General features: G+C 40.6%; 2 protein-coding genes and 1 long non-coding RNA gene across 9 annotated transcripts in view; 2 read left to right on the top strand and 1 right to left on the bottom strand.

The window, feature by feature from the left end:
* The window catches only part of LOC137327417 (uncharacterized), an 18,415-nt gene extending 12,192 nt beyond the window's left edge, over window positions 1-6,223 (bottom strand). The window contains exons 1-2 of the long non-coding RNA XR_010964445.1: window positions 5,881-6,223; window positions 4,445-4,571 (exon numbers count right to left, since the gene is read on the bottom strand). This is a non-coding gene — a long non-coding RNA (uncharacterized lncRNA). The remainder of the gene's footprint in view (window positions 1-4,444; window positions 4,572-5,880) is intronic.
* The window catches only part of synj1 (synaptojanin 1), a 131,040-nt gene extending 110,256 nt beyond the window's left edge, over window positions 1-20,784 (top strand). For 3 of the 4 annotated variants that reach the window (XM_067993188.1, XM_067993186.1, XM_067993185.1), the window contains 5 exons: window positions 4,542-4,589; window positions 5,905-5,975; window positions 6,126-6,237; window positions 8,807-9,036; window positions 16,121-20,784. In XM_067993188.1, the coding sequence (XP_067849289.1) occupies window positions 4,542-4,589; window positions 5,905-5,975; window positions 6,126-6,237; window positions 8,807-9,036; window positions 16,121-16,993 (1,334 nt within the window). In that variant the 3' untranslated portion in view covers window positions 16,994-20,784. The remainder of the gene's footprint in view (window positions 1-4,541; window positions 4,590-5,904; window positions 5,976-6,125; window positions 6,238-8,806; window positions 9,037-16,120) is intronic. The other variant, XM_067993187.1, reaches the window with a different exon arrangement.
* Window positions 20,785-27,807: 7,023 nt separating this feature from the next.
* cfap298 (cilia and flagella associated protein 298) lies at window positions 27,808-46,171 on the top strand. 4 transcript variants are annotated; one of them, XM_067993181.1, is made up of 8 exons: window positions 27,808-27,985; window positions 33,769-33,909; window positions 36,110-36,277; window positions 36,674-36,741; window positions 40,070-40,228; window positions 40,491-40,622; window positions 42,269-42,364; window positions 45,698-46,171. In XM_067993181.1, exons 2-8 carry the CDS (start codon window positions 33,771-33,773, stop codon window positions 45,809-45,811), a joined length of 876 nt encoding a protein of 291 aa, XP_067849282.1. In that variant the 5' UTR covers window positions 27,808-27,985; window positions 33,769-33,770; the 3' UTR covers window positions 45,812-46,171. The 4 variants fall into 4 exon arrangements, with proteins under 4 accessions (XP_067849282.1, XP_067849281.1, XP_067849284.1 ...); XM_067993180.1 differs by having other exon boundaries at window positions 33,766-33,909; XM_067993183.1 differs by having other exon boundaries at window positions 27,813-27,916; window positions 33,766-33,909.
* Window positions 46,172-72,089: the final 25,918 nt, after the last annotated feature.

Genomic DNA, 72,089 nt, shown 5'->3' with positions numbered 1-72,089 from the left:
ATAGCAAGGTCCCACAAACAGCCGTGTGCTAATGACCAGATAATCTGTTTTTTAATGATGGTTATGGGATAAATGTTGGCCAGGACACCAGGAGAACTCCTCTACTGTTCTTCAAATAGACGCATGGGATATTTTACATCCACCTGAGATAGCAGACGGGCTTGATTTAATATCTCATCTGAAAAATGGCACCTCCAACAGTGCAGCACTTCTTCAGTGTCAGACTGGATTATGTGTTCAAGTCTCAGGAGTAGGGCTTGAACTACAACCTTCTGACTCGGAGGCAAGAGTGCTACCACACAAACAAAGTGCTTGAATCTTAAGATACTGCAAATCTTTTTGGGTGGGGGTGGGGGAGTTGAAGCAAAAAAAAATCACATAATACATAACTGGGAATAAGAGGTTTTGCAAATGGAAGAACAATCAAAGTTGGTAGGTAAATGTAGTATTGCAATCTATCTGTGAAGCCTGTATCTTTCAGTTTCAAGGTGTGTAATACTTGTACCTCAAGTCAGCCATGATGTGCTACTTCAGTAAATTTACTGTATTACAGCAATGGGTGAACCACTATTGACTATTGCATTTAAGCTGCAGCAGGACCGCGGTAAACATCAGAAGCTGTATTCCAGGCTCTGGACTTGTGTTTACTATGCCACAGGAGATCTACTCTTCATTATGAATTAGACTCGAGCAAATTTAATACTGCTGAAATCCTGAAATATTGGCTACTACCTTCAATGATAACTGCAAAAAAGGAGGGGAGTAGCCAATATGGGTCTACATACTGAGGCAACAGTGCTTCCTACATCTAGAAATGTAGAGGGATCAGGGGATAAACATCACTGAGAGGGGAAGTAAAAATGTGAGAAAGCCAGTAATCTTTTCTGTTTTTCCAGAAACCACAGAGATGATCTTTGTATTTATTTTGGACTGAATACCAGTAGTATACCAGTGGTGTAACAATCCCTGCAGCTTCAAAAATACACATTACTAGTTTGTAAATTTTTTGAACTAATGCGAAACCACTAAAATAAGTAACTTTTATGCAAACTTGTGCGTCTGATTGTTTTTAGTGAAATGAAGAAAATCCTTCTGCAAGGGACTATCCTCTACAATGGAAATTATGTCCATATCGAATTTTACAATTATTCTGTGACAGCGTGAATGGGCGCAGAACAGTGAATGTCCATCTTGTCTCTGGGATTTCTTGGTAGAATGCCTTATTGCTCCGTGAAGACAAAATGGCAGTTTTTTTTAAAAAAGAGAGCGGGGGAAGCAAGAGATCTCATTTAGATCACCCATTCTTTCTGCAGTCTTAGGGTGTCTAGAATTTGTGCAGATTGATAATAGTGGGAAATGGGACCACTGCCAATGGTCAAGAAGAATAGTTCTAGTTGTTACTGTGATAAGTGCCCTGCATGCAATGGACCCAAAGCACATTTCGGCTATCAGTTTTATTGGGATTTCTGGACATTATATTGCTGCAATAAATATTGCTGATACATAATCCTTGTGTGCTTTCTAGAAATGTGTGTGTTTTAACAAAAAATGTATCCTCTTAATCTATTTGTATTATTCACTTTGTTGCATCTGATATTAATTTGAGTAGTTTTCTTATGTGTATAAACCTTCATCATGGAAAATTTACGGCACAGAAGGAGGCCATTCAGCCCGTTGTGTCCACGCCGGCCGAAAATGAGCCACCCAGAGTAATCCCACTTTCTAGCACTTGGTCCGTAGCCTTGTAGGTTATGGTACTTCAAGTGCATATCCAAGTACTTTTTAACTTTGATGCAGGTTTACCACCCTTTCAGGCAGTGAGTTCCAGACCCCTACCACCCTCTGGGTGAGAAAGATTTTCCTCAGCTCCCCTCTAATCCTTCTACCAATCACTTTAAATCTATGCCCCCTGGTTATTGACCTCTCTGCTAAGGGAAATAGGTCCTTCCTATCCACTCTATCTCGGCCCTTTATAATTTTGTACACCTCAATTAAATCACCCCTCAGCCTCCTCTGTTCCAAAGAAAACAACCCCAGCCTATCCAATCTTTCCTCATGGCTAAAATTCTCCAGTCCTGGCAATATCCTTGTAAATCTCCTCTGTACCCTCTCTAGTGCAATTACATCCTTCCTGTAATGTGGTGTCCAGAACTATACGCAGTATTCAAGCTGTGGCCTAACTAGTGTTTTATGCAGTTCCAGCATAACCTCCCTGCTCTTATATTCTATGCCTCGGCTAATAAAGGAAATTATCCCGTATGCTGCCTTAACCACCTTATCTACCTGTCCTGCTACCTTTAGGGATCTGTGGACTTGCACTCCAAGGTCTCTCACTTCCTCTACACCTCTCAGTATCCTCCCATTTATTGTGTATTTCCTTGCCTTGTTTGCCCTCTCCAAATGCATTACTTCACACTTCTCCAGATTGAATTCCATTGCCACTTTTCTGCCCACCTGACCAGTCCATTGATATCTTCCTGCAGTCTACAGCTTTCTTCCTCATTATCAATCACATGGCCAATTTTTGTATCATCTGCAAATTTCTTAATCATGCCCCCTACATTTAAGTCCAAATCATGAAGGCTGCGCTAATTCGGAGTTCACTGCAAGTGCACAAGCTTATGCAGTTTGATCACAGTATACACTCAGAGATCCAATGTGACTTAATCAGCTTAGAAGGCTGCTGCAATATTTTTTCTTAATCGTCTGCTGAAGTTGCATTTTAAATTGACTGTTACAATGAATGGTCTATATATCAATGCGTTTTACAGACATTTTATTAAAAGACTGTAAGTAACACACTTTTTAAAGAAATTTATATTATCTAGTTGTTATTTCACAAAGTCAGGATTCAAGCGGTTAATGTTAAGGATTTTCAGACGAAGTATTTAATTATGTAGCCTGTAGATACCAATACATTTTTCGGACTATTTAAAACTTTGTCTGTGTGTGACTGGCTTTAACTATTTTTGTGTATTAACACTAAACTTGTGCGTGCTACATAAATACTAATATCCTTCTCTTCACTATCATCCTCTTGCTTCACTAAGGAGCTAGAAGCCCAGCACCTACTAGGAAAGAGTTCAAAGGTAAAAATAATGTGATATTTTAAGAGACATTTTGATCCATTTCTCTAAATGCTCACCTGTGGTTATAATATTTACAGCTACAAGATATTTGCATGCTGTGCGTAGAACTGAAATGTTTTTTTCTGTCCTTCAGTAAAGTAGGTGGTCCTGTTTAAAAATAAGTTTTCTCCCATTTTGCATCTTTTATTGTCTCGGCCGATCACAAACCATTCCCCAGCCCAAGAGAGTACTGGCCTGTAACCTGCTCTTATGAGTTTGTCGGTGTCAATAGGAAGTGCACTATGGGAGTGTGACTTACCCTTTCATTTTAATCTCTGCGGGAGAGATTCATACTTTCCTCTAAGCACACAGGCTATAACACAAATTCCCCACATAAGTGGCACGCACCCACGATGTAGCTTAGCATGTAACATGCTATACAGCCATTGTATTGTATAATTTAAAATTGTGTAATTTAAAAATCTTCAAATAATTAAATTATATAATATTGATGAGACATCTCATACTTGCTTTTCTCACTTGATGACCAGGATTTAATCATCAACGTTACTGCACCAGTAATAAGAGCATCCTTATGTAGAAAAATTGATGACCATCACCCCTTCCCCTCTCCCTCATTCTATTAATGAAGAATAGTATCTTTCCATTTGCGATTAGTGACTTTTAACATTACATTCCTTTGACTTTTCACATGGAAAAATACCATTCTTTATTAATGGTTGAGATCAAGAAGTTGCCAATGCACCAAATTTGCTATTTCTGTTTTCAGTTAAAATTCTTATCTGTTGAAATAATCACTACTGAGGGGTAGCTTTTTTTGCTTCTAGTCAATATAAAGTGGGAACAAGACTGAACAACATAAGTAATTTTACCTCCTTCATTATCAACAGTTTGTTTTTAAATCTCCTGAGTTTGCATTCCCTATCAAAGATAACATCAAATATTATTTCCAAATCTTGTATTTCAAGAGCCATTCCACCTCCATTTTGGGTTGCAGAAACTCCATCTCCATTAATATTTTCCTTTTTGTTATGCGATCTTTTGTTAAATAAGATTGTAACTCATGCAGGCTATGTATTGAGCTAAACAATCACAAACAACAAGCTAAAGAAATCAACAAGATTGCTTTGAGTATTAATAGTCCACTACACAGTGTTGTTTCCCACTCTGTGCAGTTCTGCTTGACTACTATTCCCATTAATTGTCCTTTGGAAACTCAATATTAGCGTATTCCACAGACAATGTGGTATGGGCTATCTTCATGCTCAGCAAGTACCTTTTTGTTTAATCGTGCAACTGCTTTTGTAAAAGGTAAATAGGTAAACCTGCTGACATGTAGATGGTTAGATTTTCACCTGTGTTTTGGCTTGTTTTGCTTTGCTGTTTTCTGCCCTTGGTGTATCCATTCTGATGGTTTCTGTGTAGAGAACATATTTTCTTTTTTTTCATAAGGTCCTGGGTCACCTGTCAGTCCAGGGTTAGCTAGAAAGGAAATGGAAGGTAACTCTTGTTCGTGATATAACAGAAGTATAATGTGTTAGAGTTAAATGAAGAAAATCTGTTTTTTTTAGTTTGTGTTAAAAATAACTTAGAAATAATTGGTTTTTGCATGCATAAAGTTGTGATATTATTAACTTGAGTTGTCTGTGGGATTTGTGGCTTGTGTTCTCTTCACTTCCAACGTTTCATTGGAATAGAAACTTTACAATCTTTCCATGAAAGCAGAATATAACTTTAAAAATAAAACACTGTACTGCAGGTGTACAAACTATCTATGTACATAACAATTTCTGAGTGGTTGTTTCAAATGTAGTGCTGGCAGTATGCCTGCTTCCCAAAGATGGTCACAGGATCTAGTCCCAGGAATATCTCTCTCTCTCCTTTCTCTTTCCCTCCCTCCCTCTCCCTCTCCCTCTCTCTCTCTTTCCCTCCCCCTCTCTCTCTTTCTCTTTTTCTTTCTCTCTCTCTCTCTTTCCCTCCCCCTCTCTCTCTTTCTCTTTTTCTTTCTCTCTCTCTCTCTCTCTCTCTCTCTCTCTCCCCCTTTCCCTTTCCCTTTCCCTTTTTCTTTTTCTTTTTCTTTTTCTCTCTCTCTTTTTCTCTCTCTCTCTCTCTATGCTTCTATTTATGTTTCTCTCTCCTGCAACTATTTAATCAGTTTTCAGTCAAGGAACTGGATTGTGCTGTGTACTGTGACTAAGAGCATTAGCTGTGAATCACTGACTGCACAGCATGAGCACAACCCCAGTTTTGACTAAAATTGCTGCAAGTGTCATTCGTATCTCTTTACAATACTGATAGCAGAAGAGTTTCCATAGCAAGTTTTTATTCTACACAAGTTTCAAAAACAATGCACTAAAGCAGTCAACTTTGTTCAATTGAGAAGCACAATAATTTAATGTATTGGATAAGCTTCACTACACTTCCGATTATGCATTCAATTTCCAGTATTATCTTGACAATTGAATTGGATAGGCACATGTAAAAAGTTGCATCAGTAATAAACTCAATCCCTAGGGGAAGCTACAGTATTTTATTAGGAGTAAAAAAAAATCCGATTTCATTGTTCAAAATTGAAAGTTGGATTGACTGATTCATTGTGTAATTTGCACATCACTGAATAATAAGCATTCAGTACAGCAATCAATGTGAAATTTGCTTAATTCTCTTCATTTGCTGCATAGTACCAAAAAGCCCAGCACATGGCAGAAAAGAACTAGAAGGTAAACCTCTATCTAATCCGAAATGTCTTTGTTTAAGTGCAAAGATGAAAATAAAAACCATTTTACGTTACCCAGTGCTTTCTTTTTCTCCGCAGGCCGTGGTCAGTCTTCTCCACAGGCAATCTTGAGTTCAGTTGGTGCAGGAGCTGGAGCTGCATCCAGACCGGTATGTTCATTAGAGTTCAGTAGAGAAAATGTTGAGATACTGTTGTGCATTCAATGTAGCAAGAGGGGGAAATTTAATTACTTTTGCTATAATTCTGTTGACTAAATTATTTGAAGCTTTTAGTTACATATCAGTTCTCTTTCATTACAGAGCATACCACCACGAGCTGGGGTTATCAGTGCACCATCCAATGTGCATATTAAGCCAGCTGTAGGAGTACCACTCCCAGAAGCTCCGAGCAAACCTCCAGAACTATCAAAAGGTTTGTATTTCTGAACATGCTAAAGGAACACCGTTTCTAGAATTTCCCTAATGTTCCTATTTCCAGTTCCTTCTACTCTTCCTTTATAGTTTCCATCCCTCGCCATTCTGAAGCTAGTCAACAGTAACAACTTGTATTTATATACTGCCTTTAATTTAGAAAATGTCTGAAGACACATTACTGAGGGGGGGAAAAAGGAAAAGATTAGAGCAAGGACACCAAACCATGAATGTAAGGAATCTTACAACACCAGGTTATAGTCCCACAGTTTTATTTGAAAATCACAAGCTTTCGGAGGCTTTCTCTTTCGTCACGAAGGAGAAAGCCTCCAAAAGCTTGTGATTTTCAAATACAACTGTTGGACTATAACCCGGTGTTGTAAGATTCCTTACATTTGTACGCCCCAGTCCATCACTGGCATCTCCACATCACCAAACCATGAAGGGAGAGATTAGGAGGGGTGACCAAAAACTTGGTCAAAAAGATGGATTTAGGAAAGACTACTAAAGGTGGAAAGAGAGGTGGAGGGGTTTAATGAGGGTGTTCCAAAGATAGGGATGAAGACTTTGCCACTAGTGGCTGAGACGAAGAGAGGGGGCAATGGACACAAAGGCCAGAGCCAGAGGACCAAAGGGTGTGGGAGGGGATATGAGGCAGTTGCAGAGATTGAGTTGGGCAAGACTATGGAGGGATGATGATTTTATATTTAATGCATTGAGGACTGGGAGCTAATTTCGGCCAGATGGGGCAGGGGTGATGGGCAAGCAAGACATGATATGGGCAGGATGTAGGCAAATGTATTTTCGACCAGTTGGAGTTTATGGAAGATTGGAGGCCAACAAGGTGGACATTAGAGCAATTGAGTTTTGAGGTAACAAAAAGGTTTCAGTGGCAGAGGGACTAAGGACAGAGTGGAGCTGGGCAGTGTTACGGAAATAGAAATAAGGAGCTTTGGTAAAGTGTGGTGTTTGAAGCTCAGCTGAGGGTCAAATAGGGTGCCTAGATTTTGCACAATCTGGTTCAGCCCAATTGAGTGGCCAGGGAGGAGGATGGCATCAGTGGCACAGGAGTGAACGCAAGCTATCTGATCTCATGTCTATGCTGCTTTGCAGTCAGTTGATAGAAGATATGTGATGGTTGCATGTGCTGAGTCACTGACCCACTGACTTTCCTGTCATATGAGGAAGCAGTTGAATTCCAATAGAGTTGTCAGCATTGTGGCAACCTAGACAACTTTTTTCCCCTTCCTAAACACTTCAGTCATGACTGAAGAAAGTCGACATGACTGAAAAAAGTAGTTATTCCTCATTTAGTGACAACAAATGTCTTATCCCCCAGATATGATACTTTGTAATAACAAAATACCAATAACTGTCGATGGTCTAGATTGGTGCATGATAATTTGATCTTGGCTACGGCCCTTGTTTGCACTCTTTTTTCCCCCCCCCCCCTCCATTTCCCTTCATGACGATTGAAATCAGCACACAAGCTTGTGTCCATAACTATCATTGCACTTTGGGACCCGCTTGTTACGATTTTTAAAGATCCTTTCACAATCACCAGACTGGTTACTGTCTTTGTTTTTATTTCTTTATATTTAAGTATAAACTTATAAAGTTTAGTTGTTTTTTTTTGATTAGTCTGTAAATGATGGGTGCGAAATGTTAAATGTTTGAGTTGAGTGTAACTTTTGCTGCCAAGATAAATGAAGGAAAGCTATATACTTTGAGAACCGAGTGAACTATCAGCTTGGAGAGTTTCAAAATAAACTTAATGACTATATTTACCCAGAGTCCATGTGCCCCTTAAAATAGCATGCCGAGTAGTCCTGTGCAGCCATGTTCTAGCAGAAAGTTGATGCCATCAGGAAGGGAGGCAACATTTTTAATATGTGAGAGTATATTTGGCATGTGTATTACATTTGTGTTATATGAATATTCTAAATTATTATGCTGATCCTTGCCAATCACCAGTATTTTCTGTTAAATTCAAAATACAAGCTTCAAATTTCAGACTTGCACTGGAATTCACACCAATCTGTTTGGAATTGTAGGCCTGATCTTAATGTTGGGTGTTTGAGTTCTTGCTGTAGTACTGTAATGAAGAATAAACTTCATCAATTTTTTTTTAAAATTCTTAGTTTCCTGAAGAAAGTTCTGTGAGGTTTGAGAGCCAACTGTTGTGCACTATTGAGTTACTGTTATCTTGCAGCTCACTTTTTAACTCTACCAGCTGAAAATATAAACTGGTACGGTCTAGCACCAGTTAGGTATCTCGCAGTATTAACTGCTGATTTTTGCACATCAGACTTGCTATCAGTTCTAAAAGAACTGGTCGGATCTTTGGAAAATAAGTGAATGATTCTGGATTAGGATGTGCTAACTTTTTGAAAGATTCTTTTATGATGTATTTTGAGTTATCCACTTTTCACTTTTTTGTCTTTGTTAATACTGAAATATAGTTCAGAAATGTATTGATCTACAAAATTGCAGACATAAAGGAATCTTAAATATCTCTTTTTAGAGCAATAAGTAAATGTCAGCTTACCACTTTTCTGCCTTTCAATTAGGACCAATACTCTTGCCGGAACCACTCAAGCCAAAGGTTGCGACCCCTCTTCCACCACAACCTCCCTCAATAAGTTCCCAGAAGCTGCAGGAGCCTCTTAAACCTGTTGGTTTGAAACCTATTTCTCAAACACCGCCCCCTTCTCATAGCTTAGAACATCCAGCACCGCAGGCTCCACCTCGCAGCAAGTCCGCCCAGAACCTGCCAGCAGAGCCTGTTACTGTAGAGCAGGTAAGTAGCAACGCAGTGGTATCTATTAAATAGCACTACTTTTTAATTGAAAAACATTCTTGTGTAGAACAGTCCTGCATGTTCTTGTGCCATCTTATAGGAAGTATGTCCCAGATTCGGAGTAATTTACTACCACACAAGACTGAAAAGCCATTGAACAAATTGTTCTACCATTGACTGTGAAGTAACTTAGTGAGCAGAACATCTTCCTTGCCCTGTGCTTTGGTATTCAAACATGAAGTCCAATCTGCGCCTATCTCTCTCTCTCTCTCTCTCTCTTTGTCTGTGACTCTGCTATACCAAAGTTACTAGCCCCAATTTTAACTCTGGACCCGAGTACGGGGGCAGAGCGAGCGGCATGATGGCGCTGGCGTGAGACACAACCATTTTAACACCTGGGCCTCACCTGTACATTGAATGTCAGACTCCTGCTCGAACCTAGCGATAAGCTATAGGTGGCCGGCAGACGGGGGAGGGATTTTGGGCAGCAGGAGGCCACCACTGGGGACCCGTGTGATCGATCCCTGCCACTAAGGCAAGTGGTAATGGGGAGGGGCTGGGGGAGCCTGGGCAGGGGAGGCCCCAGGTTTCCTTGTGGGGCTTGGAGGAGCACTTCTGCTTCTCCTGGTCCACAAGGAAACCCCCAAAAAATTGAAAGTACTTACCCTCATGTGCCTGTTCTTGCCATGCTTCTGTTTGAAGCCAGGTTTCACTGGCAATTGTACTGTGCGCGACTTGCACAATTCATAGTTAAAATCACGTGGGCTCATAATTGTCATGGAACCCCCACTTTAACATATAAAAGCGGCCCATGCCTGCCTGCGGTGAGCACCACCGATACTTCCCAAAACCTGGGAGTTAAAATGGCGGCGTGTAGGATCACGATGAGAATGGAGTGGGAGGTACTTTATCACTGTTTTAACCCCTGCCTGTCCCATTCTTGTGCACAGGAGGTTAAAATCGGGGCTACTCAGTCAGCCCACTGCTAGGTCTACCAAAATTGTTTCTTCAGCACCTGCCTATTATTCTTACCTCTGCTTGTATTACTAGTATTTCAGTACTTTTAAGATGATTTCAATAAACTGTTTTTAAATAGTACCGTACAATAACTTAAATCCAATTATATTTATGATTTGAAGCTTTATTTTGTGCTTGAAAATATATGGCAGCCTTCCTTATGGAACAATGGAACTTGAATATATAAAAATGAAGCTTGGCCTGTCACCCGTGTGAAACTATTTTTCATATTCCCTTTTAAAACTTGTGTTTCTAATCTTTATGATCCTTCCATTTCCTGTACCACATTCCCCTTCCCTAATTAGGGGGGCAGCTAACCTCCTAAGTCTTTAATATTCCTGCTATGTTATTGGGTGTTCCTTTCCTCTTGTGCGGTATGTCCCTTTTTGTTAAGATTTCAGTTGATTGGTCTCAACTGGGATTGGGACGTCACTATGTAGGAAATTATAGATGTTAACACATGTTTCTGGTCCTATGATGCAGCCCATTTGGCAGCCAATCATGAATTTAATTTTTTTTTGAGAGAGATTTCCTCAATGGTTTAGCAAATTTGTATGGTGAGTAGCTGAGCCATATGGACCAGGTAGTGCCCGGACTTGATCCTTGATTGTTCCTGAATTGGATAATCCTGGGCCAGGGCAGCAGTAGCGACAGTACAATTAGCCTCAGTATCCTTGGGTTAGGGAAGGGAAAATCAGCCAAGGCTCCTGTCTCTGATTGCTACTCAGTGGCCCTTGCTGGAAATCTACATGTGTAGATGTCAGGTGAGGACAGAATTAGGCTCTTTGGGAAAATCCCTCAGAAGTCAAACAGTTTTTAGATACTCGCTGTTGCGGCTCGAGTTAGCACTGTGGGAGAACCTTCACCACACGGACTGCAGCGGTTCAAGAAGGCAGCTCACCACCACCTTCTCAAGGGCAATTAGGGTTGGGCAATAAATGCTGACCTTGCCCACATCCTATGAACAAATTTTTTTTTTTAAAGTTTGAAAAATGTCCATTTGGGCATGACACCATAGAGCAACTGGCGCAGTGGAAGGCTACTCTGGCAAGGAGTTAATACCTTCAGGAAAGTGGGGACTGGAAAAAACAAGTAGAGAAAATTATTGGAAGAAAATATTCATTGTAACATTAAAACATAGATTTGCATTATTAAAATTGATCATGTAAATTTTAAATGTACTTTAATTTAAAATATTGCTACCATTATTAAAGTACTTCAGTTTGTGTATTTGATAATTGTACTAGAATCTCGAACCTGTGCTTGTCTAATGACCAATTTGTGACTATTGCCCATTGAAGGGGAGTAAGGGAGATAAGCAGGGTCTCTTTGGGGTTAAAGTGGCTCCAAGATACACAGCTGGACATAGAAAATTGGAACCAAGTCATTGGCATACTTAGTAACCCAGCACCTGATGATTATTGAGCAATTAGTTGTGACTGGAGCATGGAGGGATAGATTTGTTACTGGTTGCTGCGATAGTTCGTGCTCAGCTCCAGATAACCCTGCAAGCCATTGCCTTAATGGTTAGGGTGGGTTTTGGCTGGATGGGCAGTGAAATGCTGACCAGTTTTCTCAGCTGGCAAGTTGCACAGTTTTAGCTGGTTAAACCCTAGAAACATCCTGCATATACTAAGCTTTGTCTCTTTCCAATCTGTTCCTATACCCTTGAGTAAATGTGATGTGTCTCTACAGAGAGAGTATGTGCACTCCATACCAGGCAAATGGAAATTATACTACATTGAATTTCTCAGTAATTTGGTTTGGAACCTTCTGAGCATGATGATGGGTTTCTGTGGATGTCAGAAGCAGGCAGACCAAACAAAAACAGAATCTGAACTTCTCAAAAAAAAAAAGCCTGCTACTGCCTTTCTGTATTATTATATTCCATTGAACAGATCCTTCTTTTATTTTTGATGGGATGGGATGGCATCACATGATAAAGTATTTAATAAATGTAATAGTTCCAGGAGAGTTGAGTAACGTACTGAACATTGGTGCACTAATGCTCAGTGCCAAGGAATAGGAAGAAAGGGGTTCAGTACCCCACACTGCTCAATTCTCAATTTGAGCCATGCTGAGCTTTGCCTATTCAGAGCTCTGGCATTTCCTAGAAAAGGGAGGGAAAATTGGATAGCATGGTGATGCCTGGTTGATAATTCCGGCCACCCAGTGGCTGGCTATGGAAACACATGCAGAGGTGTAGTAACCATCTGCCAAACTTAACCCGTAGCATTCATGGTAGCAAACATAAGCAAACTGTAGAATAAGATTAATTTACCTAGATATAGTTAGCAATAAGAGGAGCAAAATAAAGGAAAGAACGTAGCAGAAATGTTGCCTGTAATTTAAATGGAATATACTAGAACAATGGAATGATCAGTTTATTTTATCACATGTAAAATGGTCAAGTTTCTTTATGCAAAGGGTTGCTGGTGCATGGAATTCTTTGCCACAGGGAGTGGTTGAAGTGGAGACCATTGCATCATTTATGGGAAAAATTGGATATTAGAAGCAGGGGAAGATACAAGGCTATGGTGAGATAGCAGTGTAGCGGAATGAGTTTTGGACTATAGCAAAGAACTGGCAGACAGGATGGGCTGAATGGTCTCCTGTGTTGTAAACTTCTTTGGTTCTTATGTAATGAGTTGTTATTAACTTGTGTTCTTCGGGGAATCTACTTATTGAATAAACTGCATTATTTGATTTGTATTGTATATTCTGTAGTCCAATCTTCAGTTGTGTTTGGTAATGCACTTTAGTTTTACTTCTAGTAAAGATTTTAAAGCGCAACAGCAGCAAACTAGTTACAGGGATTTCGTCCATTTCTTAAACTCCAGTTTATTGTTGGGGATGCTGCAACTGGCATCAATGTCCCTAAACTAGGGAGGCAAAAATGTAACCAGGCTTCCTACTGTCCAGTGCTGTCCAGTGAGCTTGAAAGTGCACACAAGTGGACACTGGTTTGGCTGTGATGCCTTCTATAATAGAATATCCTACTCCTCACTAACCAGGCTCATACATGAAGAATGACTGGGTAAACTACCAGAGGGCTGCTGACACCTGTAGAAGTGCATCCCAGCATGAGGTACCACCTTGAGGAGGGGATAAAAGGAAGAAAAATTTGGTCAGTTGGGGGGGGGAATAAATTACACTATATTAATTACATAGAATTACACAGAATTTTACAGCACAGAGACAGGCTATTTGGCCCAACTGGTCTATACAGAACAAGCTTGAGGGGCTAAATGGCCTACTGCTGTTCCCATGCCGGTGTTTATGTTCCACATGAACCTCCTTCCACCTTACTTCATCTCACCCTATCAACATATCCTTCTATTCCTTTCTCCCTCATGTACTTATCTAGCTTCCCCTTAAATGCATTTATGCTTTTCACCTCCAACGCTCCATGTGGTAACAAGTTCCACGTTCTCCTCACTCTGTGAGTAAAGAAGTTTCTCCAGAATCCCTTATTGGATTTATTAGTGACTATCTTATATTTATGGCCCTAGGTTTGTATTCCCCCACAAGTGGAAACATCTTCTCTACATCTACCCTATCAAACTCCATTATAATTTTAAAGACTTCTATCAGGTCATCTCTCAGCCTTCACTTTTCTAGAGAAAAGAGCCCCAGCCTGTTCTGTCTTTCCTGATGGTTATAACCTTTCAGTTCTGGTTTCATCCTTGTGAATCTTTTTTGCACCTTCTCCAGTGCCTCTATATTCTTTTTGTAATATGGAGACCAGAACTGTGCACAGTACTCTTAAGTGTGGTCTAACCAAAGTTCTTTATAAGGTTAACATAATTTCTCTGCTTTTGAATCCTGTTCCTCTAGAAACGAACCTGTGCTTTGTTTGCACTTTTTATGGCTTTGTTAACCTGCGTTGCTACTTCTAATTATTTGTGATCCCTTTGCGCCATTACCCCATTTAGACTTTTATTTTCCAAGGAGTATGTAGCCTCCATATTCATCCTACCAAAATGCACCAATTCACACTTATCTATATTGGAGTTAATTTGTACTTTTTATAGTAATTGTTATACATCTGTTTAAAATTTGTATATAGCGTGCACCATATTGACCTTAAATGGGGACCCATTTTTGCATATGGTGTAAATATTCATCATTGGAAAAAAGATTCAAAGAAGGAAACTTATGACTAGTGTCCAGTGGATAATGACTTTCTATTTATTGCTTTCCTCTTTCTGATGTTTACTGTCTCTTTCTCACAAGCAGGAACAACCATCAGGGTGAAAGGTATTGAATTAATTTACAATTTTCTACGTGGTTCTAATAACTCCTATTTTATTTCACTATATTTTGATGTATGAACTGCAAATCCTTATAAATCAGCAATTTTGCCATGAAATGCTTATGAAATGCACTTTTCCTCATTTTGCAAAATAATTACCACAGCCTTTTAAATTTTATTTTGTTCATACATATATGTTAGATATAGTTATAAAGCTCATTGTATTCAGTTTACACATAGCTGTAGAAAATATTCATAAGCATTTTTCCAGGAGGAAGAAAGGTGGTATATTGCTACTCGTGTTTTCATTGTGTTAAACTTGAAGCTTGGTTAAAATATTTCCCTTGGTAACAATTCCTACATAAGCTTAGCTTTCTGGCTGTGCCATCAATAAATCAGCGGTCTTTTTTTAATGAAATGAAATCTAATATCCCATAACTCCTAAATTTTACCTCTGTACAACTTTTGAGATCTTGAGGTATAAAGCTGCATTGCTTGCCAAATAATTTCTATTCCCAAAATGATCCCAAGATTAGAGTAAAATTTCTTTCTTCTTTGAATCTTGGGTTTATTCCGAGAGGTAAAATCTTGTGTGTGTGTCCTGTACTGACCAGTGTATATCATTCTGGTTCTCCAGTCAATGTTCTGATTGTGAGCTGCCTAGAAATAAATTTTAGCTCCTTAAATACAACTCGGCATCCATTTCAACAGCACAAAGTATACTAACCAGTTAAGGTTTTATTTTAGTTGTATATTGTTCCCACTTGATTGCATCTGAACTGTACCAAATTTGTCTGGAACGCCTATCCATTAAGATCTTGATAAGTGAAAAGATGGGATATTAGTTTATCAATTTTATTCTCTATACCAGAACTGACCAATAAGTACAAATCTGGTGTCCAACTCAAACAATACGTATTATTACAAAGCAGTGAACACTTTGTAACTGAGTATCTTCTATACAACACCTTTTCAAATACTGCTGGAATAGTCATCCTGTTGCATTCCATATTTTTGTTTTGGTTTCCAATAATGTGATATTACTATAAGCTTTCCTGAGGACTTTGAAATGCTTAGTAGACTGAATCTTTCTGTACTTTGAACTCTGTCCTTTTGCTTTTCCACTTCTTGGACCAAGGTTTTGGTCCCCTCTTAGGCCGACAGGATGTAGGTATCCTGTGTATGCGAAAGATTTCCAATCAGATTCAAACTGCATGCTCTCCAGTTGGTATTAGTGTACTGCACAATATGGTTCTTAATTGCAGCATTATTTGGAATCATCTTGAGAAAAAGTATTAAACTAAAGAGCAAAGGTAATGTTAACACTTTTTTTTCAAATGAGAGTAAAGCTGGTCAATAATATACTGGAACTTCATAAGTATAAATTACCAGATAGGTAAAGTAGAAAAATGTAGACTTCCATTTCTCTCCTTGCTTAACTTGATAAACGTGCACAAGTGCGTTAACTACCTACTAAAGGAATTTAAAATCCGCTTGTCAAATTAGAGTAAAGTAGCAAGGAGTTTCTTATCTTGGCCATGTTGCGGTGGGATAGTGCAGTGTGGAGGCCATGTTTCCTCCCTACAGGAAGTAAAGAAGGGAGGGAAAATCATGAGTATTGCTGTTATATATGTAGTGGTCAGCTGAAGCATAGTCAGAGGCCTGGGAATATGTCATCCACAATAAGGATAAAACGGTAACATTAAATGGTAAATTCATTATTTTAGTTTTAATTTCAACTAAAATAACATTTTGAAGTAGCTCGGAAAATGATTTTTTTCTTGTGTAACATTTTATTTTTGTTTTTTACAGCTAAAAGCCAATATTAATGGAATCAACAATGGAGGACCATCTAATATTGACCCTTTTGCTGACCTTTCACTTGACCGGCTTGCTGACCCTTGGACAAAGATCCAGTTATCAAGTGGAAACACTAGGTTGCAGCCAGCATATGCCCGTATATCTCCAACTTTGTGCAAGCAACAATCCATCCAGCCCATTGTATCGACACAAGCTAATTGCATGCCATTTGTACCTCCCATTCCTCCCCGAAGTAAATCACAGGAGAGCTTCCAAGTCTCTCCTAGCCCTTTGATCTTTCTGGCCGATGGCAATGCCTCCAACGCAAACCCTTTCACTGGAAAAACCAGTTACAATCCATTTAGGACTGATGCTCAAAACCCTGTTCAGAGGCTTGCTGTTGCATCACAGCTGTCTGTGCAAAGCAGCAGCAGTTATCCTGCACTGTCCACTAACTCATTGACTGCCGGAGCTGGAATAGGCAAAGCTGCCTTTTCATCAAATCCTTTTGTAGGCAACGATGGCCTTCAAAGTAAACCTGCTACAAATGACAAAATGCAAACCAGTGGGTGGGTGACCTTTGAGGATAATGATTTTAGTTTAAAAGAAGGAAATCTGTCAACAGGTGCAAAACAAATTGATACCCAAGACCCTTGGAATGAAAATGCTAGCAACTTGTTATTACAGAGCTCACAGAAATCATTTCCAGGTACAGATTTTGGGTTTGATAGTGACTGGAATACAAGTAACACAGCAGCTAGTGCATCAGTAGCTCGAAGAGCACCACCTCCTGTACCTTTGAGATCAAATGTTACCATCCCAATCCTGCCATTCAACTCTGAGGCACCTGCCTCTTTATCAAAACAAGACTTCACCGAAAGATGAGAGGTGTTCCAATAAGGTGTGAAGGCTGATTTTTTTGAAAAATGTTACTTGTAATTTGAATTCTTTGTCAGGGCTTTACATGTGCAATATGTCGTGTTTAAAATGTCAAACAAACACATGGCATCTCTTGTACAAGAAGTTCAGCAATGTTGTTAAAATATTGGTAATGATTTTGTATGGTCAGCAAATTATTACAGTATTAAGGGTGCAGATTCAAAATCTGCCATTTCTTGGATGTGATATCAACAAATCTGTTGTCTATTGGGAATTGACCTGGTACAAGATGCAGTTAAAATGACTAATGCAAGGAGAAGCGGTAATGCTGTGGATTACATAACTGACGTTTTTATTAAAGATATGAAATTACACTGGTTAAAGTAACACTGTTGTACTCTGAACCCATCCAAATCTTGGTTCAAGCCTGACTTGCTAAAAGTTGCAATATAACTAACCAGTGTTAAACTTTGTGACAGTCTAGTTGTTCTTGAAGAGGGTTTGCATAATTTTCATCCTTTGTAGCAAAGAGGTTGATTCAGATTGTCCAATTCCGTATTCTTGTAATAAAACTGCCAGAACATTTGAATATTTCTAATTAAAATCCAAAATTGTTGTTGGGATTTTGATAAAAGTGGGTTTCACCATCCAGCTTGTGAAGTACTTTTTCTCACTACTTTTTTCTTATTTTTATTTGTTCTTGCTTTTGTTTCCCTTGACACACTATACTTTTACCTCTACAGGTTAGAAGATGGTTTTGTACTAATGGACAGATCTTACCCATGCTGCTTAGCGAGAGTGAAACTGCAGTTTCTTAGCATGATTATATAATTGTTTGACCATCACTAAGCTGTAAAGATGGGCTCTTGTATTGGGATGAAACTGACACTTTCCCCTATAGTGGTTGCAGGCACACTGCATCACTATTGAAGCGAATTGGGCTGTGTTGCATTGTTGACTAGTCTGTCAGGCCCAGCAAGCCTGATGACTGCTATGGAATGCATCGCACAGTGGGATAATACACTGTCCCTTGAGCACTGTGGCCTGAGTTCCACTGATGGGATGGAAGTCTATTCACTCTGGCTATAAAGGTTTTCACAGAAGTAAATTTGGGCAATGCCTACCCAGTTCTTAGTAGGCATGGTACAGCACAACTCTGATAGGTGCTAAATTAGCAGTTTTGCTCAGGACACAGGGATGGCTGTTAGAGGAAGTGTGCAAATAATGGTGTGCTTCACTAATGTGGGCTATGGCACATTTTTGGGGCAAAATAGTGGGAGCATCTAAACTGCTGCATCTGACTTGGAGGGTGGGAGGGCTTCATACTGACATTGCATGCTTGAAATTTGATAATGCTCTATTCTTGAGCACTAACATCCCATGGTCTAATAAGCACAAAAACTCTGCTGTGTTCTACCCCCTACCCAGAGGAAAAAAGTTATTTAGAAAATAATTGAACCTTTTTCATCAGTAGATGGGTCTGTATCAAAGATTCATAATACAACACTAACTGCCAATTAATTACTATGATTAAATCACATTATTAGTCTTTACTTGCAAAACTGTTGTATTACCCCAGTATCAAACGCCATCCTCACCTAAAGTAAATTACATCCCTTCCTAAGACTTTGGCTTTCATTAAAGAAAATGAAAGTTTACCAAGGTAAATGAAAGCTTGTCCACTAGTTTTCCCTGACCTTCAAGCAAGAGGCTACAGTATAAAACTGTCTCTAATTTGTCACTAGTTGACAAAAAATTAGCAGTCTTGCTCAGAGGCCATAAGGATGGCTGGTGTGGGAAATATAAAAATGCACGCCAACGCAGTAGGAGGTGGCAGCAGGGGTAACTGGATTGCAGTCAAGACCAAAAACCCTGGCTGGTTTTTATTTGTCCTTTCGCTTAATCCTGAGGTACTGACGCCAGCTAAGATCACTGTGCCTCCACTGAGATCAACTATCTTAACACAAGCCAGGATTGAAGAGTAGAGAGAGAAGTAGTTTAATACTGTACCGAGCAGCACAGTATCAGCTCTTTTTGCACAGTGGTAAGACAAGGATCTGAGTTTTCACTGCCCTGCTTAATGGCATCGTGAAGTTGTGGAAGGTAGAGCTCCATAAATGAATATATAGAGCACTACATTACCAGCGTGATTCCCGGTGAAACATTTAATGGTTTTAAAAAGATGTATCATGAATAGTTGTACAGCAGATTTTGTTTTCTTAAAGTAAAACTTTCTGATGAGATTTTACGCTCCTTTTATACTGCAACTCTTGAACATAGTTATTTGTGTGAGACCGTTTCTCCAGAGACTCTTGTTATTACTGCAGTGATATGTACATGCCAATTTTTTTTCCATGCACCTTTGGGACTGGAAAAAGCATAAAAGCAGCACTACCATGTGTTTTGTGCTATACCTGACCCTGAAATACAGAATGCTAACCTAGGCTGCATCAAATAGAGAAATGTTCCATTCCCAGCACCAATATTCTTTATGTTGACAAGCACACTTAGCCCCCGCCCCAAAAAATTTCATCTACAACTTAATTTTATTTTTTATATATATACATATATATCTATCATATATTTACATAACCTATTCAAACCTATTGGTGATTTCAACAGTTAGGTCAGTTTGATTTATAGAAAAATGTATTTCACAAAGTATGCATGGGTCTCTATGGCAGATGACATGGCAGTAGATGATGGAACAGGGCTACAGAATCTGTTACATCAGCAGAAACTACAACTGTTCCAAACTGTTCTCCAAATATTACCAAAGCCTGGACCATCTTCTGACATTTAATTTTTTAATACAATACTACTTTCTTCCATTGGTTTGACACGATGCAAATGTTCATTTGTAAGGTTTATGCTGTAGTTGTGTGCGTCAGTGTATTGAACTATCTTGTCACAGTACACTTCTTTATGTTCAGATTCAGTTTAAAAAAAATTGTCAGACATTGTCATAAACCAAGCAATTTATTTAAAATGTGGATCAGGAAAGAGGCAGGTGATCTTTTTGGTCCATTAAAAACTGTACTCCATATCATTGCTTTTTATTGAGCCAGCTAAATATTTCTGAACTGCATTAATGTGTGAAAATGGAATGGTCCTTCCATTGGGTGAAAAATGGAAAATAATGTGACTAAAAATGCTGAAACAATTTTTTTTTTAAATCATGCAGCCAAGCTGTAGATAGTGCATTGGCTAAATTCTCACTACTGATATCCAAAAGAGGCATTATAATAATGCTTGTTGCTGCTCGTTTTGCCTGTGGCGCAATGGGAAATCACTGTTGAAAAATCCCTTTGTCACATTTCAGCTAAATATACTTATACATGTAAACGGTGTCTGTGTATAAAACTTAATTCTAGTATCCAATTTTAAAACTTTCAGTGTGCAAGTAAGGTGTTGCTGGTGTGCAAACTCCCAGTTTGTAACTGTTGAGCTTTCCACTGATTTCTGTGGTTTATGAAAGGACTGCAACAAATATGTAATTTGCAACACCTTAAACAGTGTTTACAAAGTCCTAACTGCAATGCGTCAATCAGTGGCAATGTATTAACCTGGCTGTTTATAGTTTTTATAGGTCTCCTGATCTTTAAAGTGTCTTTAGCAATGTGTATCTATAATCTTACAAATTGAGCTTGGTATATTATATTCAGTGGACAATATGTCTTAATCCTTTCCTGAAGACTGCAATATTGAGACTAATGTGTGCACAGTAAATTGTACATATTGTGTGATGTACGAGTTGTGTCTTAATTCAATAAACATAGCTGTGTCCTATAGATGTATTTTCTTAGCTTGGTAGTTTTTTTTTCTTTTTGCTAAGAACAGCAAAGCATTTAAGAGCTGAATCATGGTATAGACAAGTGTGTCCAGAGAGCACAAGTTGAGAAATTGCAGGCATGTAGCTTGTGATATGCTGTCCATTAGAGAATCACAGACTGCACTCTCTGGGAGCACTGTTCCACACTAGAAACACTTCTTGACAGAAAGTAACAGCCTGTAGGCCTAGCAAGCTACTTGGTTGTAAAAACAATTATTTAAGAAGAAAGCCCATCAACACTCAGGGCAACTAGGGATGGGCAATAAACGTGTTGACAGGCTGCAAACAATTTTTAAAAAAAGTTTGAGATGTTCAGGTCCAATACTGTACCAGACTTACTTGTCATCAGCTGCTTACCAAGGTCCTTTTATGAGGGGCTTTGGCAAAAAGATGTACCTACCATGAGGTGGACTTCTGCTCCAGGGTGCTCAAGGTTGGCACTTGGGTACTTAATGCCTGGTCAGTGTAATGTGGAATCACTTCTCCCTGCACCAGTTCCCCTTTTTTTCACTACATGTCTATCTTTGTCTTAGCTTGGTCCTGGATATGGCACTTGGGGTGAACAAAGCCCTTCCAATGAATGCCTGGAGTTCTGAACCATACTGTTTGCATACACACCTTGCGTGCACCAGCTTAAACTGCATTGTAACTTTGCTATTGAAGAAAGATAAAGGGCAAGACACATTTCAGGCTCTTTCCCCCCCCCCCCCCCCCAGCACAATTCCGAAGGATTGTATCCAGACAAAAGTTAATATCCATCAGGACACTTAGGACCTGGTATACATTAACAAGCTGGGCAGATGTCCTTGTATCTTCCCCTTTTTGATTCTTGCAGAACCACAATACTGCACTTGATGGCACCCACCCCAGAGGGTAACCCAATGATCAAGACGGTGAAAAGAGTGCACTAGAACCCTTGGAGACTATACATATCGTTTGCAAAAGGATTCATAATTCTCAGGACACCTGAGACTGCCCCTTAGTATGCTACTGAATAGGATAGGTGATAGTCGACAAACTTGCCTCATTCTTTTGAGACAGATTCAGTAAGTTTCCCATCTACTTTTACACAGAAATTGGAGTTGGCATACATGTCGTAGATTCTGTCATGTATTCCCAAAGCTTTCTACTTCTGGCATTGCTGGACTCGTTTCTAGGGAATGAGGTGGAGCAAGTGTCAGTGGGGGAGCATTTAGGGAGCAGTGATCATAGTATCATAAGGTTTACAATAGCTATGGAAAAGGACATGGACCACTCTAAAGTAAAAATACTCAATTGGAGGAGGGCCAATTTCAATGGGATGAGAATAGATCTGGCCCGAGTAAATTGGAATCAAAGATTGGCAGACAAAACTGTACTTGAACAGTGGACGGCCGTTAAGGAAGAGATTGGTTGCAGTCTAGGCACATTCTCACCAGGCAGAAAGGTAGGGCAACTAAAGCCAGAGCTTCCTGGATGATAAAAGAGATAGTAAGATGAAATGGAAAAAAGGGGTGTATGACTGATGTCAGATTGATAACACAAGTGAGAACCAGGCAGAATATAGAAACTTCAGAGGGGAAGTGAAAAAGGAAATAAGAGGGGCAAAGAGAACATGAGAATAGACTGGCGGCCAACATAAAAGGGAATCCAAAAGTCGTCTTCTGTAAACAGTAAAAGGGTAGTACGAGGAGGGGTGGGGCTGATTAGGGACCATAAAGGAGATCTACTCATGGAGGCAGAGGGGATGGTGGAGTACTAAATGAGTACTTTGCATCTGCTTTTACCAATGAAGAAGATGCTGCCAGAGTCTCAGTAAAGGAAGATATAGTTGAGATACTGGATGGGCTAAAAATTGATGGACGTACTTGAAAGGCTAGCTGTACTTAAAGTAGATAAGACACCCAGTCCAGATGGGATGCATCCTACGTTGCTGAGGGAAGTAAGTGTGGAAATTGAGCAGGTACTGGCCATAATCTTCCAAACATCCGTAGATACGGGGGTGATGCCAGAGGATTGGAAAATTGTAAATGTTACACCCTTGTTCGTAAAAGGGTTTTAGGATGAACCCAGCAACTAAACGCCAGTTAGTTTAACCTCAGTGGTGGGGAAACTTTTAGAAACGATAATCTGGGACAGAATTAACAGTCACTTAGACGAGTGGAGATTGATTAGGGAAAGCCAGCACGGATTTGTTAAAGGAAAATCGTGTTTAACTAACCTGATACAGCTTTTTGATGAGCTAACAGAGAGGGTAGATGAGGGCAATGCAGTTGATGTGTATATGGACTTTCAAAAGGCGTTTGATAAAGTGTTGCACGGTAGGCTTATCAAGATTGTGGCTCATAGAATAAAGTGGGCAGTAGCAACATGGATACAGAATTGGCTAAGGGACAGGAAACAGAGTAGTGGTGAATGGTTGTTTTTTTGGACTGGAGGGAGGTGCACAGTGATGTTCCCCAGGGGTCAGTGCTGGGACCACTACTTTTCTTGATACATATTAACGACTTGGATGTACAGGGCACAATTTAAAAATTTGCAGATGACACAAAACGTGGAAAGGTAGTAAACAGTGAGGAGGACAGTGATAGACTTCAAGAGGATTTATACAGGCTGGTGGCATAGGCGGACACATGGCAGATGAAATTTAATGCAGAAAAATGCAAAGTGATGCATTTCGGTAGAAAGAACGAGGAGAGGCAATATAGAGGGCACAACTCTAAAAGGGCTACAGGAACAGAGAGATCTGGGAGTATATGTACACAAATTGTTGAAGGTGCCTCCACCACACAACTCAGGCATGGGTGGTATCTCTACCTTCCTGAGGTCTAAGCTCCTTTCTCGTGACCAATTAAGTAGTTAGTGTTTGTTGAGGGCTTGACCTTGGTCAGGACATCAGAACTTCCTGCTCTTCTTTGAATAGTGCCATGCGATCTTTACTAAGTTTTAATAGCCTGTCTATGTGCAGATCTTTATTTGTGTAAAAACAAAATACACTGCTAGCCTTTATATAGGCACAGCTGCAAAGCTAGGATCAGTCAGGTCATAACGTCTTTAGATGCTTTTACATTGAAGGAGGTAGACATATCATTCTCCCTCTTCGTTACACCCATCCATGTGTAAATAGCCCAAGGTTCAGGGAACCAATAAGATTGACAAAAATGTAGTTCTACAAATGTGCTGTTGGGTTAAGGCTGCTGGTTTTAGTGAAGCAAATGGTGGGAGTTCGGACCTACTTTTGTGCACCCTGGATCAATGCATTGTACAGTAGAGGCTTGTACAAATTTGAGGATTAACTATACAATAACCTAGTAAACAGTCAACATGACCCTAAAAGGGGAAGATCCTGCCTGATAAATCCCTTACACATCTTTGAAGTGACAACCTAAGTGGACTGTGAGAAACCCTACAACATGGTGTATCTTCCAATATGCATTTGAGAAAGTTCCACATAAACTGCTACTAATTGAGCTCAAAGCTGTAGGGATTCAGGGTAAATCTTGGGAATGAATAAGAAATTATCTGATGGGTAGAAAACAGCAGGGAGTTTGTAGATCGATGACTTGGATTCAGAAACTTGAATGCAAATTGTTCAAATTTCCAAGTTCTACCGAATTGGGCGGGGAAGTGAAATCAAAAAACACTGCTTAAAAATTTGAAAATGAGCTGACCAAAATATGTACAGGGTAGAATAACGGGAGATTAAATTATCTTAGAGAAATAAGATATAGACAAGGAGATGGAAGAAGTAAACCCAGAATATTACTTTACATTGTGGGAGTAGGGCAAGGGAACACAGGTTCAAATTAGTATAATTTAAATTTATGACTGATCAACAAGTTTATCGTACAAAATGTGATCAACACGTGGAATGCATCTCACTTTGTTCCACCCCTCACAACTCTCCTTTAAAATCCTCGTTCCCTATTGCCCACCCAAGTATCACACCATGTTTCTCATCAAGATATCTTCACTGCTTTCCTCCCTTAGCCTCTGCACCAAGCGACTTCCCATCCTCAGTGATTTCAATCTCCATCTCAACTCATCGTGTGCTCTCTCTTCTGAATTCATTGCCCTCCTATCCTCTCAAACTCCCCTCCCCAAATTCAAGTCCACACCCTCGACCTTGCCATCTCATGTGGCCTCTCTACTCCCATTGTGTCAATCACCGATAAGGCCATCTCTGATCACTTCTTTGTATCCCTCTCCACTCACATCCTCCTTCCTCCTCCCAACCCCACTTCTTTATGTGCCCGCCCCTGGAAAAACTCTCCCAAGTCACTTACAACAGCACTTTCAAATTCTCAACTGTCTAGCCTTTGGCCCTCCAGTCACAACATTTCTGTAGCTACCGATCTGCTCAATCACACCCTTACCTCCATCTTTGATGTCCTTGTCCCTATTAAAACCATTACTTTCTCTCACCCTGTTGTGCCCCTTGGTATAGCCCTCAGTTCCGTTCCCTTAAGTCCAAGGGACACACAAACGTTTATGGTGACAACTGGTTTAGCCATTCATCGTCAGATCTGGCTAAACCACATAAAGCACTATTGGTTCCAACTCTCCTCTGCCAAAACTGTTCACTATTCCAGGATCATCCTGGAATGCAGGCTTCTTTTCACTACAAATTGTCTTCTTAAACCCCTTTTCCCCTGCCCCCTCCACCCTCACCTCCAACAAATGCGAGGAGCTCATGGACTTCGTTGTCATTAAGATTGAGACCGTCCGTTCAGCTGACTCTACAACTTCCCTCCCTTCCCCTAGGCCACCAAGCAAAACACCTCCTACGGTTCCCCCCTGCTGTAGCCCTGAACTTGCATCGTTCTCTAGTTTCTCGCCTATCTCCACTTATGTCCTCTCCGAGCTCATCTTGTCCACGAGACCCACCACTTGCTCCTTCGACCTTATTCCCACCAAACCGCTGACCACCCAACTTCCCTTCCCTGGCCCCATTATTAGCTGATATTGTTAACAGTTCCCTCTCCTCAGGTACTATCACCCCTCCGCACCCCCCCCCCCACTCAAAAAAGCCCACCCGTGACCCATCTGCCTTTGCAAACTACCGCCCTATCTTCAAACTCCCTTTCCTCTCAAGTCCATGTTGCCTCCCAAATCTGTGCTCATCATTCCCCCAACTCCATTTTTGAGCCCCTAGAATCAGGTTTCTGCCCCTGCCACAGCACTGAAATGGCCCTTATCAAAGTCACAAATGGCATCTTATGTGACTGTGACCATGGTAAACTATCCCACCTCATCCTTCTCGACCTGTCTGCAACCTTTGATACAGTTGACCACACCATCCTCCTCCAACGCTTCTCCTCCGTCGTCCAGCTGGGTAGGACTGCTCTCGCCTCATTCTATTTCTATCTATCTAATGGTAGCCAGAGAATCACCTGCAATGGCTTCTCTTCCCACTCCCACACCGTCACCTCTGGAGTCCCCCAAGGATCTATCCACGGCCCTATCCATTTCTCATCTACATGCTACCCCTCGGCGACATCATCCAAAAACACGTCAGGTTCCACATCTACACTGACGACACCCAGCTCTACCTTACCACCATCTCTCTTGACTGCTTTGATTTGTCACGCTGCTTGTCTGACATCCAGTACTGGATGAGCATAAATTTCCTCCAACTAAATACTGGGAAGACTGAAGCCATTGTCTTCGGTCCCTGCCACAAACTCTATTCCCTAGCCACCGACTCCATCCCTCTCCCTGGCCACTGTCTGAGGGTGAACCAAACCGTTCACAACCTTGGCATCCTATCTGACCCAGAGATGAGCTTCTGACCCCATATCCGTTCCATCACCAAGACTGCCTAAGTCCACCTCTATAACATCACCTGTCTCTGCCTCAGATCATCTGCTGCTGAAACCGTCATCCATTTGTTACCTCTAGACTTGACTATTCCATTGCTCTTCTGGTCGGCCTCCCGTCGTCCACCCTCCATAAACTTGAGCTCATCCAAAACTATGCTGCCCGTATCCAAACTTGCACTAAGTCCCATTCACCCATCGCCCCGTGCTTGCTGACCTACATTGGCAACCAGTCCGACAAGCCTTGATTTTAAAATTCTCATCCTTGTTTTCAAATTCCACCACGGTCTCGCCCCTCCCTATCTCTGTAACCTCTTCCAGCCCTACAACCCTCCGAGATCTCTCTGCTCTCCCAATTCTGGCCTCTTGCACATCCCCGATTTTAATCGCTCCACCACTGGCAGCCGTACCTTCAGCTGCCTTGGCCCTAAGCTCTGGAATTCCCTCCTTAAACCTCTCTCCTCCTTTAAAACGCTCCTTAAAACTTACCTCTTTACCAAGCTTTTGGTCACCTGTCCTAATATCTCCTTATGTGGCTTGGTTTCAAATTTTGGGGCATTTTACTATCTTAAAGGCACTATACGGATTGCCAGATTGAATGGTGCAGGGAAAAGCTTTGGAACACTGAATAAATGATTGGTTGTTTCAGTGGTTTTCCTAGAAGGATGAACTAAGAGCGACCCAATAGCTTTCCTCGTCCGTAATTATCTTGATGTGGAGATGCTGGTGATGGACTGGGGTTGACAATTGTAAACAATTTTACAACACCAAGTTATAGTCCAACAAATTTATTTTAAATTCCACAAGCTTTCGGAGGCTTCCTCCTTCCTCAGGTGAACGGTGTGGAACATTTAAAATAAATCTGTTGGACTATAACTTGCTGTTGTAAAATTGTTCGTAATTGTCTTGTGAGCGGAGATACAACCAGAGAGAGCCGAGTTGGGAAGTAAAGTAACCCGCGTTACCACTGAGTCTTCGGGGGATGACTTCCCACGCTCCCGACTGCGTCTTAATTTCTAAGAATACTCAACTGAAACAGTTTACAAACTTATATTCCCATAACGCCACCACGACCCCTTTAATATGGACAAACAACAACCACCCCGCCCCCGCGGGGAGAACCAGGCTCGTGCGCATGCGCCCGAACGGACCTCGAGCAAGCAAATGTCAATACGCATGTGCACGAAGCTTCTAGCATGTTCTTCCGGGTTGGAGCGTGTGGATAGTTGTGCGTTGCGTTGTAAACGCTCTCTAGTCGTTTCTCGGAGAATATTAAGATTAAGTTGTTGAAACTGCGAGGTAAAGCGTGTCGTATTGCACGGCGTTAGTTTATTGATTTCCAGCGGCGGCATAGTTTATTGGCGAGTGGTAAGTTGTGAGGAGTGTTGTGGTCACCATGGCAACCTATGGTCTTGTATTCACCCATTTTAAAAGCAGCGCCCGGGTCTAAATGTGCTCAGTTCTGATGAGAGGTCATCGACCTGAAACGTTAACTGTTTCTCTCTCTTCACAGATGCTGCCTGACTCGCTAAGTGTTTTCCAGCATTTTCTGTTTTTTTAATTTCTGAATATGTTCAGGTCTTGCTAACTGGTTATAAGTTAAAAGACAGGAGACGGGTGCTAGAGGAAATTTACACTCCAGGACTAGTTGTTTCTTTCAGCGCCTCTGGCTTTTGACTCCGATTATCAATCTTCAAATAGACAGAATTGAGAATTAATAAACTGCGGATAGCATTGTTTTGCTACCTTGGTTTCAGAGTTTCTCTCAATCCAGTTTTGTATTAAATAGATAGGATGAAAATACTAAACGCTTGGGGGGAAAAAACTTGCATTTCTATAGCACCTTTAATGGCCTCACAGCGTCCCAAAGTGCTTTACAGCCAATTTGTACACGGCAAGATTCCACAAACAGCAATGAGATGAAATTACCACATAATCTCTTTTAGTGATACTTGTTGTGGGATAAATATTGGCCAGGACACTGGGGAGAAGTCCTCTGCTATTCTTTAAATATGATGTGGAGATGCCGGTGATGGACTGGGGTTGACAATTGTAAACAATTTTACAACACCAAGTTATAGTCCAGCAATTTTATTTTAAATTCACAAGCTTTCGGAGACTTCCTCCTTCCTCAGGTAAATGTTCAGGATCTCCTTGAAGCCTACGCATTTATACATATAGAACAATACATGGTGTTTACAGACTGCCCCTGCAACTGCCCGTTGCCAAGGCAATCACCGTGTTCAGACAGAGAGGTGTCACCTGCAGAACCCCCGAATACACATTCAACAAAAAAACAAACAGGGAAAAAAAACAGAGAAGAAAAACAGAGAGAGGCAGAAACATCCGGAAGGCAGAGAGAGCCAGCAAATGACCCATTATATTAAAAACAGATAACATTTGTTCGCTGGTGGGGTAACGTGTAGCGTGACATGAACCCAAGATCCCGGTTGAGGCCGTCCTCATGGGTGCGGAACTTGGCTATCAATTTCTGCTCGACGATTTTGCGTTGTCGTGTGTCTCGAAGGCCGCCTTGGAGTACGCTTACCCGAAGGTCGGTGGATGAATGTCCATGACTGCTGAAGTGTTCCCCGACTGGGAGGGAACCCTCCTGTTTGGCGATTGTTGCGCGGTGTCCGTTCATCCGTTGTCGCAGCGTCTGCATGGTCTCGCCAATGTACCATGCTCTGGGGCATCCTTTCCTGCAACGTATGAGGTAGACAACGTTGGCCGAGTCACAGGAGTATGAACCATGCACCTGGTGGGTGGTGTCCTCTCGTGTGATGGTGGTATCTGTGTCGATGATCTGGCATGTCTTGCAGAGGTTACCGTGGCAGGGTTGTGTGGCGTCGTGGACGCTGTTCTCTTGAAAGCTAGGTAATTTGCTGCGAACGATGGTCTGTTTGAGGTTGGGTGGCTGTTTAAAGGCGAGTAGTGGAGGTGTGGGGATGGCCATAGCGAGGACAAACACCTCGCTATGGCCATCCCCACACCTCCACTACTCGCCTTTAAACAGCCACCCAACCTCAAACAGACCATCGTTCGCAGCAAATTACCTAGCTTTCAAGAGAACAGCGTCCACGACGCCACACAACCCTGCCACGGTAACCTCTGCAAGACATGCCAGATCATCGACACAGATACCACCATCACACGAGAGGACACCACCCACCAGGTGCATGGTTCATACTCCTGTGACTCGGCCAACGTTGTCTACCTCATACGTTGCAGGAAAGGATGCCCCAGAGCATGGTACATTGGCGAGACCATGCAGACGCTGCGACAACGGATGAACGGACACCGCGCAACAATCGCCAAACAGGAGGGTTCCCTCCCAGTCGGGGAACACTTCAGCAGTCATGGACATTCATCCACCGACCTTCGGGTAAGCGTACTCCAAGGCGGCCTTCGAGACACACGACAATGCAAAATCGTCGAGCAGAAATTGATAGCCAAGTTCCGCACCCATGAGGACGGCCTCAACCGGGATCTTGGGTTCATGTCACGCTACACGTTACCCCACCAGCGAACAAATGTTATCTGTTTTTAATATAATGGGTCATTTGCTGGCTCTCTCTGCCTTCCGGATGTTTCTGCCTCTCTCTGTTTTTCTTCTCTGTTTTTTTTCCCTGTTTGTTTTTTTGTTGAATGTGTATTCGGGGGTTCTGCAGGTGACACTTCTCTGTCTGAACACGGTGATTGCCTTGGCAACGGGCAGTTGCAGGGGCAGTCTGTAAACACCATGTATTGTTCTATATGTATAAATGCGTAGGCTTCAAGGAGATCCTGAACATTTACCTGAGGAAGGAGGAAGTCTCCGAAAGCTTGTGAATTTAAAATAAAATTGCTGGACTATAACTTGGTGTTGTAAAATTGTTTACAATTCTTTAAATAGTGCCATGGAATCTTTTATGTTTACCTAAGAGGGTTCGGTTTAACATCTCATCCAGACGGCACCTCTGACAGTGCAGCACTCCCTCAGTACTATATTGGAGAGTCAGCTTAGATTTTGTGCCCAAGTCTATACTGGGACTTGACCCCACAACCTTCAGACTCAGAGGTGAGAGTGCTACCAACTGAGCCAAGGCTGACACTTGAACTTAATGGGGGCCAGTAAGCGCAGATTTCCAAAAGGCAGTCCATATTTGACCATCCTTACAGAATTCTTTGAAGAAATAAGAGAGAATGGATAAAGGAAATGCAATGGATGTGGTTTATTTGGATTTTCTTTTAAAAAAAAACTTTTGATAAGGTAACATGTAAGAGCTTTATGGGAAAGATAATGGCTCATGCAATGAAAGGAACTGTGGCCACATGGGTTGGAGGGGAGGAAGCAAAGGTTGGGGGTTAAAGGTAGTTTAACAGGCTGGAAAGACATCATGTTTCACAGGAGTCTGTTGGAGTATCTGGAATTGAAGTAATTTTGAAATTTAGCTTCTAAATGGGGAGGGGGTGCAAATTGTGCTGAGGATTGAGAGGGATGTGGGAGGACATAGGATAGTGAGGTGCAGTTCATTAAATAGAAAAATGTGAAGTAATACATTTTGGAAGTAGGCATAGGGATGGATCCTGTCCGTGCAGACAGTGGTTAATATGAATAGAGCTCTCGGCTAGCTCTCTGCTTCTGCACGAGCCATCAGAGGCAGCAAAATATTCTATACTGGTGTTTTCACTTTCTAGTGACATATAGGTTGTGTTCCCCATTTTGAGAAGCAGCATTACTGGCTTGTGAAGGAAGGTCTATCTGTGCATCGGGGAAGCTATGCATGAACAGTTTCCAGTTATTCCCAAATCTGTTTCACAATTGAAATGGAGTTGATTCTGCATCATAGAAACTGTCGTTATTACTAATATAAAAGCGGCCCAACAGAGGGATTCTGGGAGGTTTTTTTTGGACACACGGTGGATTTTGCTTTTTTTGTAGATACCATGGGCTGGATTTTGCTGTTAAAAATAACAGTGAGGCTAACAGCGCTCACCGTTTTTCATGTGCAAATCAGACAAGAACTTCTGGCGACCACGCGTGCGCAGTTAAATGCGCAAATCCAGAAAACGGCATCCCTCCTGGTATTGAACGGCGTGAAGCTTCTGTCCTGACGTCGCAGATACAGACTAAACGTGCCAACAGAAGTTAAGTCAAGTCATTTGAAGTCTAAGTACCATTTTAACGGCGGTATAAGTCTTCATTACTGCCAAACAGTCTCTCTGGCACTGAAAATTAACTTTTATAAGTTGGACATTTTTTAAAAATTTAAATAAAAATGTTTTTTTACTTTTTCTTTGTGTCCTCTGTCTTACTCCAATATTTCTTTCCCTCTTTATTTGGCTTACCTGATCGAATTCACTATTCTAACTTACACTTCCTGATTCAGTCTGTATTGCTCATTAGCAATGTTTCAATTTGATTGGTTAAGGAGATATGCGGCTGTTTGCCCTGTTCTCCCAGATGCCCTGTAGAGGACACCGTGCTTTTTGGATCTCTAATTTAGAGGAACTTGTCCTACAAAAGCTCATAGAACGTCTATGGGCAAGTGCAAGTCTAACGAACGGTGCCACTCATAGCAAATTCCGGCCCATTTTGTTCTTTTGCAGATGCCCAGTGGGGCTTTTGTTTTGTTTTAGTTTTTTTTTTATTCATTCATGGGATGTGGGTGTCGCTGGCAAGGCCAGCATTTATTTCCCATCCCTAATTGCCCTTGAGAAGGTAGTGGTGAACCGCCTTCTTGAAGCGCTGCAGTCTGTGTGGTATTCTCCCACAGTGCTGTTAGGTAGGGAGTTCCAGGATTTTGACCCAGCGACGATGAAGGAACGGCGATATATTTCCAAGTTAGGATGGTGTGTGACTTGGAGGGGATCATGCAGTTGGTGGTGTTCCCATGCACATGCTGCCCTTGTCCTTCTAGGTGGTAGAGATTGCGGATTTGGGAGGTGCTGTCGAAGAAGCCTTGGCGAGTTGCTGCAGTGCATCCTGTAGATGGTACACATTGCAGCCACAGTGCGGCGGTGGTGAAAGGAGTGAATATTTAAGCTGGTGGATGGGGTCAAGCGGGCTGCTTTGTCCTGGATGGTGTCAAGCTTTTTGATTGTTGTTGGAGCTGCACTCATCCAGGCAAGTGGAGAGTATTCCATCACACTCCTGACTTGTGCCTTGTCGATGATGGAAAGGCTTTGGGGAGTCAGGAAGTGAGTCAGCATACCCAGCCTCTGACCTGCTCTTGTAGCCACAGTTACGTTTCTGTTCAATGGTGACAGCACCCCCACCCCAAATGCCCAGGATGTTGATGGTGGGGGATTCAGCAATGGTAATGCCGTTGCATGTCAAGGGGAGGTGGCCGTCGTGTGGCGCGAATGTTGCTTGCCACTTATCGGCCCAAGCCTGAATGTTGTCCAGGTCTTGCTGCACGTGGGAATGGACTGTTTCATTATTTGAGTGATAATCTAATGGATGTTTCAGGGCTTTTTTGGTGTTTTAGTGGATGCTCTGTGGGTTTGTTTTTTGGCATATGAAAGAGAAAGGTGATTTGAGCAACATACATCTTTTTTCTTTTTGAAATGGGGACTGTGGAGAAGTGTGGGCTACATTCCTTATCGTGTGTCCATGTACTGAACTTAATATATGATGGATAATTAATTTGCCGATGGTGTTATATCCTCCATTCCTCTGCACACTGATAATATACAAAATAAAGCGAATTACAAGACACTTTGCACAGACTAGGGCTGTGAGTTAATGTTGCACTGTTTCTACTTTTTACTGTACCAGTGTGTCACTGGTTATTATTGGAGGGCCAGTAGGAAGGCATCTGCATTTTCTATATCTCTGGCTACTTCCTAGGAAAATCCGCATCCTGATGCTATTGAAAGCATGCATCGGCATGTTTTTATATTGTGCGCTAGTGGCGCCTGGAGTTCCGCGTGCCTTCTGCTGCTGGCACATCATCGATGTCCAAGTATGTGTACTTAGAAGTCCCTTTTTTTGCTGTTATGGACATAAGGGTGTACGAGAGTTCTTTCGTAGTTGTATACCATGATACTTGAGACCAAGCAATGGTATAAAAGGCTTATTCAACTTGTTGTTCAACAGGCATGTATTGTCACACCTCTGCCATATATGAAGATGTAATACTGAACATTATTTTATTTTATAGCAGAAATGGTTCAGTTACACATCAAACGAGGAAATGAGAGCCAGTTTTTGCTTGACACTACAGTACATGTTGCAGTGGAGGACCTAACCAAGCTGGTATCAGCCATTTATAATGGAAGGCTCAAGGTCGACAGGCTTTGTACAGGTGAGTATTTGATAAGTTTATTACAAATGTCAAATTTATTGGTAAATTAGCTAGAATAATCTTGACTGCAGCAGGCACACCATTATTTGGGGTACAGTACTATCAGTACTCATGATAATCAGTTTGCACATTATTGTAAATCTGTTTATGACCGTGTTGTTCTAAACAATTGGGTTATATTTATTTTCTCTCATCATCCTTTCCTGAAGGACTGTGTAATGGCTTGAGTATAATTCCACATGCACCAGTCACTCTTAAGTATTTTGCCTCAAGTGACCATTAAATGTATACCGTTAATACTGGTAGGATGTTTGACCATGGGGGCATTGCGTCTAAACTTGATCCTCGCCTTATTTAACATTCACACACATACAGTTTCCAGCAAGAATCACTGGATTACAATCAAAGTGGAAAGCCTAGGGTTTTTTTCCCTCCTTCCTAGCCTAGGAGGGTACAAGGCCAATTGTAGAACCCCTACTGCTACCCTTTCTGAAAGCAGCTAACTCAGCACAGACAGGCAATTTAAAATGTGACTTGGCACCAGATGGTACCCACAATTCACTTATAAATCAGACAGGAAATAGTGCAGTGTGAAATTTATCATACAATTAAACCTGACTTCATAACTTGAGTCCTGAGTGAGTTTTTAAAAGTCTAAATTCTTACTCCTGCTACATTGGATAAAGTTACAGCATCACTTTATTGGAGAATCTGAATAGCTGGATTCAATAATCTTTAACGATGGATTAATTCCTTGCTTTTAATTAAAAAAATTAACTTTTTCCTAATGGCTTGATAAGTCTACGCTTTGATTAGCTGAGCGACACCCACCAAGGAACTACCAAGTTGCAGTCCTGGTTGGTGCTGAGTTAGCTGGTCTAGTACTGTCATTGAATGGATGCAGCAAGAAGGAGGCCATTCGGTCCATCTAGCCTGTGCCGGCTCTTTGTAAGAGCAATCCAGTTAGTCCCATTCCCCCGCTTTTTCCCCGTAGCCCTGCAGATTTTTACCCTTCAAGTATTTATGCAATTACTTTTTGAAAGCCACAATTGAATCTACTTTCACCACCCTTTCAGGCAGTGCATTCCAGATCATAACTACTCATTGAGTAAAAAAGTTTTTCCTCGTCACCTTTGGTTCTTTTGCCAATCACCTTAAATCTATATCTTCTGGCTCTCGACCCTTCCGCCATTAGGAACAGTTTCTCTTTATTAACTTTATCTAAACCCTTCATGATTTTGAACACTTCTATTAAATCTATTAACCTCCTCTGCTCTAAGGAGAACAACCCCAGCTTCTCTAGTCTATCCACATAACTGAAGTCCCTCATCCCTGTAACCATTCTAGTAAATCTTTTCTGCACCCTCTCTAAGGCCTGAATTGCCCAGAATTGGACGCAGTACTCCAGTTGTGGCTGAACTAGTATTTTATAAAAACCTAACTTCCTTGCTTTTGTACTCTGTGCCTCTATTTATAAAGCCCAGGATCTCATATGCTTTTTTAACCTGTCCTGCCACCTTCAAAGATTTGTGCACATATACCCCCAGGTGTCTCTGTCCCTGCACCCCCTTTAGAATAGTACCATTTAGTGATATTGCCTCTCCTCATTCTTCCTGTCAAAATATATTACTTCGCACTTCTCTGGGTTAAATTTCATCTGTCATAGGAAGAAGAATGAAAGAGCTTGCATTTATTTAGTACCATTCATTACCTCGGCACATCCCAAGTGTAGTCACTGGTGTAATATAGGGAAACACAGCAGCCAATTTACACGCAGCAAGATCTGCCAAACAGCAATTAGATAAATGATGAGATAATGTTTTTGGTGGTGTTGGTTGAGGGTTACATGTTGGCCAGGACACCTGGAGAACTCCCCAACTCTTCTTTGAATAGTGCCATGGGATCTTTCACATCCACCTGAGGAGGATAGATAGGACCTCCGTTCAATGTCTGATCTCAAAGATGGCACCTCTGACAGTGCAGCACTCCCTCAGTACTGAACTGAATTGCCAGCTTAAATTAAGTGCTCAAATCTCTGGAGTGGGCCTTGAACCCACAACCTTCTGACTCAGAGGAGAGGGCTGATTCCATAATCAATACATGATCTGTTCTTTGTAAAATAAATTCCTTTTGGTTTGTATAGAAGTGTTACTTGGAAACCAGTTTCATTAAAAATTCTAAACACTCTTTTATTTTGCAGAAATGGGTGAATTGGCAGAGCATGGCATCTTCCTTCCTATTAATATGCAAGGACTGACAGATGAGCAGATAGAGGAACTGAAACTGAAGGATGAGTGGGCAGAGAAATGTGTACCAAGTGGAGGATGTGAATTTAAAAAGGACGAAATAGGACGGAGAAATGGACATGGTAAGAGAGCAAGGATAGTTAACACTGAAAATAACTTGCAGAAATTTGTTGTTGCATATTTCAAGCTGAGGCTGAGATGAATTCTTTCCAATTTGCAGTACCACTGGGAAAGATGGAGTAACAGCAAATGAGAAATGGTACAAAGTATTCTTGGTTTAAGTAAACTTTATAATTTCTATTTCCAGAATGAACTGGAAATAGATCATTCTATTTCAGTTTAATAACTTTATCAGTACCCTGGTAAATGCATTTAAGCAGTGGAATAGAAGTACTGTCTTGAGGATCAAAGCTTATTAATAGTGAATATGTTTTGCCAATAAAGTCATTTGATGTGAAACATTACACTTGTAATTAATCTGAAATTGTACCTGATAAACTTTTTCTTCTATATTCCAGCTCCTAATCAGGCAATGAAAGAAGTTTTAAAGAAGACTATTGAAGAAGCAAAAGCACTGATATCAAAGGTACTGTTTGAAGAAAAAAAAACTTGCATTTATATAGTGCCTTTCATGACCTCAAGACGTCCCAAAGCACTTTACAACCTTTGAAGCGTCGTCACAGTTCTAATGTAGGGAAACACAACTGCAACTTTGTGCACAGCAAGGACCCACAAACAGAAATGAGATAAATAACCTGATAATCTGTTTTAGTTATGTCGGTTCATGGATAAACATTGGCCAAGGCACCAGGAGAACTGCCCCTGCTCTCCTTCGAATAGTACCGTGCAATCTTTTATGTCCACCTGAGAGGGCAGAAGAGACCTCGGTTCAACGTATTATTTGAAAGACATTAGACACTGGGAGATAAAAGAACAGGTTTGCATTACTCTTAGCATCCAAGTGTTTTTAGCGCTAAACTGATCTCTCATCCTTGCATTAATTGTTAAGATATGTTGATGCATTGATGACATACTAAAGCAGGAATGAGATATATCTTAAAATCTGTCTTGATTATTTAATCTCTGATGGAAAACTCTGTCAATTTTTTTTTTCCTGACTGCAAAGGTAATTGAGTAGAAGTTTGGAATATCATTCTAGACACATTTTTATTCAACTTTTTTAACATTAACTACTTTTTCAGGGAATCTGTTAGAGAGTCTCAACAACAACAACTTGCATTTATATAGTGCCTTTAATGCAGTAAAACAACCCAAGGCGCTTCTTGGGAGCATTATCAAACAAAATTTGACACCGAGCCACATAAGGAGATATTAAGACAGGTGACCAGAAGCTTGGTCGAAGAGGTAGATTTAAAGAGGGTCTTAAAAGGTGGAGAGGTTTAGGGAGGGAATTGCAGATCTTAGGGTCTAGGCAGCTGAAGGCATAGCTGCCAATGGGGGAGTGATTAAAATCAGGGATGCGCAAGAGGCCAGAATTGGAGGAACGCAGAGATCTCGGATGGTGGTAGGACTGGAGGAGGTTATAGAGATAGGGAGAGGTGAGGCCATGGAGGGATTTGAAAACAACGATAGAGAATTTTAAAATTGAGGCGTTCCCAGTTTGGGAGCCAATGTAGGTCAGCAAGCACAGAGGTGATGGGTGAACGGGGCTTGTGGCGAGTTAGGATATGGGCAGCAGAGTTTTGGATGAGCTCAAGTTTATGGAGGGTGGAAGATGGTAGGCCGGCCACGAGAGCATTGGAATAGCCAAATCTAGAGGTAACAAAGGCATGGATGAGGGTTTCAACAGCAGATGATCTGAGGCAGGGCAGAGACGGGTTTTGATACGGAGGTGGAAGTAGGCGGTCTTGGTGATGGAGCAGATATGTGGTCAGAAGCTCATCTCGGGGTCAAATAGGATGCCAAGGTTGCTAACGGTCTGGTTCAGCTTCAGACAGTGGCCAGAAGAGGGATAGAGTCGGTGGTTAGGGACCGAAGACAATGGCCTCAGTCTTCCCAATATTTACTTGGAGGAAATTTTTCCTCATCCAATACTGAATGTTGGACAAGCAGTATGACTTGTTTTCGGATGATGTCGTCGAGGGGCAGCATTTAGATGAGAAATAGGAGGGGGGCAAGGATAGATCCTTGAGAGGGGTAATGGAGTGGGAAAAGAAGTCATTTCAGGTGATTCTCTGGCTATGACTGGATAGATAACAATGAAACCAGGCGAGTGCAGTCCCACCTAGCTGGATGACTGTGGAGAGGGGTTGGAGGAGGATGGTATGGTCAACCGTGTCAAAGGCTGCAGACAGGTCGAGAAGGATGAAGAGGGATGGTTTACTATGGTTCAGTACTGTGGCAGGGGCAGAAACTTTATTGGACGGATTCAAATGTGGAGTTGTGTGAAGATGGGCACGGATTTGGGAGGTGACAACACGTTCAAAGACTTCGGAGAGGAAAGGGAGGTTGGACATGGGGTGGTAGTTTGTAAGAACAGGGGTCAAGGGTGGGGTTTTGAGGTGGGGGTGATGATGGCAGATTTGAAGGGGAGGGGGACAGTACCTGAGGAGTGGGAACCATTAACAATATCCGCTATTATGAGGGCCAGGAAGGGAAGGGAAGTGGAGTGGAATTCTTGTTTTCTAATATTGAGGTTAGTTTATTTTTATACTGTCATCTAGTTCTGTGTTTATAGTCCTAATTTAAGTAATTTTAGTTTTGCACTGGTACGAAAATCAGACAGTGTTTCTGAGTTTGCCTTTGGAAACTGTTGCCTGTTTCCAGTTGTTTTAATTCTCACTGTATTTTAAGTTTACAGCATTGGACTTTTGAGTTCTTTCAGTTTTGTAAAATCATATGTGCATTTGATTCAAATTATTGCAAATATATCAACAGAAAAAAAAATCTGAATTATTGCATCACATTATTGCATAACCTCTGTCATTACTGTTTCATATATTACTTTGTAGTATATATGATTGCCTGCTCAGGAATGTCCAATATTTTTGTTTTCATATGCTGGTTAGGTACATATAATGGTCAAAAATAAACTGTCAATGTTTATGCTACTTTGCATCTATCTGTGGAATCTTTAGCAGATCTTGCTGTTCTGATTTAGGATTTATCCACCGATTAGGCAACAGGGATAAGAACAGATGTTTTCAATGCTTCAGTCCCTGAAATTCAAACAAGACAAATCAGTGAGTGAGAAATAAAAGGAGCAAATACAACTGAACTGCCTGGACATCTTGGGCCAGATTGCCAGGTTTGAACACCTCGGCTCTAAAGAATGACCCAATAAATTCCATTGTTAAATTTTGTGTGCAGGCATCACTATTGTTTAAATATTAGTGGTTGAAATATTTCACTGGTTTCCTCACTTTAATAGAACTTCTGAACCCAATTTTACACCAATTAAGAAGTATTTTGTGGCCTTCTGTTCAGTTCACTCTCTACTAAATTCATTTGAATGTGATGAAATTCCATGACCTGCAACAAATATATTGAAAATCTGCTGAAATGACATTGAAAGAGCTGAGTTTGATCCTGTTCTGTCCTCTCCTCACCCCACCTTCTGTCCACATGCACCTGCTTTCCAGCAACAGTCCTTTAACAATAGTCAGGAGCAGAAACCTTTATTAATTTTTTCCCTCTCCTGAGATGCTAGTGGTATGGTCAGTTATAGTGCCCCTGGATGATTGCCGTAGTTGAGATAAGCTACTTCAGCAAAGAACATGATCCAAGCCTGGCTTAACTCCAGCAGTTATGGAGGGTGCTGATTGAGGAGCAATGATTGTTAATTAGGGGCTTAATATATTGCTTGTCTGTTTTTGTAATGGTAGCCTTCAATGAAAGATACTTCTTAGGAAATGTGATTGATTGGTAAATGAAGAGTTCCCTCTGTTTTTTAGAAACAAGTTCAGGCCAATGTATGTGTAACAATGGAGATGGTAAAGGATGCACTTGACCAGCTGCGAGGAGCTGTTATGATTGTTTATCCCATGGGGCTGCCACCACATGATCCAATACAACAGGAGTTTGAAGGGAAAGAAGATCTGTCAGGATTACAAGTAAGTAGAACACAACATGCATCATAAAGGACTGCAAAGAGGTAACTGAGGGGATTCAGGCTCATCCATATCTGTTTCTTGGTTGGTCTACAGTATTTGCTTTGCAGATATGTGAATGTTTACATTTTTCTTAATTAAAGGTTCAGTAAAATGGAGGTGAGCAAACAATGATGGGAAGATTCAACCTATTTTGTTTTACATTATTGTAGGTTCTATTATGAGGCTGCATTAATTTTTTAATTTTATGATCTTGTTATTGTAGGCTGGGAAAATGGTGACTGAGGAGTCTGAGGCTCAGCTGTGGTGGGCAGGAAAAGAATTACAGAGAGGAAAGAAACTTTCTGACTATGTGGGCAAGAATGAAAAAACTAAAATTGTTGTAAAGATACAAAAAGTAAGTACATGGTTGGAACACTGTTTTAATGCATTTTGGACCAGCGCTTAAAAGGTTAAATTATGAGATTGGTTACATAAACTTGGTTTGCATTCCCTTTTGAGTTTAGAAGGTTGAGGGGTGATCTAATTGAGGTGTTTAAAATGAGAAAGGGATTTGATAGGGTAGATACAGAAACTATTTCCTCTGGTAGGGAATCCAAAACAAGGGGGCATCATAAAATTAGAGGTAGGCCATTTAGGAGTGAAATCAGGAAACACTTTACACAAAGGGTAGTGGAAATCTGGAACTCTCTTCCCCCAAAAGGCTGTGGATGCTGGGTCAATCGAAATTTTCAAGACTGAGATCGATTGATCTTTGTTGGTTAAGGGTATCAAGGGATATAAAGGAAAGGCAGTTAAATGAAGTTGAAATTCAGATCAGCCATGATCTAATAAAATGGCAGAACAGGCTTGAAGGGCTGAATGGCCTACTCCTTTTCCTATGTTACTATGTTTCTTCAGAACCGTTTGAACTGGCTGAGATGCGTGACTTGTGCTGCAAAAAGCAAAGCCGAACATTTGGAATCATTGAGTGCAAAATGTCTTGTTTATGGATAAAGTCAGATCGACTATGTTCTGTAAATATAAAATGATAAATAATCGGGCTGCAAAAGTATATAACAGGAGTGCCAAACTTCTTTGGCTTTAGGTTCTGGTTGTGTCCTTCTCTCTATACCAAGGGCCAGATTTAAGGTGTAGTAATGTAGTAGTTATGGCACCGGACTAGCAAAACAGAGGTTTTGAGTTGAAATCCCATCATGGCAAGTTGTGAAACTGAGTTCAGTAAATCTGGTAATTTGTGAGCTGGCACCAGAAAAATTAACCATGAAAGCCGCTGGATTGAAATAAAAATCCAACCAGTTCACTAATGTCCTTCAGGGAAGGGAACCTGCCACCCCAACCCAGTTTGACCTACACCTGACTCCACTTCCACATTAGGTGGAACACCTCTTAACACCATCTGAAGTGGCCTAACAAGCTACTAAGTTGTAAAAACAATTGCGCTAGAAGGAGACGCACCACCACTTTTTCAGGGCAACTACGGCTTAAGCCATTTCTCCGGAGTTTCCACGGATTTTCTGCTGAAATTACGATAGACAGTCAGGAGAACCCCTGTGGAAATTCAACACCTACATTCATTCAAAATTGGGATATAAGGAACAGATCAACAATAATCAACAAATATTCCCTTAATAACTCAGCTGGTTAAGTCAGTGAGTAGCGGAGTCAGAGAAGATAGCAGGTATGGTATTCGATCTATGCTGATCTCATGGTGCAGTATGAGGAGCACTACAGTCGGCTTTAGCATTCCTAGGAAGGGAAAAATTAGCTGGAGTTCCTACTGCTTACCACTGTGACCCCTAGTGGAAGTATGGTTGTTAATTTTGGGGGTTGAGTGGAAAGGTCTCATCTGTGATTTCCACCACACACACCACTTGAGCAACATGCCAGAGGACAAATAGTGCACGTGGAATTATTTGAACATCTTGAGGACAGAAGGGAAAGGGGGGAAAAATAAGTGAACATTTTTTTAATAACAAAAGTAGTTAATCACTTCAGATGGTGAATGCAGTTAACAAATTTGTGGCTTGGTTTTATTCACAGCAAGGTCAAGGTGCTCCAGCTAGAGAGCCAATTATCAATGAGGATGAACAGAAACAAATGACTATGTACTACTACAGACGACAAGAGGAACTCAAGGTACAGTGATTTATCTACTTTACATGTAATATTATCCTTTGTGTAATCTGAACATTTAGAGGAATCTACATTCAACTCAGGCATGGTTGGAAAATGAAAATCCAGAGGACATTAAATTGCATAACACAGCACATAAATACTTTGAGCCCAGCTACGAATATTGCTGTAACACCACATGATGTGCAAGTCGTCTTTTGGAAAAAGAAATTCAGAATTCAAATGAGAAAATGCCTCCAAACAGCTAGCACCCTGTGCTAGTGTCAGACCATGATATGGTTTACATTACAATGCTACAGCCAAGTTTGGGAGATTATAGTTCATATTGTCCTGGTGGGATTAATGGTTCTTTACTAGCCTTAGACTTTTGGCTATAATGTTTGTTTTGTGACCCTGATCTAGTTCTTCAGTCTCTTGAATAGGTAGACTTCTTAAGTTTCAATGCTTTAATGTAGGAAATCTGATTGTATGTGCAGAGCAAAACTTGTTTGGCTTTCAGGTATTGACAGTTTTTTGTGTTCAAGGATAGAACTAGAATTTGTAATTAACTTGGAAATAGAGATTTTTAATTAAAATGTGTTCCAAGATATCATTGCTATTAGATAAACAGTATGGACTCAGTACACATTTAATCACTCCCTCTGGCTTATTGACTAAATGTACTATGTCAGGTGATACTCAGCCATAGAGATCAGGAAGTTCAAGGCTTTGATTCCTGTTCTGTGATAAGTTAACTCATGTTGACCATAACAGTAGTGGGGACATTATACTTTGTTTCAATGTCTCAGGTTGTGGAGGAGGAAAAAAAACATCAAACCTCATGCTCTTGATCATTATCTAGAAATCACTGCTGGAAAGTGCTTTTTTTTTTACATAGAATATACAGCACAGAAACAGGCCATTCGGCCCAATGGGTCCATGCCAGTGTTTATGCAGCACATGAGCTTCCTTCCACCCTTCTTCATCTAACCCCATCAACATATCCTTCTATTCCTTTTTCCCTCATGTGTTTATCTAGCTTTCCCTTAAATGCATCTATGCTAGTTACCTCAACTACTCCTTGTGGTAGTGAGTTCCACATTCTAACCACTCTCTGGGTAAAGAAGTTTCTCCTGAATTCACTATTGAATTTATTAGTGACTATCTTATATTTATTGTCCCTAGTTCTGGTCTCCACCACGCCCGCCCCGCCCAGCCCCCCCCCCCCAAGTGGAAACAACTTCTCTACGTCTACCCTATCATAATCTTAAAGACTTCTATCAGTTCATTCCTCAGTCTTCTCATTTCTAGAGAAAAGAGCCCCAGCCTGTTCAATCTTTCCTGATAGCTATAACCTCTCAGTTCTGGTATCATCCTAGTAAATCTTTATTGCACTTGTGAATATTGATTTGACAATAGATTTAGGCTTAGCTACTATCCTCAACTACAGGCCAGTCAGTTTAATCTCAGTGGTGGGGAAAGTTTTAGAAACGATAATCCGGGACAGAATTAGCAGGCACTTGGACAAGTGTGGATTGATTAGGGAAAGCCAGCACTGATTGTTAAAGGCAAATCGTGTTTAACTAACTTGATAGAGTTTTTTGATGAGGTAACAGAGAGGGTAGATGAGGGCAATGCAGTTGATGTGTACATGGACTCTCAAAAGGCATTTGATAAAGTGCCGCATAATAGGCTTGTCATCAAGATTGAAGCCTATGGAATAAAAGGGGCAGGATCAGCATAGAAACAGAATTGGCTAAGTGACAGGAAACAGAGTAATGGTGAACGGTTGTTTTTCGGACTGGAGGGAGGTGTACAGTGCTGTTCCCCAGGACTAGGACCACTGCTTTTCTTGATATATATTAATGACTTGGACTTGGGTGTTCAGAGCACAATTTCTAAATTTGCAGATGACACAAAACTTGGAATGGTAGTAAACAGTGAGGCGGATAGTGATAGACTTCAAGAGGATTTAGACAGGCTGGTGGCATGGGCGGACATGTGGGGGATGAAATTTAATGCAGAAAAATGCGAGGTGTTGCATTTCGGTAGGAAGAATGAGGAGAGGCAATATAAACTAAAGGGCACAGGAACAGAGAGATCTGGGGGTATATGTACGCAAATCATTGAAGGTGGCAGGGCAGGTTGAGAAAGCGGTTGAAAAAGTATACAGGATCCTTGGCTTTATAGAGGCATAGAGTACAAAAGCAAGGAAGGCATGATGAATCTTTATAAAACACTGGTTCGGCCACAGCTGGAGTATTGTGTCCAATTCTGGGCACTGCACTTTAGGATGGATGTGAAGGCCTTAGAGAGGGTTTACTAGAATGGTTCCTGGGATGAGGGACTTCAGTTACGTGAATAGACTAGAGAAACTGGGGTTGTTCTCTTTGGAACAGAGAAGGTTGAGAGGAGATTTGATAGAGGTATTCAAAATCATGAAGGGTCTAAACAGAGTAGATAGAGAGAAACTGTTCCTATTGGCGGAAGGATCAAGAACCAGAGGACATAGATTTAAGGTGATTGGCAAAAGAGCCAAAGGTGATATGAGGAAAAACTTTTTTACATGAGTGGTTGGGATCTGGAATGCACTGCCAGAGTGGGTGGTGGAGGCAATTTCAATCCTGGCTTTCAAAAGGGAACTGGATAAATATTTGAAAGGAAAAAAATTGCAGGGCTAAGGGGATAGGGCGGGGGAGTGGGACTAGCTGGATTGCTCTTGCATAGAGGTGGCACGGACTCGATGGGCCGAATGGCCTTCCATGCTGTAACCTTTCGATGATTCTATGATTCCACCCATGGTCAACTAGTCAGCACACACTTGCTGTCTAGGTTCACATATGAAAATTAACCATCCTGGTGAGGGACCAGAGAGCTAAGGGCCGCTGATACGCAATGAGCTATATCAACATGAATCCTCATCCTCATAAGAGGAAAGGACCAAAAGGGAGAAAATTCAATGTTGGGAGGCTGGCAGTACACACATCAGTATTCCATTTACATTTTCAGAAATGGATTGTATTTATGTAAATTCTAATCAGTGAACCCAAAAATTCTAAAATAGATTAATAGAAGAATCCCGGTTTAAAAATTTGCTTATTTTGAAAGAAATTATTTCTGTTTTTAAAAAAAAATTAAATGCAGCTAAGGTTTTTTAAAAAAATAGTAATGATATATGTATCTTTTTGCAACTAAAAGGAAAACCTTCTAAGTTTTCAATCAACGTGTTTCAGAAATCTTTTTCTGTTGGTTAGAAATAAATGCTTGCTTAAGGTTATACTCCAATCTTCATTTTTTAAAAAAAATCCTAGCTTTAATTTGCTATGTTTATTTGAAGTTTTTTTTTCTTTTTTTCAGAAACTTAATGAAAATGATGACGATTCTCATCTTGATTCAGATTGGTCAGATAGACATGCTCTGAAAAGACAGTTTCAGGGTGTAAAAGATATCAGGTGGGGTCCTAGAAAATAGTGACAATCAAATCCTGTGGCACACTTCCCTTCTCGCATTTCTATCCCCAACATTATGTAGAAGCTACATTGTTCTTGTATGAAGTACTTGGGGGTTTGTTGCATTAAGAGAAGAATCCACGATTGTCCAATGAAAGGTGCTTCTACTTCACGATTTAAGCCTTATTCTTATGTCAGTTACTGATCTCCTGAAACAAATAGAAAGCTTTGGATTACTTGTAGATTTTCAGAAGAATGCCACTGGCAATTTAGATGAATCTTGTATGGCAATAGCTGTTCTGTAGCCCAATTTTATATTTTCTTTTTAGAATTCTGGAACACTTGCTGTTGTAGTAACATTAAATAAATATTTATTTTCCAATTATATGATTATGTTGCTTTATTTTCTGCAGGGGTCATAGCTAGATTCAGGTTTTAACAAATATGCAATAGGGCATCATGTGTTTTGCTTTTGCAACAAGGAACTGTTGACAGTGCTATACAGCATGACTAACAGAACCACAAGCCTTATGAAAAGAAGTCTCGTTATTGTTCACTCTCTGTTCTGGACTATGCTTATGAGTTTACCTAAACTTGGACAGAAGGGGGTGCTACATCCCACTATAAAGATTCATTGCTTTTCATAAGTTGCTTCAAGAGATCATTTCTGTAACTTATGAAAGGATATTCAATTGATACAAACTTTGAAGACAGAAAACTAATTCTATATAAAATGCAGCTGTTTAAAATTCTCTGCATGGGTATCTTGTGAGAAAAGTTACCAATTATGACTTCTATTTTTAAATATTCCAAAGTTAATGTTTTTATTTTAACAAGAGGTTGAAATATTTTGTTTGCAATGATCTTCTTCTAAGTATGTTTGAACAACAATCTGCATAGTTGATCACTCAGGCAAAGGGCCGAGAATGTCCTTTTTGGCCCTGAGTTTCAAACTGGTAGTGGTTTAATTACTACCAAAGCCAATTATTTCCAACACCACAACATTACGTACCTTCACTACTGCCTTACGCCCAATGTTACTGAAGCTCTCATTCACACTAATCCTCCAGACTTGACTACCCATATGTTCTCTTCACTGGCTGTCCGACATCCACCTTATGTAAATTACAATTCGTCCAAGACTCATCCAGATGCTCCTCCACCCTACTACCTCCCGTTCCTCTTTCAAAAACCTAGCTCTTTGACCATGCCTTCAGTCACCTGTCCTACCTCATCACTGCTTGGTATTTGATTTTTGTGTCTGAGAAATGCTTTGTTTTATATGACTAAGTTAATGATGTTTGTCACATTTTGGGATTTTTTTAACCATTTTTCCATAGAAAAGATTTGATGGCGGTGGGGGGGGGGGGGGGGAGATGTAAATTATGACCTTTCTCGGCAACTTCACACCAATTGTGTTTGGGAGATCCCTGGTCTAAGATGCATGTCTGGTTGTCTGGCACAGACCCACCCCTCGGGTTGTGAACATAGGGAGATTTAAAAAAAAAAGAAATTGAGACACAGGCGGTCAGGTTTTTTAAACAGGAACATGCGAGGCCAAGCTTTCAGAAGGAGAATGCAGAAATGTATTAGGAATTATTTTGCTTAAGTTAGACAAGATGACCCACCGCTATGGGGAAACATAAAATGTTCCTTATTTTTGTAATCTCACACAAAGCCAAGTTGTACTCATTGAATGAAGTGAGTCCAGTTATAACTGTTGCTCTGTATGTTCACTTGCTGTGAAATAAAGCAGCTTAAAGATTTGTACCTGGCCTTGTCTTAAGTATTTTCTAAATTCGCCTCCGAAAGGTTTGGCGAAGAATATGGAACCACGTGCAAAAGACACAACTATCCAGTTCAGATCACAAGAGGATATTATTGTTACATCCCTGGGTTATGCTTTTTTATAAGTAGATATTAGGCATGGTGCTTATACTTTGAGACATCACAGGAGCAATTAACGCCACTGAACCCTGAGCAGCTACCTACAGCAGACCTGAATTTGTAACTGTGCTATATGAATGCAAATTGTTAATTGGTCCAACTGTTTACTAGAAAAACATGTGCATTTTTCTGAGTAAGGTCCCATTAACAGTAATGAGATGAATGAGCAGTTAATCTGTTTTTGGCGGTGTTAGTCGAGTGATTAATGTTGGCTAAGACAAGAGAAACTCCTTTGTTCTTCGAATAGTGCCATGGAATCTTTTACGTCCACCTGGACAGGCATCTGGAAAGATGACACCTCTGACAATGTAGCAGTCCTTAAGTACTGCCCTGAAGCATTAGCCTAGATTTTGTGCTCAAGTCCTGCAGTGTGGTAGGAAACCACAAAAGCCTTAAAAGCAACTGGAGAATCATTCAGCAATTAATTCCCACCATGCAGATTACTGTACTTATATAGCTGTAACACTTCTAGAGACCATCAAGGTCCTTTTTAAATGCTCTGTTGTAAATAGGAACACCAGCTTTAATTTTAAATAGCAATACTGTATTATAATATGCAATATTGAAAACCCAGGATAGTTCAGGAAGAAAATAATCATGTTAATTTTTTGGTTATAGCAAGTGGTTAAGTATCACCATTTTTAGTGCATTGCAGGTGGTACAATCCCCCACAACCAGGAAAGCTATTGCTGAGCACAGTTAATAAAACTAGATGTAGGCAATCTAGTTCCCCTTTCTTCCTTTGCTTCTTTTCCAGTTCTTCAGAAGCGGGACACATGCCTTAATAGGCCGTAAAAAATGTTAGAAGCAGGAAAGGACTATTAGGCCCAACAAGCTCCCCACCAATCTATCTCTGCCAATCTTTTCTCTCTTCAGAAATGCATCTGTTGTCTCAAGAACATAGTTATACTGCCCATTTTCAATAGCCTTCACTGGCAGCTCATTTCCTGGATTCTCCTCTTACTCTTAACACTAATTTTTAAACTTGCACCCATGGTATTGAACCCTCCAACAAAGTGAAGAGTTTATCTGGGTCACTTTTGTAAATTACCTTCATAATTTTAAAATTTTCAATTAGATCATCTTGAAGTCTTCTCTTTTACAAAGAAAGCAAGCCCAATTTCCTTCACCTTTCCTCAGTTTAAGTTTCAAATACTCAATCATTATCAGTGTATGCTTTGTGTAATAATATCTTTCCTTTGGTTAGATGATCAAACTGCAGACAGATGGGCTCTGTGTTTATGCTTATTACCAGTGGTCTGTATATTGCACAGATTGGCTAACTTGTTTTAAATGTAAATTTGCACATAATAAATGCAAAATTTGACATAAAATGCAACTGGTTCCATTAAACTGGCCTATTCAGGAATTTACCCAATTTTCAAAATGGCAGCAGCTAACGGAAATCTCACAGGACAAGTGGGTTTTTATAAAATGCCTCACCAATGGCTATCTTGTTCAATATCTTAAGAATGCCTATCATGGCAAAATATGAACAGTGCTGCAGGTAAGTGTAATTTTCTGAATCTGAGGCCTAGTAAGAACACAAATATTTAGCAGTGAAAGAATACTTAGTCCAACAAGCCTTTTTTGTTTGTCAGTCCCACCTACCTGCTTTCTCACTAGAAATGTAGGACCATAGGTGTTATTCTGCACCTGACCCATGCTGTAACAAGCATATCAGTTGGTGATACTGACATTGAGTGCTTAGTGTCAGTAACCATTGTAATATTGCCAACATGACCCCTCCCACTGCACTGAAAGCAAAAATATCCAACACTTTGTAATTAAAAGGAACTGATCTCCATGTTCTGTGTATATATGGCACTGTACCACATAACAGATTATAGCAGTTAGTGGCATGTGGAATTAAGGGAAATGTGGCTACATGGATAGAGAAAAAGTTGGAGAGCAGAAAGTAAACAGTCTGGGGTAAAAGGATTGGTGGTTCCACAGTGACCTGTGTTTAGGCCAATCTTATTTCCTATATACATAATTGATCTGCATGTAGAAATTGAGGGAATAATATTGAAATTTGCTGATGCTGCTAAATTGTAGATTATGCCAAATTATGACATCTAAAAGACTGCAGGAGGACATAGCTAGGCTAGCAGGATGAGTGACATGCAGGGCAATGTAAAAAAAAGTGAAATAATACATTTTGGAAGTAAGAATAGGGAAAGGAAATGCATCTAAAATGGAAAGATTATATATGAAGTAGAGGAATGGAAGGACCTTGATATGCAGATACCAGATCATTAAAAATGGCAGCACAAGTAGATAATGCCATAAAAAAGGCAAATGGACTCCTTGGCTTTGTATTTAGAGACATACAAAAGAAAAGAGTTAATTTTGAACTTACAGAAGACCTTGGCCTACAGTGTGCAGTTTTAAGCACCCCCATTATAGGAAGAATATAAAGGCAATGGCAAAAATCTTCAAATTTATAAAAGGTAGATTGTTTCTTTTGGTTAGTGAGATAGTAACAAAAGAGCACAAATTTAAGATAATCACAAAACAAATTAAAGGGGATGTTAGAAATATTTCTTTATACATGGTGATTGGAATATGGAATTCTCTGTTTCATCAACCATTTGTCAGTTACATTTTTGAGGAAGTTACTAGGTTGGTGGATGTAGGTAACTCAGTTGAAACTGTATCCTGTACGTGGATTTTTAAAAAGCTTCTGATAAGTAGCCTATTGTATGGCACCTTAATAAGATAGAGCACTGTGGAATTGGCAGGCAGATCTTGGGTTGGATAAGAAATTGGTTGAATTATCATTGACAGAAGGGTGTTATTAATGGTAATAGTTTGTTCTGTGTGGGACCGGTTACTAGTGGAGTTCCACAGGGATCGATGTTAGGACTGTTACTCTTTACAATCTTTATTACTAATTTGGATAAAGGCATTGGGGGAACTGTCCAAGTTTGCAAATGAACAAAAGATTTGAGAGTGTTAGGACCTTCAATGAGAAATAAACAATTACAAACAGATTTAGATGCAATGAGGGAATGGGCCCACATCTGGCAGATGTAATTTAATATAGATAAATGTAGTATTATGCAAGCGAATAGGGCTAACATTAAGTATGTGTGTACCACACAGGGTTTAGAGCTTAAGATTGTTGAGTGGGAAAGGGAACTAGCTATTACAACAGATGAGTTTTTTATGGTCCATAATCAGTGCTGTGAGGCTTTGGCAAAAGCAAATAAGAGTATTGGGATGTATTGCCAGGACAATTCAATACAAAACAAAAAAAAGCACTACTGTCCTTGTATAAAACCTTAGTCAGGCTTCATCTAGAATACCGCGTCCAGTTTTGGTCCCCTCACATGGTAGGTGATTTAGAAGCCCCGGAAAAGGTTCAGAGGAGAGCCACTAGGCTGATACCTAGCTTAAAGGTCCTTAGTTACCACAATAGGCTGAGAGCTGGGTTTTCATTGTATAAAAGTATGGACTGCAAAGAGATTTCATTTAGGGAAGCCTGCTCTCACTGTGGGAAGAGGTTCAGGCAGTCATTCTGTCTCACTGAACACCAACAAGTTCACACTGGGGAGTGGCCGTTGATCTGCTCAGTGAGTGGGAAGGGATTCACTCAGTCATCCACCTTGCTGATACATCAGCATGTTCACACTGAGGAGAGGCCCTTCACCTGCCCCACGTGTGGGAAGGGAGTCACTAATTCATCCGACCTCCTTACACACCAGCGTATTCACATTGGGGAGAGGCCATTCACCTGCTATGTGTTTGGGAAGGGATTCACTTGTTCATTCCATCTGCTGAGACACCAGCGAGTTCACAAGTGACTAGGGGTTGGATTTTGCTGTTAATCACATCCAGGACTGAACAATGTTCATTCTGGCAGTTCGGGTTTGCTTCTGCTGATGTTAATCACCCCTATAACTGGGCTAGAGTTTAACATTCTGGATTACCAACATCACTAAAACAGGATTATCTGGTCATTAAAACATTGCTGTTTGGGACAGCTTACTGTGTGCAATTGGCTGCCGTGTTTCCTACATTACAACAGCAATTACACTTCAAAAGTACTTCATTGGCTGTAAGGCACTTTGGAACTTCCTGAGGTCATGAAAGGTGCTATATAAATGTAATTATTTCTTTCTTTGTCTTTAAAATAATTAAGGGATTAGATTCCATCCATGGGGATAGACTATTTGAGTTAGATATGTTAGGGAGAGGCTATGGAGGACCAAGGGCATGCTTATAAGTTATGTAAGCATAGAACTGGTTAAATATCAGGAAGTTTTTCTTTTTGTGAAGGTGTTATTGACTACTGGAACTTGTTGCTGGCTATTGCAGTGAGTAGGGATATGCTGCATGTTCATAAGGGAGCTGGATGAAACAGAAGGACAAGGAGAGAGAAATCTACAGATACACATAGGGACAGGCAGATTGAAAAAAGAATGACAGGTACTGGAGCAGAGTGAGTGTTTTTGACCAATAAAGGATGCACTTGTCAAATAGCCAGTATGCTTACAAAATATAAAAGTAAAATTGGTTTGTTCCTGAACTTCATGAATTTGCTCAAACAAAATTAGGTGTGCCCATCCAAAACAGAAAGTGTGGTAACATGGGTTAGATCTTCTGATATTTTGCATATCTCCAACCTGCGTGAGTCATATCAGAGCTGTTAACATCAGGGAGCTGTTCGGAGTGAGATTTATGTTCATAAACAGTGGGACGAATTAAAAACCTATTTTAACAAATGGAGCTGTGTTCATTTTTAGGAGCGAGATACATTAAAATGGGTTACATTTTAATATCTAAATAAGCAAGGCTTGAGCTATCTTCGCAGTGATCGTATATACAAACGTCATATACATTATATTATGTTGATGCTTAATGTAATGTCATGGAATGCTTCTGGCCTAACTTCAGCCTGGTTCTGGTCTTGGGCTACTGCTCTTGTTGCTGTTATGGTTGTTGATGCTACTTGTGTGTATATACATATATATATATTAATGACCTGGACTTGGATGTACAGGGTATAATTTCAAAGTTTGCAGATGACACGAAACTCGGAAATGTGGTAAACAATATAGAGGATAGTAACAGACTTCAGGAGGACGTAGACAGACTGGTGAAATGGGCAGATACATGGCAGATGAAATTTAACGCAGCGTAGTGTGAAGTGATACATTTTGGTAGGGGGAATGAAGAGAGGCAATATAAACTAAGTGGTACAATTTTAAAGGGGGTACAGGACCAGAGAGACATGGGGGTGTATGTACACAAATCTTTGAAGGTGGCAGGACAAGTTGAGAAGGCTATTAAAAAAGCATATGGGATCCTGGGCTTTATTAATAGAGATATGGAGTACAAAAGCAGGGAAGTTATGCTGAACCTTTATGAAATACTGGTTAGGCCTCAGCTGGAGTATTGTGTTTAATTCTGGGCACCACACTTTAGGAAGGATGTCAAGGCCTTAGAAAGGGTGCAGAAGAGATTTACTAGAATGGTACCAGGGTTGAGGGACTTCAGTCGTGTGGAGAGACCGGAGAAGCTGGGGCTGTTCTCCCTAGAGCAGAGAAGGTCGAGGGGAAATTTAATAGATGTGTTCAAAATTGCTACCTTTGGTGCTCGCAGCTCAGTGGCTGCATAGATGTGAGATTTGGCCTCCAAATAATAGGAAGGTGGTGGGTGCACTCCACCCACCAACCCCTCATTATGCACCTAAACTTAAAATCTACTTCATTGTGTTGGAAAACTCTGATCTCTTTTGTGCAGAGAGTGTCCCCAGAAAAGGCCAGTTCAGAAAAAGACAGGAGACTGTAGGGAGAAGAGGTTCTGCCCTGGGCAGAGGAGTTATTCTGTTTAACCTAAGTAAAACAAACAACTGATGTGGAGAAGCATAATGTGGTATTATTTTATGCTATTATGTGAAGTCAAGTTATATTGCTTGAAATAAGTGAAACCGAGCATATCTGTTGTTCTATATGTTCACTTGATGTGAAATAAAACAGTTTAATTCATATTAAGCTTCATCTCACCAAGTGTCAACTTGGTCTGTTTTCAGAGAGATTAAAGAAATAGTTGTGGAAAACATGATTTCGGGTCCAGTTCACAAGTGGATTCTATTGTTACATCCCTGAATTACACTATTGTACAAGTAGATATAGGGAAGTGTGAGTCAACTCCCTTAAAAGTAAGACGCTCAGACCACTTGAGGGTGCAATTCATGCCGAAGAACCTGAACAGCTATCTTCGAAAGACTGAATTTGTGACACCCTACTTCCAACACAGTGATTTAAAATTCCTTACCGTCATTTACAAATCCCTTCTTATCCCACGTACTCTACAATTCCGCCAACCTTACATCCCAGCCTAAGCCCTACGATCCTCCAACTCTGGCATGTTATGTAAATCCTCCCCCACCACAACCCTTCCCACCCCCCTCTCTCCCCTCCCCTCCCCTCACCCCCCCATGCCCCTGATATTACTCACTTGGTGGCAGAACTTTCAGTTGTCGAGGTTCTACCTTCTGGAAATCCGTCCCCATATCTCTTCACCTTACTACTTCCCTCCCACCTTTAAAAGGCCTCCTCATAACATTTTTCAACTGCTTTCAGTTAACTCTTCTAATACTCTTACTGCCACTCAGTTGGTTCTCTCATGTGTGAAGCACCTTCTGACAATTCTGTTAAAGATGCTATACAAATATAACACCTTACCATATTTCTCAGGACATCCAAAAGCAACTCATATCTAATGAATTATGTTTTGAGCAAGGTGACGTAATATTATACCCACTTAGGGGTGTGTAACTTCACTGGAGAATCTAATAATTAACCGATTATAAGTGAAGGAAATACAGAGCACTTCATTTCCATGGAAATACTGGCAACCTTTAACCAGATGTTTCAACATGTTGAATGGTTGACTGTCAGCCAGTCATCTTTTACAGTAAATGTAATTATATACTTACAGCTCATTAACCTGACAGGAATATGTCCAAGACATGCACAACTGATTTTAAACTCAGTAAGCCTTTCCAATCATGTAAATGTATAATTTCCCATTAAAATCAGCCTTGATAATCCAGAAAATATGCAGTAGATTATTGTATAAATTTGATTTCATCGGTTCAGTTGAACATATCATTACTACAAATGAAAAGGTCCTACATGAAGTTTGTAGTAGGTTTAGAAAAAAAGTTGCATTTATCATGTCCTCAGAACATCCAAAAGAACTTTATATGCAATGAATCACCTTTCTAACTGCATTCACTGTTAAATAACTTATTTTAAAATTTTCAAAGACGTACCAAGAGGGGAAAAACACAAATTCAGAAATGCAACAGGCACAAGTAGCAGCAACAACTATAAGAGCAACAAGAGCAGGAGCCCAAGCCCAGGACCAGGCTGAAGTTAGGCCAGAAACATTCCATGACATTACATTAAGCATCAACATAATATAATGTATATGACGTTTGTATATACGAACACTGCGAAGGTAACTCAAGCCTTGCTTATTTGGGCATTAAAATGTAACCCATTTTAATGCATCGCACTCCTAAAAAAAATGAACACAGCTCCATTTGTTAAAATAGGTTTCTAATTCGTCTCACTGTTTATGAACATAAATCTCACTCCTAACAGCTCCCTGACGTTAACAGTTCTGATATGACTCACGCAAGCTGGAGATATACAAAACATAAGATCTAACCCATGTTACCACAATTTCTGTTTGGGATGGGCACACCTAATTTTGTTTGAGCAAATTCATGAAGTTCAGGAACAAACCAATTTTACTTTTATATTTTGTAAGCATACTGTAACACGACTCACCCATTTGACAAGTGCATTCTTTAATGGCCAGAAACACTCACTCTGCTCCAGTACCTGTCATTCTTTTTATGATCTGCATGTCCCTATGTGTATCTGTAGATTTCTCTCTCCTTGTCCTCTGTTTCTATATCCCTGTGTGTATCCATACTTCTCTATCTATATGTGTGCAACTGTTCTGTTTTCTCTCTGTCCCTTTTCTGTTTCCTCCCTCTCTCACTCAACTTTTCGCTCTGTGTATATGTGGTTCTCCCTCTCTCTGACCCAGAGCAAATTGAATTCTGGAAGATATCCAGGTTTTAGAAACAGACACCCCTCATGGCTTATGGCCAAGTTTTGTACCATTGAATAGGTCTCCCTTACATTAGGAATAAATGAAATGGTTCAGAACTTCAGGTATGATCTTAGTGAATTGCAGCAGGCCCACTCAGGGTAATCAGGATACAAATTTGCCAGATAGATATAGGGACTATGTACTTAACAGATGCAAGCTTTGAATTGAAACAGATGCAGTAAAGATGTACATAGTCATAGAACATTACAGCACAGAAAAAGTTGCATTTATATAGCACTTTATCATGTCCTCAGAATATCCTAAAGAATTTTATATGCAATGAATCACCTTTCCAACTGCATTCACTATAAAGTAATTTAGTTTTTAAAATTTCAAAGGCACACCAAGAGGGAAGAAAAACAAATTCAGGAATCCAAAAGGTGCAATCCTAGTATCATATGATTCTGTACAGAAGGAGGCCATTCGGCCCATCATGCCTGTGCCGGCAGTTTGGTAGAGTTATCCAATTAGTTCCACTGCCCTGCTCTTTCCCCATAGCCCTGTAAATTTATTCCCTTCAAATATTTAACCAATTCCCTTTTGAAAGTCATTACTGAATCTGCTTCCACCACCCTGTCGGGCAGTGCATTCCAGATCATAACAACTCGCTACGTAAAAAAATGCTTCCTCATGTCAACTCTACACATAACTGAAGTCCCTCAGTCCTGGTATCACGCTTGTAAATCTCTGGGACATTATTGTACATACCGTTTCAAAATACTGTTCTGCAGACTCGTCCTGTAATTTAATACAGCTGTTTATTTTGAAGGAGTGGCAGATTGTTCATAAAGAGGTGTTAATGTTGATTAATTGTTGCTCATACAATTGAAAGAATCAGCTACAGTGTATGGATATTTATCGGCATTTTAACAAGAGTTGTGGTGCTATCAGCTCAAATTCTATGCAGGTGTTGGCCAGTATATGACTTCAATTATATCATCCTTCATGCTATGCCTTTTTGTCTCTTTGCCAAACAAGTAAATACGTTCCAAATTGTTTTCACAGTAAAATAGCTGAAACAGATTCTTCGGAACCAGTTGTGTTTAATTCTCAAAGTTACAAATATTAAATTTCATTTCCTTACAAGTTTTATCCTGCAAAGTTGTAATGTGGTTTGCCTAACCTTACTTTACAGGAATTTGAGGATTTTTGGTTTAGGTTCTGTGTGGGTGTGCATAGAATGAGGAAAAGTATCGAGTCACTTGTTGCTCTGATTCTGTCCAAATATGGTACCTTCTGTCCTTTAAAGTAGAAGAGTCTTTTCTGATGACATGCCAGTAATTTTACTTAAGCAAGTTTAAAGGTTAGACGTGCAGGAGAAAGAAAATATAAGAGTAATTTGTATAAATTAGCAAAAGCTGTGGAGAGAATTTCACTATTTGTCAAACTCCAATTTTTGTTAATTTTGGATTTCAGTTGTGAAACCAAATAAATGCATGGTCTGTGTCTTTTATTTCAGATAATGCAATATAAATTTGAGCTGCTAAGTAAGCAAGAAAGTCTAAAATATATGGTGAGCTTTCTGCTTCTGGGAAAATATCCTTTAAAACTTTGTACAGTATTTTTAATCATATACTGCAGAGTGGCAATTGCATACAGAATATAATCTATTCTTCCTCCCCAATTCAAAATTGCTTAATTTGAATTTTCTACCAATTTGAATTTAAATTTTGCAAAAAAAGTCTCCTGTGCTGTTTTATTAAAATTGCTTAATTCATTCTGTTGGATAATTTGATTTTTTTTCAAGCAGAAAAGTACTTTAGCAGGAGTAGACTGTAGTGGATACCTGGAACTAAACACAAAGTAAAATAGCAGGTCAAGCAGTTATATTTCATCTGAGCCCTGATTAGATTACGGGATGCTGTACTTTTTAAGATTTGAAACTTGATTTCCTAACTATCATGCAGTACTTCAAGGTTTGTCTGGATTTCTGCTTAGTTCTGGGTCTTCAGACAACAGCAGTGTTCCACTGGTCCACACAGAGAAAAGTTCTCCAACTCCACCATTTTTCTTTCATTACATTATATGACCCATGTACAACTATTTGGGCATGCCTGAAGAGACCTGTATTCACCATCTTTGATCCAGGAGGGAGACGGTCATTGAGTTGTACCGTCTACAGGAGCCTAACCACCATCAACATCCAGCAAAGAGACAGCAATGCCTGTTGCAGTTAAAAGTCACCACTACATTGAACTTTTACATTACCAACTCATTTCAATCCGCCAATGAAAGGAAGGAACAACTGAAGATGGCTCAGTATTTCTACCAGTGGCTTGGCTCCCAAAAGTTGATGCACAAAAGTTACCACCAAGATGCCAAACAATAATAAGTAAGGGTATCAAGGGATATGGAGCAAAGGCAGGTAAGTGGAGTTGAGGTACAGATCTGTCATGATCTAATTGAATGGCGGAACAGGCACGAGGGACTGAATAGCAGACTTCTGTTCCTATAACAACCCACATGAGTTGAAAAAGATTTGGATGATGCAGCTGATGCACAGCCAGGCTGACTGGTATGGACTAATTGATCAGACTTTTAGTTAAAAGCAGCCTTGCAGCCCCTATAGGAGCAATTGCATGGGCTTCGCTGTACTCCTCTTGCCCAATACCAATATGCTGAATCAAATACCCCTTTGCTACCATTCCTATGTGTTTGCACCCAATAGCCATATATCCCTAAAATGGCCAATGAGTCATCACCTATCATTACAAGGGAGGTGAAAGCAGTTTATTTTTCTACTCCACACTTGTCCCTACATCAGTATTTGTTTCCCTGATGATTGTCCTTGTTGAAAGTGGAGGGGTGTGTTGTTTACTTTCTAAACTCCTGCTTTTTCTAAGTGCCACCTCAGTGGGAGGACAGGCGTTGTGGATGCTGCTGGTCCTCAATGGAGTCTCTGTGCCTCATTGATGGCGATACTACGTTTCTGCTGGGTCATGATGGCACTGCCACTACTGTCAGCACCTCGGTGTCTGCACTGGTTGGCTGCTGCTGTCCTCTGCCTGTCTCTTCTGCAGCCCTTTGAGGTGGCTGGCTGAGGTGGGCACATGTGCCAACACCCTGCGAGGTCAAGACCTCATCCATCTCTCCTCCAGCCATGCCCCAGCTGCTGGCTGCCCCTTGTGGATAACCAGAGATCTAATGTGGAGGCAGATCCTTGGCCACCACTAAAGGGCATAAAACCTGCCATCAAGGTGCTCTCAAGTTGATTCCCCAGTCTCTGTAACCCAGAAGTAAGAGCCTCCTGTAAGTTGGAGTCTTGCAGAAGACACAATGTTGGTGGGCAAAACTGCATTAACACTTGGGTCCTGGAGTTGCCATTTGCTCCCTGGTGCTCTGCAGGTTCCTGAAACTTTTTCACATGCTTACACAAATATCGGAGCAGTTCTGCTGCATGTTCTCCAACATTCTGTACAGGGAGCTCTGAAAATTATCAAAAGACTGCTGGAAGAGCTTCTGCTGATTAATTATTGCTGCTCCTGTAAAGTATGAATCTATGGTTCCACAATGGCTACCCTGGTAGCATTAACTCTTCCTTCCTCTTGCTGCAGAGGTCCTGTCCTGCTGTTTCATTGGATCAGACGGCTATTCTAGATTCCAAGGCACTATTTGAAGTGCAGCTTTCCCTCAACTAATGTCATCAAAAACAGACTGACTAGTCAATCATCCCATTGCTGCCATGGAAGTTTACTTGCATGGGTACTATATTTGCTTATATAACATTCACTGCACTTCAAATATAATTAATTGAGTGATGCTTTTTCAGAACTTTTGATGTGATAAGGTACGATGTAAGGGCAAGTATGTTATTATTTATAAGCTGGCTGTTAGCTGTATCAGCTTGGCAATTCACCTTGCTACTGTGGGTGGCACCAATGCTGAGCACATTTCCCTTTTCCATCTACAAATGTGCTGCCTGATAGTAGCTTCCAATTTGCCTGTCAATCAAAATGAGACCCAACCACTACCCAGAATGAGAGAAAATTGCACTTCTTTTAAGTTTTTGTTCCTTCTGTTGCCCACTTGGAAAAAGTTTAAATATCATATTGGATCTTTCTCTGTTGCCTCAAGTCATTGTTTTTTTGAAGATTAGCAGAAACCGTTCAATGGCTGCTATCAGATTCTGAAAAACCTTAACATCTAAATAAGATACAAATTTATTTTGATTATGGTACCTTGTTACTATTATTTTGTCATAATACATTCATTTTTAAAATGTATCTTATTCTTAAAAACAGTGTATCAACAATAATTTTCCAAAGTGACCTTCAAAACAAACAAGATGTTTGACAAAAACATCTCGGCCCACAGCTTCAGCATTTATAGTCAATACATGACATTCATTGACTGTTGTAGGTAAATGAAAAGTTACTGTTTACTTATCAGAGACTATAAACTTCAAATATCTGAATATATCACTGCAGTCGGACGGTTACGTTAAAAATAATAGAAATTGTTGGAAAAGCTCAGTAGGTCAGGAAGAAACCTGATGAAGAATCAACACCTGAAATGTTAACTCCTCTGTTCTCTCTGTAGATGCTGCCTGACCTGCTGAGTGTTGCCAGCATTTTCTGTTTTTGTATCAGATTTCCAGCATCTGCAGTTTTTTGTTTAGTTAAGTTACACCTGTTACAGAAAACTGAGCTTCTTCCATACTACCTCCCACTTAATTTCACAATGTTGCAAGTCATTTATGCTATCAAACAACATTTATTAAAGTTAATGGGGCTTTACATCCCTTCCACAATCGTTAAACCTCATATATGGATTATGATTATGAACTAAAAGTAAAAAGGACAGCAGAAAGTAACAAAAAAATATTGTGCTCAGTCTTGAAGCCCTATAGTAACTTGACAACAGATTATATAAATCAATGGGTGAGCGCTGATCAAAGTTTCATGTGAGTGATCAGGTGATATAAATAGCCCCATCCAATAAAAAATGCTCATATGATAAATAATGGAAGACAAATTGTTACTTTCAAAATCTTTGAAGCAGTGTAGAAAAGTTAATAATTTATTCACATAAACTCTAATTACGACTGCACTTCTCAGGTATTGACCCTAAGAAGGTATTAGTCACAACACTTGTACAGAAACCCTGGTAATTCTATGGTCTAAGGGTTAAAGGAATTAGTTAGAGCAGTGTAGGATTAGGAAGGACAACATTTTCTTTGAAAGATTAGTATTTGATTTTACCTCTCTAGACTGACAATGAGTCTTCAGTCTGGAAATGCAGATGTGTCATCTCTGCAAGTTCTGTCATATGTTAAAAGTTTCTATCATTCCTCAATGTAAATATGTAAAGTTGACATTATAAAAATGTTTTGTTATTCATTGTGTTATCCTTGTTTTTCTCGTTCATTGGAATCATAAATAATTTGATCAGTTTTCTATCCTCGGTTCTAGCATAAAAAGTGCTGGAACATGTATTATGACCATTTGTAGATAGATTGTGATGTAACTATTAGCGACAGCTTATTCTTGGATTTTGAACTTTTACCGCACATTAGTATTTAGTCTGATGGCCAACAGGATTCAATAATCTTATCCACTAACCTAAATTCACTTGGTACAATAAAAGATGGATAATGGGGAGTATCAAAATTATTTTTCTCATTCTCATGGATATTTAGGACTGAGATGAGGAGACATTTCTTCACTCAGAGGGTGGTGAACCTGTGGAATTCTCTACCACAGAAGGCTGTGGAGGCCAAGTCACTGAATATATTTAAGAAGGAGCTAGATAGATTTCTAGACACAAAAGGCATCAAGGGGTATGGGGAGAGAGCAGGAATATGGTATTGAGATAGAGGATCAGCCATGATCATACTAAATGGCAGAGCAGGCTTGAAGGGCCGAATGGCCTACTCATGCTCCTATTTTCTATGATTCTATGTAATGACTTTGTACATTTGAAAGTTTAAACAATAATGACACTGAATGAATACATTATCTCAATAATATATAGGAACTAGGGATGAGTGCAATCCGTTGCCTTAATGTAATGCGAAAATATGTTTCTCCTGACTTTCTGGTTCAAATTTGCTCTTAGCCCCAGAGCAGCAATATTAAATTATAAAAATCTTTCAGCTATTTTAATGGTTTTAGCTGCTTTGGAATGTTTTTGAAAAATCCAGCAAGTATCTTGCAGTCAGATTTGATGCCAAGATGAACGAACTTACAACAGGCAGCCAATTGCAGGAGAACTCATGGAATTAGCTGAAGCTATTATAATTCTCTACATTCTTCTCCCACCACTCCTACTGCTGCCAATTTTTATGTTTACTTGAGCTTGAATTACAATAAAAGTCTTTTGTAATTAAATTGTTACATAGGAATTTAGTGAGTTACTCAAATTAGCTCTATTAATGCAGCTATACAAATTGAGAACAACTAATTAATCAAAATCCATATAAATGGCTGAACCATTGGGGGGACTAATAGATTTGAGTAGGTGTGTTTTTGTTTGTGTTCATACACTTTAACATAATTTTGCCAAAGTTAAGTCATTCAGCTGTTGTACAATTAGTATAGAACCTGCTTTATTGAATAATGTATCACAACAGATACAGCTTACCACATAACAGAAAGGCTGACAAAAAAGTTTGCTACAAAGTTCTGTCCTTTTTTATTATTACTTTTGCTTCATTGCAGCCTTTCATTCCAATCCGCAGTCTAATCTAGTTAACAATCTTTAGCCTCACGGTCTATCTCATCTCTTGCGTTCCAGATTTTTGTTTTGCTCTGTGTAGGACGGCAGGTTGCCGTTTGAGGATGTACAAAGGAAGACCCGCTGAGAGCAAACAGCCAAACCACTAAAGGCACTCCACCTCCAAAAGTAATAATGATTAAGGTTACCGCTTTGTCCTGGGATTCCCTTTCCGTCTCCCTGAAATTTGTGGCACAAAGACAAACATGATAATTTTCACTGGGTTGTCATGGCTAATAGAGAGGTTAGAGAAAAGTTGCCAGGGTACTTAGGAAAGATGCCAAGAGAAGGCAGAATAGTCTTTGAGGGATTTGAAAGAGTCTTGGAATGCAACAGACATTCTCGAAGATGATAGAAGAGATGGTGAGAAAAGTTAGAGGCGAGCCTAGCGGGCAGATAGCAGAAGAGATGCAAAGCAAAGAAAGCAGACTTTACCTCCTCCGTTTTTTCTATCATTCCCTTGCACTCTCTCACTCACTTACACACACTCATTCTCTTACTCAGTAACTCACCCCCTTTGCCCAAGGAAAGGGGAACTGTACCTGATCCCAGAGTGAGAGAGGATTGTACCCCAACCTCACGGAGTGAGGAGATTTTTTTTTTGTCTCTTTCTCAATTCCTCTGTACTGATTACTCTCACTGACTTGATTCCACTCCTTCCTTGCCCTTTTGTTATATGGGACCCCTGAGACAGACCCCTACACTCACTAGCAGCACAGTATCAGCAGCCCTAAAGGGAAAGTGTTTCCCCGGAATCAGTGCCTGAAGTTTGACCAGGACCCGAACTGTCCAGCCCAAGATAGTCTCCCACTAACTACTGCTGCTGGAACCAAGTGCCTATGATTCTCTTTCCGTTTACCAGATGCAAATAGTTTTTTTCTTAACAATATAAAGGCGAGCTGCCTATCTAATATAATATGGCAACAAACCAGCAGAAAAGCTAAATAACCCTCCTGATTGTGCTTGGTGCTCTTTTGCATGTCAGCGTGTCCCATGAGGTGTAGGTGCTCCTTTCACTGGATCCACTCGTGGCGCCGTGCAATTACACAGGTTGGATGGCATTCATGCCGCCCCTGGCAGCCCCTCCAAAAGACTTCCATCTCATCAGTCTAGGCTGGATGTGAACCCAGGTCCTAAAGGTGAAATGCCACTGTATTAGCCAGTTTCAAACTTTATTTAATATCTTGGTGTAAGCTCATACACCCCTTTAGTAGCAAAATCATGTTTTACACTTTAAATAGTCATTCTAGCTCCCTCTGGTAGTTTAGCTGGTTAAGGTTGCGAGTAGGTGACCCATCAGGCTGGAATGGCAGAAGGGGCATGTCAGATGACCTTAAGAGAGTTGAAAAGTGCCTAAGGTTTCCATCCCAATCGCTATCTAGTGACCCCTGTTGGTAGTTCATGTGTATGAATAATAGATGAGGACAGGATTGGGCTACCAAGTTCAAATAGTTTGCTGGCTCTCACTGTCAGGCTCGCAAATGAATATTGGCTACTTAGGTAGGATACTAGAGGGTTCTTGCACCTGTGGAACTATATCCCAGCATGATGTCAATGTATTCAGGTACAGGAGATGGGCAAAAAGAAAAGGTGGATTAAAAAATAATCCTGAATGTATCAAATGTCTTACTACAGCGTTAAAAGGCCAGGTGTTTTTATCGCCTATTATTGGGTCATGCTGGTAGTAGGATCCTTTAAATGGTAGAGTGAGAGAAGGGCATTGAACATGGTACAGGTGTTCAACAAAAAAGTGACTCAAAAACTTTTCAAGAACTGGATATTATTCTTGTCATTACTGGTAAACTAGAAGGTAGCCCAGTAACAACAAATGTCTGTAAGATGCTTGACCAAAATAATACCTTTGTGTTACATTAGGTTCACAATGCTGGTATGTTTACCATGACAAATCCAATTCCTGCCAATTATGCTATGAAGGAGATTGCTTTCAATATGAGATGTTTTAATTTAGTAAAAGTTTTTCTGAAACCGATTCTATATGGTTTGATCTTTTCTCCACCTTTCTTCTTGCTCTTGCTTTCTCAACTGGGCTAAGAGGGACTCAAGTGACTTTGTTACTTCCCTCGATGGTTTCTATGAACACTATTCATTGCCCTGCTGAATATAGATTTGCCATCGCTTCTGCATTTAACAGAATCTTCCAGAACGATTGACCGTGTGCTTATTTTTTCAATCCCCTGCCCACTACATGGGTTTCTGCACCTCCATTCCCCTGGCCCATTCATGCATTTGCTGATACTGGATCTAAATGTATTGTATTGTGACAACGGCAACTAACACCAGCACCCGGGCAGGCAAGGGAATGGAAGCATAGAAACAAATGGATAAGAATGTGGAAGTCTGTAGTTTATTCATTAACAAGGCTATGTCCTTCACATATTCTTTCCTCTCTTAGTTAGGCTGTTGGAAGACTTAGTATCTTTGTTTTGAGCTTCCCTTGTCTAAGCTTTAGGTGCATTGTTTTCAGGCCTTTTGATGTTTTATTCTGTTCTCTTTTACTTTATATTTTTTGTATTATGAGCAGAAATCAGACTTCTTTCACCCAAGTTTTGCTTTCTCTCAGGTTAGTTGCCATTCCACTCCTTTTCCTCTACTTTCACCTGCAATGACTCCCCTGACATCAGCTGCTCACATCCTCACACTCCTGGCAAACCAGTGATGCCATACAGAATTCTCTGAAATATTCCACGCTCCATTGGGCCCCTCCATATGAGAGACGGTAAGCCTCCTTTTTCCTTCCTTAAGTTGTTTTCTCCTAAATGGCCCCTACAAAAGTGTTCATATCATTCCATTGTATGAGCTTTCACTTCCCTGAAAATCATGATCTACTGCTTTAAGGATGATTAGGAGATTTGATGATTCACTGATTTGTATCTTTTTTTTATATCCTACTAATAATATATTGATATGATACAACCCAGTCCCCTGCTTCCATATCATCACTGTCACAGTAGTGCTAAAAAAATTGTCCCCTCAGGGCACTTCTGCTATCTCTGAATGAATTACCCATTGCTAACCTGCCACATCCTTATATATATAAAGATTATAATCAGGTGACAGTTGCTTTCCCCAGCCATTTTAACTCCAATAATCCAACTGATATTTTCCTTAAAACAAAAGCAAAATACTACCGATGCTGGTAATCTGGAATAAAAACAGAAAATACTGGAAATACTCAGCAGGTCAGGCAGCATCTGTGGAGAGAGAAACAGAGTTAACGTTTCAGGTCGATCTGATGAAAGGTCATCGACCTGAAATGTTAACTCTGTTTCTCTCTCTCCACGGATGCTGCCTGACCTGCTGAGTATTTCCAGCATTTTTTGTTTTTTTATTGGTATTTTCCCTAGCCTTAACAAGAGGACTTTTGGGACGGTGTATAAGCTATATGGTATATCTAAATTCTCCCTGAATCTTCATTCCCTAGAGGCTAATGTTCTTGCATTGGTGGTGGAATATTGGTTCAGTCAAATTCCAAGAAAAATGAGTACCAAATCATAAGACCATATGAGATAGGAGCAGGAGTAGGCCATTCGGCCCCTCGAACCCGCTCCGCCATTCAATGAGATCATAGCTGATCTGATTTTTACCTCAACTCCACTTTCCTGCCTTTTCCCCATATCCTTTGACTCTCTTGCTGATCAAAAATTTGTCTAACTCAGCCTTGAATGTATTCAATGACTCAGCCTCCACAGCTTTTTGGGGGTAAAGAATTCCAAAGATTCACGACCCTTTGGGAGAAGAAATTCCTCCTCATTTCCTTCTTAAACGGGCGACCCCTTATTCTGGGGCTATGCTCCCTAGTTTTAGATTCCCCCATGAGGGGTAACATCCTCTCAGCATCTACCCTATCGAGTCCCCTCAGAATCTTGTATGTTTCAATAAGGTCTCCTCTCATTCTTCTAGACTCCAATGAGTATAGACCCAACCTGTTCAGTCTTTACTCATAAGACAACCCTTCATCAATCCTCAATTCCTAATCAATCCATTTTCCTTGTCTGTGTACATACTAGATAACTTCGTTGCAGATTTCTCTTTGGTTTCAATCAATACTAAGATAAGTTCACCTGGGAATATTTTTTCTTTCAAGACTGGGCCACTGAAAGATTCTCCATCTAGTGGCCCAACTGGGTACTTGCACATAGAAAGCAGCTGAAATTGAATATGAATTCAACACCATGTCCTCTCAATGGGAGTTAAATGCTATATCACACTATGTTGCCCCAATATTCAGTGATGTTTTGAACTGTACTAAAATTTGACACAAAATATATTTTTAATAAATTGCACTATATTCCATGACAATCCAAAGGTAACATCAAAATGTTAAAATGACAATCCAAAGGTAACAGCAGAAATTGATAGCCAAGTTCCGCACCCATGAGGACGGCCTCAACCGGGATCTTGGGTTCATGTCACGCTACACGTTACCCCACCAGCGAACAAATGTTATCTGTTTTTAATATAACGGGTCATTTGCTGGCTCTCTCTGCCTTCCGGATGTTTCTGCCTCTCTCTGTGTTTTTTTTTCTCTGTTTTTTTTCCCTGTTTGTTTTTTTGTTGAATGTGTATTCGGAGGTTCTGCAGGTAACACCTCTCTGTCTGAACACGGTGATTGCCTTGGCAACGGGCAGTTGCAGGGGCAGTCTGTAAACACCATGTATTGTTCAATATGTATAAATGCGTAGGCTTCAAGGAGATCTTGAAACATTTGCCTGAGGAAGGAGAAAATCTCCGAAAGCTTGTGAATTTAAAATAAAATTGCTGGACTATAACTTGGTGTTGTAAAATTGTTTACAATTGTCAACCCCAGTCCATCACCGGCATCTCCACATCAAAATGTAAGTTAGCACTTGATTTAAAACTGTTACAATTACTATATCATGAAAAAATGCAATTATGTCATGGGATTGGTGGGTGGGTTCTGGTTCCATTACATACTGATTAAAGACTTTAGGGGAGATTTTCCTGGGTTTCTGCCCAAGTGCACTGGATCGCCTGGACCCATTGACTATCAGGAGATCAAGCGAGTCAGAGCACATCCCTGTAAAGGAACCCACCCAATTTTCTATCTGTTTTAATAAGGTGATCCTATGTACCTGGATACAGACACAGAAAAATCTCCCCTGTAAGGGCTTGTGTCTTCCATCTGTCTAATGGTCTTATAATACAAAATGAAACTTGCTGCAACACAGTTAAAAATCAAACACAACGGAACAAATAATAAGATTGTAACCCCTGAGGCAAAGAATTTATCCTACTAATAATTTTTTATACCTTGCCTAAAACTATTCATTTATGTGGCAGTCAGCTAATTTAATATGTTTGTTTTTTATTTGTCCGCAGAGCGTGGGTGATGCTGGCAAAGCCGGATTTATTGTCCATCCCTAGCTTCCCTGAGAAGGTGGTGGTGGGTATTCTTGAACTGTTAGAATGATAAACGAATGGTGGTACATCTCCAAGACAGCATGTGATGCCTTGGAGGAAAGCTTGCAGGTCCCTAGACATTACCATCGTGAAAGACAAGCACTAGAGGTCTCAGGGCTGGGAGGTGCTGTCGGAGTAAACTTGATGAGTTGCTGCTGCGCATTCTGTAGTTAGTACACACTGTAGTCACGGTACGCCAATGGTGGAGGGGATGATGTAGAGTTCAGTGACGGGGCACTGATCAAGCGGATTGCTTCTCGAGTGTTGTTGCAGCCATGAGGTGAGTATTCTATCACATATCTGAGAAGAGGTTTTAGAGATCAGGAGGTGAGCCACTCATCGCAAAGTACCCAAGCCCCTACCTTGATCTTGTAGCCACCGTGTTTACAAAGCCCAGTTAAACTTTCAATCACTAATGATCCCCACGATTTTGATGGTTGGGGACTCAGTGATGATGGTGTTCTTCAAGGCAGAGGGAGGTTGTTTGGCCTTTTCTGGTTGGAGAAGGTCATTGCCTGCCACTTATGTGGCACAAATGTTATCTGCCACTTGTCAGGCCAAGACTGGATGTTGTCCAGTTCCTGCTGTAGGCTAGTATGGGCTGCTCCATTACCAGGAGAGTTGTGGATGCTATAGAATTGTTAACCAACAGCCCAACTTCTGAATTTATGATGGAGGTAATATAACTGATGAAACAGCTGAAGATGGTGGGGCTAGTTACACTGCCCTGAAGGACCCAGGTCTGTGGTGATTTGCTTCCAACAACCATGACCATCTTCCTTTGTGGCAGGCAAGACTTCAACCACTAAAAGGTTTTCCCCTTGACCCCTATTGACCTCAGTTTTGCTAGGCTCTTTGGTGCCATACTTGGTTATGTGCTTGCTTGATGTTGAGGACATTTACTCTCACCTCCTCCTCCTGCATTTAGCTCTTGTGTCTATATCCCTGGATCAAGACTGTGAGCATAGGTGAGCAGGGTATTAGTGAGTAGGTGTCACTTGTGGTACTATTGATGCCTCTTTTCATCACTTTACTGGCAATGATAGGGAGAAGGCTGAAAGGGCTGTAATTAGCCAGGTTGTTTTTGACTTGCTTTTTGTGCATAGGACATACTTGGGCACTTTCCCACATTGTTCAGTAGATGCCAGTGTCATGGCTGCACAGAATTCCTTGGTTGGGGATGCAGATAGTTCTGATGTGCAGGTCTTCAGCACTATAGCCAGGATGCTGCCAGGACTTGTAGCCGTCAATGTGTCCAGTTTGCTCAGCTGCTTCTTAATGTTACGTGGGGTGAACTCAATTGGCTGGACACTGGCATCTACGACACTGGGGACATTGGGAGGAGGTCGAATAGGATCGTTCACAGCACTTTTAGCTGATGATGCTTGCAAACGCTTCAACCTTGTATTTTGCATTCACATGCTGGGTTCTGTCCTGGTTGATGATATTCATGGCAACTCCTCTTCCCATTAGTTACCTAATTGTCTACCACCACTCTCAAGTGGATTTGTTAGGACTACAGAGCTCTAATCTGTTTGCTGTAGGAACGCTTAGTTTTGTCTACAGCCTTCTGCTATTGGTGTTTAACGTACAGGTATCCATGTGTTGTAGCCTACTTGGTTGTTGCCTCATTCTAAGGTATGCCTGGTCCTGCTCCTGGAATGTCCCTACTACATTCTCCATTAAACAAGCATTAATCTCTTGGTTTGATGGTGATTGAGGAATGAGGGATGTGGCAAGCTATGAGGTTACAGATTGTGGTGGTCAACTGCTGCGGTTGCTGATGGCCCACAGGGTCTCATGGTTGCCCAGTTTTGGGTTGTCTAGATCCGTTCTTAATATTTGACACTTAGCACGGTGGTAGTGCAGCAATAAATGATGGTGGGTATCCTCACTGTGAAAGCAAGACTTTAGGGCTAATTTAAACCTCACATGCCTGACAACAATGGGTCGTGTGGGGATTAAAATGGAGGCAGCATGCTGCCCTCCGGCTTGGTGCCACACTCTCACTGACCATAAGATTAACTCCTGGGCTTTAGCAGATGTGTGAGGTACTCACCACAAGCGGGCAAGGACCTCATAAATGTTCTAAAGTTAGGATTCGACTACGTCAATTTGGACCCTGACTAGGTTTTAATGTGCAGTAGCGTCTTTGACACTCATTGCCAGCCTCACCAGTGAAGCCTGACACCAGTATGGGAGCAGGCCCAGAAGAGGGCCAATAAGGTAAGTTATTTAAATTTTTAAAAAAGTTTCCATGTGGGCCAGGAGTGCTCCTCCGGGTCCCAAAAGGAGACCTTGGGCCTCCTCTGCTCAGGTCTTTCTCCCTCCCCCCCCCCGATTACGACCCCTGTCAGACCCCCACTGAAACACTTACCTAACTGTCAGGGACAATTTCCTTGGGTCCCCGGCAATGGGCTGCAGCCACGCTGTTTACTGCTCCCGCCCGCCGACCTCCATGCCATTCTCGCCGGGTTTGGGCAGGAGTCAGTCCACGGATATTGTAATAAGGCCCGGGGGGCTAAATTGGCTTAGGTCTCACGCTGGCAAGTTGGGGCACGCCTACCACTCATCTCGCTAACCCCACACTCGCCTCTCGCCCCAGGTTAAAATCGTGGCTTTTGTCTTCACAAGGTTTGTGCCAAGGTCGCTCCTACCAATGCTAACACCGAAAGATCATCGACCTGAATCGTTAACTCTGTTTCTCTCTCCATAGATGCTGCCTGACCTGTTGAGTACCTCCAACATTTTCTGTCTTTATTTCAGATTTGCAGCATCCGCAGTATTTTACTTTTGATTAACAATTGTTGGTAGGTGGGGACAAGGTCGATTCGGTTATTCCCTCGTATTGGTTCCCTCATGACCTGGCGCAGGCCCAATCTGACAGCTATGTTCTTCAGGGTTTGGCCAGCTCAGACAATGATTGTACTGCGGAGGCACTCTTAGGCAGAACAACACAATATCCACCACTATGTGTCACATAAATGAATAGGTTTGGAAAGGTTGTAAAAATACCACTGTCGTTATAAAGGATACAGTATAATCATAAAGTACATTCCTTACCTCATTTACGAGTCCTGACTCTTGAGAGTGATGTTGTTTATTGTTATTGAAAGTAACCACATTGTGTTGACTTACTAAGTTGTATTAACTACACAAACTAAATACTCTGTCTCACTCTGAAATTCAGAGTACCATAGCGCTGCATTATATTTCACTTAAGTGTCTGTGCTATTCCAATTTTTTGGAATTTGCTGGAGCTCCCACTGCATGCTGCTAATCGAGCCTGGCTCTCTCAACAATCTATGAATGAATCAATTACTGACCCAAGGAGTTAACATTATGCTACATCTATTAATGGCTGTGGTTATGCACTCCACGATACACATCATATCAGCCCAGTGTTTTGCTCAGTAATGGCACAGAACTTCTCCACCGCCCGGTCATCATCTTGATAAGCGGAGGTGACACAATATGGATGATTTTAATTTTGTAGCTATACACTAGGATTTTCAGGCCAAATCTACAATTATTGCAAATTGAAGACAACATAATAATCATAACAAAACATTAGTATTGCTTCAAGGTTTGATTCCAAACCAGAAAAGAGCATTTATTTTGAGGATTGACTGTCAATTAACTTGCCTGTCCTGGCTGGTGGAGCTTAATTGGTTTAGACAAATTTCCATGTGGAAATGAGCCATTTCATTGCAAGAGGAAAGGAAATTTTCTGATGTTCCTACTTAAATGGGGTTGTCTTCCGGTCAATAAGCAAAGTATTAGGACCAGAGTCACAGAGAAGTCGACACCCAAAATATTAACTGAAAGAGTATGTGTTGTACCAAGTAAACTGCACGGGTTGAAAAATGAGAATGGAGAGCAAAAGGGATGGGAACCTGAGCAGGGAGACAGAAGAGGGGGAAACAAGGATAAGAAACAAAAGACAGAAAGGGAAGAAGCAATAGTGGAAGGCAGAGAAAACAAGGACGAAAAACAAATAGGGCCATAGTGCAAAATAATACAAAGATGACTAGCAATCTTAAAAAGACAAGTCT

The sequence above is a fragment of the Heptranchias perlo genome, chromosome 11, assembly GCF_035084215.1.
Source record: "Heptranchias perlo isolate sHepPer1 chromosome 11, sHepPer1.hap1, whole genome shotgun sequence".
Taxonomy (NCBI): Eukaryota; Metazoa; Chordata; class Chondrichthyes; order Hexanchiformes; family Hexanchidae; genus Heptranchias; species Heptranchias perlo.
This window is presented reverse-complemented; position numbering and strand designations above follow the sequence as displayed.

Excerpts from the sequence above, each read along its gene's own strand:
- cfap298 (XM_067993181.1), top strand. The coding sequence starts at position 33,771 with ATGGTTCAGTTACACATCAAACGAGGAAATGAGAGCCAGTTTTTGCTT. Across the intron at positions 33,910-36,109 it reads GGTCGACAGGCTTTGTACAG|AAATGGGTGAATTGGCAGAG; the intron begins GTGAGTATTTGA and ends TTTATTTTGCAG. Across the intron at positions 40,623-42,268 it reads TTGTTGTAAAGATACAAAAA|CAAGGTCAAGGTGCTCCAGC; the intron begins GTAAGTACATGG and ends TTTTATTCACAG.